Source organism: Corylus avellana, chromosome 2 (genome assembly GCF_965113065.1).
Source record: "Corylus avellana chromosome 2, dhCorAvel1.hap1.2, whole genome shotgun sequence".
NCBI lineage: Eukaryota > Viridiplantae > Streptophyta > Magnoliopsida > Fagales > Betulaceae > Corylus > Corylus avellana.
In genome coordinates this window covers 22,699,860-22,760,807 of record NC_142491.1, presented here as the reverse complement: position 1 = coordinate 22,760,807, position 60,948 = coordinate 22,699,860, and the positions used below count along the sequence as shown (strand labels likewise).

The 60,948-nt window shown below is 36.7% G+C and overlaps 3 protein-coding genes across 4 annotated transcripts; all 3 read right to left on the bottom strand.

Annotated features, from left to right (window-relative positions):
• Window positions 1–314: 314 nt before the first annotated feature.
• LOC132167159 (peptide methionine sulfoxide reductase (Protein of unknown function DUF829, transmembrane 53)) lies at window positions 315–5,038 on the bottom strand. 2 transcript variants are annotated; one of them, XM_059578060.2, is made up of 7 exons: window positions 4,635–5,038; window positions 4,262–4,319; window positions 3,890–3,970; window positions 3,712–3,747; window positions 3,234–3,461; window positions 3,005–3,146; window positions 315–1,498 (listed from the first exon to the last, which is right to left on the bottom strand). In XM_059578060.2, exons 1-7 carry the CDS (start codon window positions 4,820–4,822, stop codon window positions 1,008–1,010), a joined length of 1,224 nt encoding a protein of 407 aa, XP_059434043.1. In that variant the 5' UTR covers window positions 4,823–5,038; the 3' UTR covers window positions 315–1,007. The 2 variants fall into 2 exon arrangements, with proteins under 2 accessions (XP_059434043.1, XP_059434042.1); XM_059578059.2 differs by having other exon boundaries at window positions 3,234–3,473; window positions 4,635–5,037.
• A 13,827-nt stretch (window positions 5,039–18,865) lies between these two features.
• Window positions 18,866–20,726, bottom strand: ICK5 (Cyclin-dependent kinase inhibitor family protein). Its single transcript, XM_059577448.2, has 4 exons — window positions 20,320–20,726; window positions 19,889–19,938; window positions 19,632–19,787; window positions 18,866–19,502 (listed from the first exon to the last, which is right to left on the bottom strand). Exons 1-4 carry the CDS (start codon window positions 20,584–20,586, stop codon window positions 19,433–19,435), a joined length of 543 nt encoding a protein of 180 aa, XP_059433431.1. The 5' UTR covers window positions 20,587–20,726; the 3' UTR covers window positions 18,866–19,432.
• A 9,259-nt stretch (window positions 20,727–29,985) lies between these two features.
• On the bottom strand, window positions 29,986–39,990 carry LOC132177779 (presequence protease 1, chloroplastic/mitochondrial). The gene is made up of 19 exons (XM_059590233.2): window positions 39,545–39,990; window positions 39,276–39,459; window positions 38,770–38,944; window positions 38,531–38,663; window positions 38,290–38,360; window positions 37,438–37,521; window positions 36,557–36,647; window positions 35,501–36,021; window positions 35,241–35,405; window positions 34,929–35,147; window positions 34,710–34,837; window positions 34,045–34,234; window positions 33,025–33,108; window positions 32,840–32,937; window positions 31,502–31,766; window positions 31,252–31,414; window positions 30,989–31,169; window positions 30,619–30,690; window positions 29,986–30,362 (listed from the first exon to the last, which is right to left on the bottom strand). Exons 1-19 carry the CDS (start codon window positions 39,813–39,815, stop codon window positions 30,221–30,223), a joined length of 3,237 nt encoding a protein of 1,078 aa, XP_059446216.2. The 5' UTR covers window positions 39,816–39,990; the 3' UTR covers window positions 29,986–30,220.
• Window positions 39,991–60,948: the final 20,958 nt, after the last annotated feature.

Below are 60,948 nucleotides of genomic sequence, written 5' to 3'. Positions count from 1 at the left end.
TCCGTTTTAAAAAAATAAAAATAAAAATTTTTGTTTCAAATTTTTTTTTTTTTGTAAATATTATTTTTAAATTAAAATTTTTCGTTTTTAAAAAAAATCAATTTTTTTTTTTAAATTATAGGAGTATTTTTGTCTTATTAAGAAATCTATAGGAATATTTTTGTCTTATTGCTAGTTTGGGGGGGAGAACATTGACAATATTTTGATAATTTTGAAGGGACATTGTCACAATTAAAAGTTTGGAGGTGACATTGTCAATTTGGTAGTAGTTTAAACTTTATCCAAAAAAAATTGTGGGCATCTCAGTCCATCCATACTCATCAAAAATACATATGATATTAGATATCAAATTTACAAGATTGTCCTTCTCCTTACATAATTAAAAAAAGGAGCAAACAAAAGATGAAACCATATCACTATCAACTCTTCCTCTTATTTACAAGGTACAATTCTCCAGCCTCATGCATGATCATTAGCAGCTCGCTCATCTGTTGTTGATACTCGAACTACAGCCACGGTCAAAACCGACCTTTATAGAGATTACTATACACTATCTTATCACAAAAGAAGAAAGAAAACTATACACCATCTTATTCAACCAACTCCTTACCCCATCCGCAACGATTTAGTTCTCATAAGCCCCCACTTCTGGTTGATAGTAGCCATCGCCCAGTATCAGCTGAACGCTCGTACACCTCATTGTATACATATATGATCTTTATCTGCACACATACATGGCGTATTGAACGTTGAACGGGTGGATAGGAGATCGTAAAGAACATAAACTTCTCTGTAGATGTATGATCTTCATGCCAGAGGATTAACGTTAGCTTTAAGTCATGGAAACTATTTCAGCTGTTCCACAGGATGTCGAAGAGAACTCAAGTCCACTTACTAATTTAAGCAACTTGCTGGAGTTTGATTCACTTGTAACCTCTTAGAAGCTGCTGAATAATTCATGCAAACGTATAGCAGAGTTTTCTAAAAGTCTAAGCCACTTGGAGATGTTATAGTTTTGACCGACGAATACATTTAATACCATGAAAAGGTGAATTCCTACGAGCAGAAGCAAATGGCTGCCCATTGAGAGAGCCACCAAATTTAATATCCCAACCTTCAACGTTCTTGGGAACACAAACATCGAAGAGGATTTGGCCGAGTACGCTATTTGCATTGATGCTTGAAGAGTTAGGCAAATAAATTGATCTTTCTTTCTGTTCATCTTGTAGAGTCGTAGAATCTCTACCACTCTGATACTCTGCTGAACTTGGCAAGAAGAAGTGGTCGCTTGGCCCCTGTGCGACTCTTCTTAGGCTCTGGTTCGAGTTAACTGCTGCATTCTGGAGGTCACAGATTAGCTCAGATATCTCATCATGCATGCCCTCCATGCTAGTTCTTTCTCCAAGTAGTCGAATTTTTTGGTAAAAAACTGAAGCTGTCTTGTCAAGCAAATTGGTCACAGCAGCCCTATATTGGATTGGATAATGCTTGTAATGACCTGAAACAATATGAAAAATCATGCGAGTTCAGTTATGATGAGCCACAAATATGGAAATAACAGAAAAATTGAAATGCTGAAAATGCTAGTCTTTGTTCACAAATCCACAACAGCAAGTCCCAATTTTCGATCATAAAGACAAACACAGAAATAACCAGCAGGCTTAATGGTATTGGTATTAAGTTTTCTTTTTTTCAGCTTGGAAGAACAAAAAGGGAGAGAACGGGAGAGTGGGGATTTGTAAGCAACTTTAAGGAAATAACTGGTCTCTAGGCCATCCTGTATTACATGCTAAGGGGCAGTTTCTCAAGCACCAAGGAATCCGCATAAAAGATTGTAAATGCTATTCCCTCAATCCCACAATGGATGCAATTTTACAGATGGCATACATTTTAATGAAACAAATATGATTCCTAAAATGTCCTTAAGTTCACCAGGAAATGTGAAAGAGGTCGGTTCAAATCATATGGAAAGTTAAATGATTCAATACTTCACTTTCGAAACTTTTCATCTTGGGGAAAACACACCCTTTATTATTGGACAGAGGGAGTAGTAGTTGATTAGATGAGCTTTTGAAGCTTTGGACCACTAAAAATACTCTGTTGTCCAAAGTAAGAAGGCATGTCCAAAAGGTCTAGATCAAATTCATCCTAACTTTTGCCATGTAGATTGCTTAAGTTGCACCCAACATTTTTTTTTTTTTCCCCTCAAAGATTCAATCATTATTATGTCAGCCACGTGGTGAAAGGGGGGAAAGAAGTGTGCTTGTAAAGTCATGGTACTTGTATTCAAGATATTTTGATAAGATCTATTAAGACAAAGATTCACAAGCCTTAAGACCAAGTCGTACCTAATCCCATTTGATGAGCAGGAGGCCGTGTGTGCTGACATAACATAAAAACAATGTATAACACAACATAGATCGAGGACATTTGTACTACTTAGCAACAAAATGCACCCAAAGCACTATAAGGAATGGCAAAAACTGACCGAAAAACTGTCAGTTTCCGGCAATCAGCAGGTTGGCGGGGGTTATGAAAAAGGGAAAAAAAAATACACCATCAGTTCAGGCGTTGATGGTGGATGTTGGAAACCGGACCCAACCGACAGTGCCCCATATATATATACACACACACACACATTCTTAATTTTAGGGGCACTACCTAGGAATGCAACATCTCAGTGTTGGTGTGGATTGACAGTTGTGCACCGACCGATCAATTTGGGGGGCAAATTGCAACTGCCAACATTTCTCAGTTTGGCTGTAGAAATAGCCGGAAACCAACCCAAGCAGGTCTAAAAAAAGGAGATACTAAAAAACTGGGTTTTTTTTTTTCTTTTCAGAAGCTACTTCCTGAGAGCCAAAATATTTGTATGAGTAGTAGTTAGCTTAATGATGACAATATTCAAAACTAAGTATTTGATTTAATTAGAAGAAAAAAAAAAAAAAAAAAAAAACCAAGTATTTGGAGGTAATAACAAGCAAAAAATGGGTTAGAGACAAACCTATGTGAGGGGTGCCATTCAATTTCACAAGCTTAACATCCCCCCCAAGATCTTGTAAACGTTGAGCGAAATTGCAGATAATATCGTACGGTGCAAGGTCATCCTTTTCTGAGCATATAATGAGAAAAGGAGCACCCAAGTTCTACAGAAAAGAGGAAGAAATGTTTGATTAACAGATGAAAATGAATTAAGGACAACTTCAATGGCTAAATGCGAGATAATAACTTACAACAGAGGAGTACAAAGCCTGCCAATACTCAACACGTTGGGATTCAAACCTAGTGAGATATAATGCATCCAGACCAGAAGCAACACCTTTCGCCACCCAAGAAACAAGTTTCGATGATCCAGGCATTTTGAGAATGGAGGGGTGTAGTGTGAATCGAGTACCCAAATCACTGGTAAAATCTACTGGACTAGAATCATAGATGTGCCCAGAAACACAATTTCTGACCAACTGATATTCGCCCTTCAACAACACAAAAGTAGAAAACAAGTGAGAGAGAGAGAGAGAGAGAGAGAGAGAGAGAGAGATATTAAGGAGTGCAGTTATTTAATTAAGTAGACATTGTCAATGAAAAACACAACTTATAGCTAGCATGGCTAGAGACTGCTCAATAAACGAAATGCCTAAATGTTTTCCATTGGGTCATTTGAGAGTTATCCAACTCTGAAAGTTTTAACCACAACCAAAGAAACAAACATACCGCATACAGGTCACCACCACATGTTCCGTCGATAATCTGCACAATGAATGGTAAATTTATTTCCATGGCCATATTGAACAAAAGTAATCAACAATTTAAAAACCAGTGGGGCTTATATTGACTTACACTTCTCTACACCAAATATAAAATTGGATGTCTATGATTTCACAAAATTTACCTGAAAAAGCTTGTACATGCAAGCCTTTGGACCACCAGAAAAAGCTACAAAGACCACAGGACATGGCCTAATCCTTAGCTCCTGCACACCCAAAAGCAACAAGGATTATGCATGCGTCAAATGTATACCAGATTTAAAGCTATGAAGTTTCCTAGTTATCTCAATAAATTACAGAAGTTGTATGGTCTTGGATCCACATCATATTTGAAGTTGATATGGGTTTTGATTCAACTCAATTTGCTTTTTACCAATATGGCAATCAACCCCAATCCTGAATTCTGTATCAGATTAAAGCTCTACAGTATTTACAAAAATTCAACCGAAATCTTTTCAAAATACATCTGAAATCTGCAAACTACAAATTAAACTGACCTCAACAAGCTCGTTGAGAACAACAAATGCCAATGAGAAGGCCCTCTGAGGATAAAATCTGCACAAACATTATCATTAGGAAAAGAAAAGACATTCTCGTTCAAAATGCAGCAATCACGCACCCAAAGCAAAAATCAAGAAAGAATACCAATCCACTAGAACTCGAGACTACTGTAATATCACAACACACCCCCCCCCCCCCCCCCCCCCACACCCAAAAGTATGTCCAAATTGGACCTGATAAGAACTGCAGTGAGTTAATTAGTGCTACTAGTCGCAGGTATGGAAGTGGCCCTAGCTTCCTGAGCCTCAATCATAATGTTTCCCTCATTTTCCCAGCAACCAAACGGAGCGAACGAAATGAAGAACTTACGCGCTGAGAAAATCGGCATGAGACACGAGGCAATTCCATCCGAGTGACGCGTACAAGTCGACGTAGCTCTTCAAGATCCGCTCCTGAATCGAAGACCAAGCGAAGATCACCGCGATTCCTTTGGACTCAGCTTCCTCCTTTCTTCCCCAATAGATATCTCCCCCACCTCCACCACCACCACCCCACATAGCTCTTTCTTCAGCAACGAGCACAGAAATCAAGTAGGGTTTTTTTTATCTGGAAATTCAAAAAACAAATTTGGGAATTAGGGTTTTGGATTTGTGGTGGGTTAGTTTGAGCCACTCGTGTCGTATGGGCACTGGGAAATCCGAGATGCTAATGGCCTGCTCGGATGGTCGTGGTGGTAGGAGGATCAAAAGGGGTGGGGGCTCCACGTCAGATCATACGGATCTCAAGCAGCTTAGGATAAGCCCTTAATTCTTCACCAAGTGGGGCCCACTTTCAGCTTGTCGTATTACAACACTCTCTCTGCCAGGATATCGACCCCTTTGTTCAGCTTTAGAACGGACAAAAAGGATACTACGAAAAAGGATAAAAATACACACATATCTAATAGGTCCAGGATTTGACGTAGAATGCAACAAAAAAAAGACTTAATAGGCTTTTAATTCTATAAGTATATATATTTTTAAATATTTAATTGTTGATACAGTTTTTGATACCACTTGACTAGTAATAGGCTACCTGCAAGTAGTAAAGGATGCAAGCAGCAAAGGATGTGTCGATTCGGAGATGGGAAAAACTCAAATGCTTAAGTTAGGCTAGAGTGAAAATAAAACAATAAGCTAGGATTATTTTTTAGAGGAATCTAGTCCCCTTTACCTTGGCGTTGTCTCCCTTTTATAGGGTTTAGAGTCCCTAATCTTTTGAGATTTGTATCCCCTATTTTAGGAGATTATGTAGTTATCATCAATATAATATTTGTATTTGAATGGAATTGAGAAGATGATTTTGATTTATTTTCCTCAAACAGCTATATTATCTTTCATGTAAATGTGATTGAGTGAGACCCGTGATGAGATTTATTGCCAACAATTACAATAAAATTAATCATATAAGAATAGAGTGTTTCCAAGATTATTACAATTTTGATTATAAGTACTATACAAATTGACGTGACACTTGACATGTCACCCACTAAATAATTAGATTTGATTGTGATTCACTTGACAATTTGTCATGTCAATTTGTAAGTTTACATACTACTTATTATGTTAGTCACTAAATAATTAAATTTGATTGTACTTAATGTCACAATGTTATATAAATTGTCACGCTAGCTAGTAAATGACTGTAGTATCAAAAGCATTTTTTATAAGAATAATTTGAGGAATAGGATCCTCTCATCCATTTAGTGTAAAATGAAGGGCAATATTGTCTTAACTTTAAAATTGAAATATGATAATTATAATATTGTACTTCATTTTATACTAAATGGATACTCTTCATTTCAAATAAAATTGAGAGAATCTTATTCTATAAATTTTTTTTTCTATTCAAATAAGGGAAACTGGGGAGAGGAAAAGGTTACATGAGTTCGAATAAAGAAAGGGTGGGTTCCCCAACAACAAACCCAAATTGAGAATTACAGTGCAAGAGAAACAACCAATGCGTAGGAAATGGGTCAAAAAATGACCCGGTCATCTCTGAAGGGCCGCATAAAGCGGTATACAAAGCAAAACCAACAGGCGAACCCATTAGCAAGCCACTGAAACGACACTCAGACGGATGCCGGTGAATGATGTGCACTTAAAAAACCTGATCCAAGTAAGACGAAGTGAGGAACCACACAAGGTAAGCCAAACCCACAACAACCAAATAAAAAAACAAAATAACAACACCAAACCCAAAAAACAACAACATCAACAATGGAGAAGGCAGTGGAGCGCCGGCGCGTGGCTTCCGGCTGGAGTCATGAATTTGAAACTTATTCCATAATTTGAAACTATGAACATGTGTAATTGAAAAAAAAAAAGAAAAAAGGAAATGTTTATGGTTCTCTTACAAATTGGCATGATAATGCATAATTGATAAAATGATTAAGGCCGAATGAATGATAAGTTAGCCATTCTCAAAAAAATTTCCTTAATTATTTCACTAATTATAAATTTTCACATCAGTTTATAAAGGATTTTTACTAAAAGCAACACTTTTCGAAGAAAAATGTGAATGAGTGAGTGTATGGGATCACGTATATCTCATGTAATTAATTGCATTGATGATTTGAAAAAAAAAAAAAAAAAAAAAAAAAAGAAAAAAAAGAAAAAGAAAAAAGATAGTTGATTAGATTAACTAGACAAATTAAACCTTAAATAATGGAAAATTGGATGTACAACATGGCCCCAAAAAAATATATATATAAATGTTGAATCTAGATAATAGCTATGCAAGCTATACTTGAAGCCATAATGGAATGGTTGGTGTGAGTTCCTATTACTCACAAGCCAAGGTTAGCTGAGTAGGATACTCACGGACCAAGTTTAAGCAAATCTAACGTTAGATTTGTTGTTACGTTGGTAATTATTGAAGCAATGTTTACTTATGGTATAAGACTAAATGACTAATGCTATTTTTCGCTTGAAGTTTATATCGGCTTTTATCCATTAATGTGGCAGGTTTTAAGCAATTTTTTTTTAAAGATAAATGCTAGAATCTAATAAAACTTCCACATTTTGCCCATCAAAATCTTAGGTGATAAAGTGCACATGGTTCAAGTTGATGGCAAATGGCACTTTACCACCTAGGATTTTGATTGACAAAATGTTGAAGTTTTATTAGATTTTAGCATATCTCATTTTTTTTTTGTCATTCACTTAATATATATATATTAACCATTTAAAACTCGACATATTAGTTGGTATAAAATCTAGTGCGAAGAATAACATTACGGTTGGAAATTACATTTGTTTCCCTACAATTATCCTATAATCTTGACATGACAACTCCAACCAACCATTTACTTGAAATTGATGAGATTGCTACCCTAATATATGCTATCATAATATTATGAAATAAAAATATAATATATAATATTTTTTGGAGTAATAATTTACCAAGGGAACTTTTTTTTTTTTTTTTTTTGAAATTGACAAAGGGTTTATTTGGGCTTGCGATTTAAAAATAGCAATTTTAAAATGTGTTATTTAAAAACGCTATTTTTAAAAACGCAATTAAGTATTTGGTAAAATCGCAGTTTAGACTTTAATATTGTGCATTTTCAAAAAGCACAAATTTTCTACGTTTTCTAATCGCTATATTTTAAAAACACAATCCCAAATGATCTATTTTTTACAAGTTGGTTTAAAATCACACTTTTTAAATACGAAATCGCAATACCAAACACATCTTAATTCATTTTCCTTTTTTTTTTTTTGTCGTTCTGGCCCACTCCCAACCATTCCTTGTTTGGGCTCACGAAAGAAATAAGTCTTCAGGCCCATAGCAGGGCTCTGATCCAAGCGGACAAATATTTGCTTATTTAGCAAGATGAGAGTTTTAGGTGCTCTGTCTTCGGCCCTGTTCGGAAGGATGCCCTTCCTCTAACGCAAGTTATAGTTAAATGGCTTCTAATATTTCTCTTTGTTTTTCTTTTTTCTTCCTTCTATTGGAAGGATATTGTGATTTGAATGATTTTGAAGTTTAAACCTCTTGGATCAATCGTTAACTGATTAGATGATCTTCAAATCCATTTAATGTGAAATGAAGAAAAATAATTTTATGGTCTAAATTAGAACAGTGTAAATGGTGTCACGTCATTTAAAATTTTAAACGATGTGACAACATAGGCAAATATATACGGTTATACGGTTAGATGTTTTGAAATCTAAGTAAAATAGAGAGTATCTTGTTCCATTTTGTTTGTACATGTTTTATATTCTTAGAAAAAGAAAAATGAAAGGAATTAAGTTGGGTGATTTTTTTTTTTTTAAAAAAAAAAACCCTTGATAGTGAGGGTGAAAATGTGGTTATAGTTAGTGGTTATTGCCTAAAACCATTAACCGTAACCACCTACGCGGTTAATAAAATCCACTAACCGCCTATGTGGTTGACCGGTGGATAGCGATTAATAATCCTAATAACCACTGATCGCATTTTAAAGAAAAAAATTGAAAATTTATTTAAAAAAGTCAAAAAATTAAAAAAAGAACCAAAACGATGTCGTTTTTATGGTAATATAATATCATACTACATACAACATCATTTCTAGACCGGTGGATAGCGATTAATAATCCTAATAACCACTAATCGCATTTTAAAGAAAAAATTTGAAAATTTATTTAAAAAAGTCAAAAAATTAAAAAAAGAAAACCAAAACGATGTCGTTTTTATGGTAATATAATACCATACTACATACAACATCATTTCTAGAGTTTTATATATATTTAAACTAAAAAATGACGTAGTTTCATGTATGTGTGTATGTATAGGAATGCCACTATATATATATATATATATATATGCGGTTAGTGGTTAACGGTTAGCGATTAATGATTTTTTTAAAACCAAAAACCGCTAACCATAAGCGGTTCATTTTCACCCCCCTACTTGATAGAATATGTATGGATTATAGTGAGATGCACCCCATCATATCTAAAAGAATATTTCTACCTGGAATGCCACTATTTTCACTATCTTGAGATGATACCGTCAATCTACTATTTATTTATTTATTTATTATTATTATTTTAACAATAGTTGATCTAAGGTTGGATTGATACCGTTATATTAGCATAGTAAAACAATGATGTAAAAGTATTATAGTGGTATAGTATATAACATTACTCTATCTAAAATATATTAGATTTGAATGAGTGATAATTGTTCTTTGAACTAATAAAATTACTCATTGTTCTTACCCATCGATGTTTGTGAAATCATTTGTATGTTAGAGTTTAAATTTGGAATTTCATGTTTATATAAAATTTTGTGGATCTATTATAATATACTTTCCATCTATATCAATAGAACTATCATTTCAAGAATTATATATATATATATATATGGAGTAATGTTATATAATACCATAACATTATCTCACTATGTGTTGATATGACTTTGTTAATTTACCCTTAACAATGAAAAAAAAATCAAATTATAATTGGCAATACAAAATTAGTATTGTGGGATAGTGGTGCTCATGTTATGTTTGTAGGATTTCTTTATAGGTTGACATCTTGGTCTCATGTTTCCTTACAAAAACAAAAAGAAAAAATGGTTAATTAGAATAGTAGAATTAAGATTCTCTTCTGTTCATTTTCAGTTAATTATATTGTAGGGGTATTTTTGTTATCTGAAAAAAGTGAAAAGACAAAAAAATCCTTCAAGTATAACAAACTGAATATTATCCAGTTCACTTGAACTGAAAATGATCTTATTCCTAAAGAGTACCTGTAAAAGTACAACACTAATATCTTGGAAAAATCTACCATTAATGCCCAAAATGAAGCTTTCTCCCCTTAGAGGATTCCCATCAAGCTCTTTAAAATTTCTCTAAATTTAACTTTGAAAATGTTTTTTTTTTTTTTTTTACTTAACTATCCACTTTTTAAAACTACTTTTTTTTTTTGAAATTCTAATCTCATTGATTCATATCAAAACGGTGAAGCAAATTGCTCCCTCATTATTACATCAGAAATACATTCTGGTGATTCATTAAACCAACATTTATCCATATCACTTCTGATGGCTAATCGAGATAAAATGTGCTGCACTATTACCCTCCCGTCTAATAAAAGACAGCTGCCAGTGCTGGAACGCCTTCAGCTCATGCTGAATATCAGCACTAATTACACCCAAACAGCTCCAATTTTGCTCCTGTGACTGAACGGCTTTAACCACTTCGTGTGCATCCCCCTCGAAGTGAACCTTCTCCACTCCCAAGCCCTTACATAATTGGACTGCTAGCAGTGCTGCCCTCGCTTCTACCAGTGTTGATTCAAGATGTCCCACCATGGTTTTACTCCATGCAGCAACAACCTTTCCCATCTCATCTCGCACCAGTACCCCTAATCCCATCCAGCCTTTCTCCTTCGCAAGGGATGCATCCCAATTTGCTTTGACCCACCCCGTGGGTGGCAATCTCCATTTTGCTTCCGGCGCCACATCATTGAGCCGAAAATGTGAAGAGTCTACTACCTCAACAGCTCGTGCAAATTCCTCTGCAGCAGCTATTGTCCGATTGACTAACAGATTGGGATGGGTCAGGCTACCTCCATGTACCACCTCATTTCGACGCAACCACAATCTCCTTGCAATCCCTACAAAAATCTTGATTTCCTCTTGGTCGCAAAGCTCAAAAACTGCAGTCACAATCTGGAAAAAAGTGTCACCTGAAGTAGTGCGCCTCTTCTGTAACTTTTTGCATCCCACACTCCAAGCATCCATAGCAGATGGACATTGCCAAAGAACATGTAACACCGTTTCGGGGTCTCTTGCGCATAAGGGGCACAGTGGGTCAGCTATAATTTTCCGTTTAAACAGATTGCTCCTGGTAGGTAAAATCTCATGACACGCTCTCCACAGGAAATTTTTTTCGGCACTAGGAATTTTCAAACCCCACAACCTATGCCACACCACAGATGTACCCACTGGATTTGAGCATTCAGCAGCCTCCTGTGCTTCGAGTTCCTTCTGGATGTAGTAGGCACTTCGAACCGAAAACATACTAGTTTTTGTTCCTCGCCAGACCCGAATATCTTCACTGTTTATAGAACTAATAGGCAGAGATAGAATCAATTGTGCTTCCTCTCTTGTAAAAATTCTATTCACCAGTGTAGTGTCCCACCACTTCGTATCCTCATGTATTAGATCACTAACCTTGGCATGAGAGTCCAGCACAACTAGTGGAGATTGCACCATGTATGTTGATGCTTTTGGGATCCATTTCTCTTTCCAAATGTGAATCTGTTTACCATTTCCCACTCTCCAAATCATCCCTTCTTTCAGCAGCCCACATGAACCATATATACTCCTCCATGCAAAAGACGGTCGTGTGCCAAGAGAAGCATCCAAAATTGATTTCCCCGCATAATATTTGCCTTCCATAATCTTAGCTATAAGACTATTAGGTGTCTTCCACAACCTCCAGCTTTGCTTCGCCAATAATGCTTTGTTAAAACATCGAAGATCTCTGAATCCCATTCCTCCCATCTTCTTAGCGATGCCCATGCGACTCCAACTCATCCAATGTAATTTGGAATCCTTGTTGAAATGGCTCCACCAGAAATTTTGCATAAGTTTATTAATTTCCAAACATAAAGCTCTCGGAAGGAGAAATACACTCATGCAATAAGTAGGAATTGCTTGAATTACTGCCTTGATAAGAATTTCCTTCCCAGCTTGAGAAAGAAACTTTAACTTCCAATCCTGTAATCTCTTCCAGATGTGGTCCACAATACTCCTAAAAGCCGCAATGCGTGATTTACCCACTAGAGCAGGCAAACCCCAATACGTATCATAGCATTGCGTGGTAGGGATCCCCGCCGCCTCACTTATTCGTTCTTTGTCTGCCACAGAGGTATTTTTGCTAAAGAAAATAGCTGTCTTATTGCAATTCAGCCGTTGCCCAGACGCTTCTTCATAAGTCCCTAGAATGCGGGTTAATTGAGTCCATTGCTGAATATTAGCCCTGCAAAATAGAAGACTGTCATCTGCAAAAAACAAATGGCTTATTCGGGGTCCCTGTTTTGAGGTAGGGACACCCGTTAATGCTCCATCCTGATTGGCCCTTGTCAACATCGAGCTCAGTGCTTCTGCACACATGAGGAAAAGGTATGGAGAGATAGGATCTCCCTGCCGTATTCCCCTCGTCGGCTGAATATGTCCACATGGAACCCCATTCACCACTACAACATAGTGAACCGTTTTGATACACATCATAATTAACTGTATCCATCGTGGAGCAAAACCCATCTGCTTCATTACACCCTCCAAGAACCTCCACTCTACCCGGTCATAGGCCTTACTCATATCCAATTTGACCGCCATAAAACTCTTTTTTCCCCCCATTCTAGTGTGCATGGTATGAAGAGTTTCATAGGCGGCCAAAATATTGTCAGTAATAAGCCTTCCTAGGATAAAAGCACTTTGTGTGGGTGAAATGATCAGAGGCAATATTTTTTTCAATCTATTTGCTAAGACCTTCGAGATTAATTTGTATAGCACATTACACAAACTAATAGGTCGAAATTCAGTGACACATGTCGGATTCTTCACTTTAGGGATTAAGGTAATATGTGTCATATTTAAATGAGGAGGCATAACTCCACTATTAAGTGTATCAACAACAACTTGACATACCTCATTACCCATAGTTTCCCAATGGTGTTGGAAAAAACCAGCCGGAAAACCATCTGGGCCCGGTGCTTTAAGTGGTGCCATTTGGTGAAGAGCATAGCCCACTTCTTCCCTGGTAAAAGGTTGCAGCAACTCATCATTCATATGACTTGACACCCTTTCCTCAAGGTGCGCTAAGCATGGTTCCATGTTCCCTGCAGGACTAGCAGTGAATAAATCTGAAAAATAATTCACAAAGGCCCTCCCCACATCATCAAAAGAATTCCATAATACTCCCTGCTCATCTTTAATCGTAGAAATTTGATTTAATTTCCTCCGATAATTAGCACAAGCATGGTAGTATTTAGTATTCCTATCTCCATTTTTCAACCATTCGGCCTTCGCTCGCTGCTTCTACTTTAAGTCTTCTTGGTCAAGCAAAAGTTGTAAATTCTGCTTAACCAATTTAATATCATTCACTGCCACCTCATCTTCCCTTCCTTGCAGTAAATTCAGTTTGTCCCGTAAGTGGCCTATAGTGTCTTGTGTAGAACCCCCAATCTCTTGCTGCCATTGTAAAGATTCTTTTTTGCATCTTGATAGTTTAAGATTAATGGCATCCCAACTACCCCCTAATGACGTAGAAGCCGACCAGACCTGGTTGATTTTCGTTTTATACCTCCTGTCAAGGGCCCACGATGCTTCATATCTGAATCGGCGATATTTATAATTCCCACGCTGCTGCCGTATTAGGGAAAGAATTAACACTGCATGATCCGAATTTGTTGACACCTCCACCCTTACCTCCACATCAGGGAACAACTCTCTCCATGCCACATTAGCCACTCCTCTATCAAGACGCTCTTTAATCAATTCAGACCCATCTCTACAATTACTCCACGTATATTTGGGACCGCGGAAGCCCAAATCTGAGAGTTCACAATCTTCCAATGCCACTTGAAAAAGCCTCATTTGGTTCGATGAACGACTACTTCCACCCCACTTCTCTGCATTGGAAATAACCTCATTGAAGTCACCTATGCAAATCCATGGTGTAGGAGGAAGCCGACTCAATACTTTTAAGAGTTCCCATGCCTCATGACGTTTGGTAACTTCCGGGTGTCCGTAAAACCCCGTCAATTTCCATTGAACGTCTGAATTCGGAGATTGAATAATACCATTAATATGCCTTTGACTATAATTTTGTATGTCCACAACAACGTCATCTCCCCATAAAAGGGCCAATCCCCCGCTTTTTCCGACACAGTCCACCACAAATAAATTAGAAAATCCTAATTTATATCTGATCACCTCCATTTTGACTTTCCGTAGTTTGGTTTCCATAAGGAAAACCATACTTGGGCGCTTTTCCTTCACCATCCGGCAAAGGTCGTGAACTGTTCGAAGGTTCCCAAGCCCTCGACAGTTCCAGCTTATGATATTCATTGCGGTCGGCGGGGCTGTTCCACAGCCTCCGCCATCCCCGAACCATTTTGAAATTCTGTCGGTGTACCCATGGTCTTACTTTCCATCTCCAAAGCTATGTTTTTCACCACACCACTAAATTCCCTTTTTTTGTTTTGCCCAGACTTATAAGAAGACAAAGTCCTCTCAGCAGAACCATTTTCAGCACCTGAGTGACGTGTGAAAATCCCCCCATGCCGCCCATACAAACCTTCTTCAGTGCTTATTTTTTCGGACGAGCTCCCACTGGTTGCTTGCATTGTCTTTGCCACGTCAGAGAGATTTGGGCCCATATACTTTGGAGACAAATTGGAATGGACTATTGGGCTTATGTTGGAGCAGTCCGATCCATCACTAGCTGGCCTCCTTCCTGCCACCTCATTCCTCTGGTGATGCATGACAGCTTTCCTTTTATGAGTATAATTTGTCATAACTGCCCCATCTCCCCCTTGGTTCATTCTTTCCTTCTCCAGGAACCGCATATCCCTCCTTTGATAATGATCCTCTCGACCGTTTTCATTCCCCCTCCGAGAATCCTCCCTTTCCATAGATATCCCTAGTTGACTTCCGCAATTCATGCCAGAAAGATTGTTTCTTTCCTTCTGCACTTTTGGACGTTTAGGGTTTGGTGGCACCTCAGCCGATCCACCATAGGACATCTCAGCCGCGCCGCCTCCCTCTCCCTTGCCCAGCCCGTCTCCGCCATGGGTATTATGCCAGAACGTTTCCTTGGCCTGCTGCTCATGCATGGTTGGCCCAGTCCGTGCTGATTGTCTTCCACCTCCCCTATCCTGCCTGCGTATTGGCGATGACGCCCTCATCCATGGGCCGTACTCCGTTGGAGTCTCCTGATGACGCAGATTGCTTTTGAATGGACAACCAGTTTTTTCATGATTGATAATCCCGCAATGGAAACAAAGCTTTGGGAGGCGTTCATATTGGAATGCAATCCATTTCGACTTGCCCTTCACCTTTAGCATTCTACCTCGTGCCAAGGGCTTTGCCAAATCAACCACAATTTTAACCCGAAGGAATTCACCCCAGCCGATACCATCCGCTTCCGTATCAACCATCTCTACTTCACCCACAGTAGAGCCTATCCTTCTTCCAGTCGTCTGATTCATACATGCCAATGGAAGATTCACCATTCTCACCCAAAATGCTGCTTTCTCAAAAGTATATTCCAATGGCGAACTCAGACCGTCAAAATCCTCAATGAGAAAGAGGCTCCCTTCGAAAACCCATGGTCTTCCATCCAAAATCCTCTTCTTGTCCCCTGCATTTGTAAATTCCACCAGGAACAGATTTTCTCCCAACACTTGGAATGAAAATGAACCCAATGTTTTCCACCACCGCATCAATGTTTTCCTGATCGTCTCCTTGCTCACCATATGATTCGTGACCAGTTTTCCAAGCACACAAAACTGTCCCCGCTCTACTCCTTCTTGTATTTCTTCATTCGGCGTATCCAAATCAATGCTTTCTTCCTCCGTCAAAGACAGATTCATCCACATCTTGGCCAAGTCCTCCATCGTCGTATTGATAATCCAAACGGTTACTTCCACTGTCTCAAAGAGGCATGGAATACTTTTCCTTCTCTCCTAGAGTTTCTAGAGAGAAAACTCCCAATCGTTGTTTCTTAATGAAAAATTATACTAAATATCAAACTCTCTAAATATTTTTCTACTTTAACTAAATATTAATTTTTATTAATAAATGTAATTGCCATGAAACTCACTCGCTTCGATTCCATGTGAGAGATTTACCAAAATGCCATCCTAACAACCAAAAGAATATTAAAAAATAAATAACTTTTGCTTTTGGTGTCTTTATGTTTGGAGAGGAATTAAAGTAAATGTTAAATTTAATTTTAAATAAAAAGTTTTATAAATGATATTTTCTGTAAATTTTATTAAAAATTTAGAGAAGAGAAATATTAAATATGAATAGCTTGATCGGATGCTCTTTCTACTCGGAAACATTGAGAATCAGAGATCCAATGGTGTGGGGCGCGGTTGAGTGGCCGGTTTGGGCGCCATAAATGTTAACTGGTGAATAACATGGCAACATGCGTGTCAATCATTCGAATTTGTCTCAAATCCATAATAAAACGACAAGAAACGAAGGGAAGAGAGAGATCTAGTTCTATATATCATATCATATGCTTAAATTTTACCAACAAATATTTACATCCAATCTCTTGAACAAACAAATAAATATATGTACACTATATATATATATATATATATATATATATTTTAACACACTGTAAATATTCTTTAAAGTACAATATATATATATATATATATATGAAAAAATATAAAAAAGCTCCCCAAATTATCAGCAGTTTTCGATTTAGCCCCTTAATGTTCTAAAAGTGATAAAGTAGTTCCCAAACTACCAAACTATTGCATTTTGGCCACTCCGTTAGTCAAAACCGTCAGTTTGGACGGAAACTGCAAAACAACGTCGTTTTCTTATGGGTAAGTTACTACAATGCCCTTTTATAAAAAAAAAAAATTGGAAAAAAATATAAAAAAGCCCCCCAAACTACCAGCCGTTTTTATTTTAGCCTCCTAATGTTCAGAAAGTGATAAAGTAACTCCCAACAAAATGACATCGTTCTACAGTTTCTGTCTAAACTGACAGTTTTGACTAGCGAAGTGGCCAAAATGCAATAGTTTAATAGTTTTAGGGGCTATTTTATCACTTTTGAAATATTAGGAGGCTAAATAAAAAACGACTGATAGTTTGAAGGACTTTTTTATATTTGTCTCATATATATATATATATATATATATATATATAATATGTATGCTAAGTTTGGCAAAGAGAGACAGACACCAAAATCGAAAGCTATCTCCTTCATTAAATAACCAAACATTCTATACCCCACCTCTCTTTCACCTCCCTCTGAAATAAATAATAGCCGGCGTCAGATCCAAAGCTAGCTAGCCAACCACAGGAGACCAGCAGACCACCGCACCACCACTGCACGTGCAGTGCAGCCGGCAGCCTCCCTTTTTTTTTTTCTTTTTTTTTTTATTCCCCTTTTCCTACTTTAAAAAGGTGGCAACTACAAGGCTCAAAGCCCACATGCTATGCCCTACAGGATTGCTTTGCTTTGCATTTTAGACACCCATGTATACAATCATGATGCCAATGTAAATGTGCAATGTATCTGTTGCTTTCGCTTCTGACAATACCCTCTGTCACCCCTTTGCTATCCCATGCTTCCTCATTCATTTCTAGCTTCGGTTAAGATTTACTGTAATTATATGTCTGAATTGCTAGTAAATTAAACATCAATAAATTTTAAATTATCATAGATAAATAGATTTTTTTTTTATCAATCTAAACAATTTAAACACGTAATTGTTGTACTTCAATAAAGATTCACACTAATTATCTATCTGAACTTGTTAGCAAATTAATCAGTAAATTTTAAATTATCCTAGATAAATAAGTTCTTTGTTACAATTCAAACAAATAATTCCTACTTTTAGTGTCAGGACAAACATATTTTTTTTGGTGTCCCACTTCCTTCCCAAGGTGTTACATCAACCCTTTTTCCTATTTTTTTCTTAGCAATCCTTTTTCCCGTTCTTAAAAGAAATGAAAGAAAGCTACTTTGTCCACTTGCACAAACGGCTACCACTCATATACATATCGATCATTTCTGTAAAGTGAGGTTTGAGCTATGAAAATGGGAATCTGCACTCTGCAGCTGCGTGCCCTAAGAGAACAATGGCGGCCCACCATGTCAACATCACAACGCAAATAATTAGAATGGATCAGATTCACAATATGATTTTAATCAACTATTATTTGTCAAAAAGTAGACAAATTTCACTAAATTAACTTTTTCTGTTTCTCTGACCAACTAAATTAATCCACAAGTGGGCCAAAAATCTAATACAAACATCATGTTACTTTGTGTGGGAAGTATTAGAATTTTTCATAAGAACTAGCTTGGTTAGGAAATTCCATCGAACATTCAAACGTGCTAAGTTCGATTGATCCTTTTTACGATGGAAAGAACTAATTCACAAGTACCATAAAGTCACAAATCTATCAAACTAATGCATAAAGATTGATTGGATGTTCAATCAAACCTACAATTATATATGTCAAGTTGGGTCGATCATTCAAACGTATCACGTCAATCGATTGGATTAATGCACTTGAATCGTTGGTTGATCTTATCACGATCGATTGAACTAATGCACTAAGATTGATCGGATGATGTTGGATCATTTATGAAATCATGTTGTTATAATAATTTTAAAAATATATGTTTTTCAAAAGTTTGCCAAAGCCCCTCTTTTTGTTGTTGTATGCTAAAAACTCCAATAATAGAGAGAGCAATCAGTCGGCATTATCTGCAAACTGAAGGAACGCTAGCTGTGAGGGCTGTGTGGTTGTTTTATTTAGATAGGAATATTGGAACTTCATCAGCATGGTCCCAACAATTATAAGAATCATATTCTATTATTGAAACTCCAAACAAAAAAAGGCTCGGATCATAGTGGGGAGAAAAAAGAAGGATAAGAAAGTAGCTGCAAAAAGAGCAAGCTGATGAAAGGAACCTTAACACAGCCAAAACAAGCCCAAACAAAAAGCACTTTTCCAAACCAAAAGTACGTCATTTCATCAATGCAATGCACCCCCATTGAAAAAACACAAGAAAAATAATAAAAATACAAATTCAAATCACTGTCTGTACAGAGAGATGGGGGAACAGGGCTGGAAATGTTTTTTTTTTTTTTTTTTTTTTTTTGAAGTACTTGAAATTTGTTTCATTCCAAAAGGGCTGTTAGTTTGCAGAGACAGAAGCTTCTTTTAAGAGTACAATCTACAAAGCTTCGTTCTTACATAGTAGTAGATGAAGAAAAAGCTGTACAATAAACAAAGAAAACCACCTTCGTTCTACGGTTCTACCTCCCAATTTCCTAAAACCAAAAACAGTCAAAAGTCGCATGCAACTTTCTATGCTACCCACCGTCATTTTAGCGTCTCTCTCTCGCCCCCTAATTCATTCATGGCTTCAAACGAAACCACTGGTACCGACCCTCCAAGGGCACATCCTTCACAATGTCATAGTTGTACCTGAAGGAAAAGGGTAAAGTTTGTTAGTCAGTTAGGGTTCGATTCCCCATCCGCTAAAATGCGCAAGTAGAGCGTAACCGCTTATCCTGCGCACTCTTACATACACGCGCGCACAGAAACAGTACTCACTTCTCGGCGAACCGCTTTTGCTCGTACTTCTCAGCCTTCGCGAAGAACTCCTCGATCTCCGCCTTAGGTGGAGTCTGCGCCGCCGGAGGCTTCGTCGCCAGCGAGTCCATTTCGTCTGAGTCTTCGCAGAGCTCGCTCGACGTCGTCGTCACTGTGCTGAGTAGAAGAAGAACATGAAAGAAACGAATTCCGTCACGAAATGTTTCGTTTTGAATTCGAACAATTTGAGAGAGAGAGAGAGAGGAATTGAAATAAACCTGAATTTTCTGTTGATATACGTTGAGTCTACGGTTTCGAAACTCTTGGCCTGCAATGGTACGTTCAAGAAGCGTGAATAAATTTGAAATTTAAAGTGTTACTATTTATTACGAGCAATTAAAGTCGGTGGAACCGAAAATTGCGAAGGAAACCAGTGAAACCCCGTTTGGTTGCTGAGAAAATAAAGGAAAAGGAATGTAAACAAGAAATTCTACTCAACTAAGCCTAAATTGACCAATTTCAATTGCTTGTGTGAAGCTCGTCATTTTTCTTGGTAGAAAAAGCAAAAAAAGAAAAAGAAAAAGAGAGCTCAAAGCTTAGTTTTCTTTCATTTTCCCCCGTTTTCTCAGCAAACACACACGGAGTAACAGAAACAAATTCAAACCGAATTGAACTACTCTAAATTGAGAAATTCGAATTCGAAATTCACCTCCAGATCTAAGAGCCTCAAGTTGTCCCTCACGACCTCGCTCGACTCATTGCTGGAGCAACAAGACGCCGGGAACTGGTCCGTACAAAAGCTCGAGCACAAGTCACCGGCGTTCATTCCGCCGGAATCCATGCACAAACTCTGGTTCTCTAGGTCGACATTCGACGAAGCCAAACCAACAACTCTCCTCCTCTTGGACACCCCCGCGCCTGCGCTTGAGCCCTCCACCACGGCATTCCGCTTACAGTTTCTCACACTATCCTCCATTAATTGTCTCTCTCCTCTCTCTCTCTCTCTCTCTCTCTCACTTTTACCAGCACTATTCTTTTTCCTATTCCTTCTGGTTTTGCTATTTTTGGGTGGAGACTCTGGAGAGACTGGAGTGAGGGATCCGAGAGGATATTTAAGGGGCAGTGATGGACGGTTGAGATTTGAAGCTAAAAAGGGTGGTTTGTGTTTGTTAATTTTGTTACTGTTGGTGTGGTCCTGACTCGGCAATCGGTGACAAGACGACGCGAACGGGAGTGTGCTGCTGTCCACCACGAGATTTGGGCGGTTGAGGGATCCCAGGTGCTTATTTACTACTGTTTACACTAGGGCGGTGTGTACAAAATCCGCCTCCATAACCGCCTTTAGCAGATGGTGATTTGGAGAATGCTAGGAATTTTTTTGGTGTTCTTTTATCTTAGTTAGATATAAATTATTTTCTAAAAACTAAATAAGAGAAATAAATGATCGAGAAATGTTATGAGTTAATAAATTTCTTATATTTGATCTATATTCTCCTACAAATTTAATAGATTAATTATTAAATTTGTTGAGTCTACTATTGACGGTCCACATAAGATCACAAATTTAATGGTTAATTTGTAAGATAAGATTTGCCAAATAGTGAGAAAATATTCACCCTTGGCCCGTCCAATAAAGTTGTAAATGTGGATGCGAATGTGATTATTGACAATAAATGCATTCGTGCATATGAGGTAATGAATATTTTAGACATATTTTAGTCTTTTGAACCTCTATTAGGACTTATTTTAAACAACTTTAAAATTTTAACCCTTCTAATTTCACCATTTTTGGGCTAGAACCTTGATGGAAATGTGTGGAGGGGGCTGTCGGTGTGTGTTTCGTAACAATGTGATACTAAGTGAGGCGTAGAGGATTGTGATGCTTACTTTTGTGGCGTGAACGGTTCAAGCCAGCAGATATATAAGGGAGTTTCTAGGTTTGAGATATTTTTCATATCAAACATCCTAGAAACTCCCATATATATCTGCCGGCTTCAACCATTCACGTCACAAAAGTATATATATATATATATTAACCGCATTGTTTATCCTAAAATTGTTATCCGTAATTCATATTTGCATATGGGGTTAATAATTTTTACTAATTGTTATTGGCATCCGCATAAATAGATAGCGGTTAGTTACAGTTAATAACTGTCCAATTGTACAGCCCTACCGTCCACGGAGAGTGAATACCGCTACTCATCACCCACGGGCGAACAAATTTTTGGGTCTATTCTCATATACACATCCACCTTATGTGTATGGGGTGTTTTACATAAACAATACAAAGTCATTCATTAATATTTTCTCACCAACCAATCACATAAACGGAAGCCCAACGAGCTAGAGTGAGAGAAAGTGTTTGAAATGTGTTCAAAACACGTTTCAAAATTATTATTCTTAGGGTTTCTTCGATGAAAGATTGATTGGTTTCAAAACGATCTATCAGTGCAATGTGGCACATTACGATCGATCGGTGTCAGCTTGCATGATTTTGGATAAGATCTTTCAACACACATACATGTGGGTTGAAGGTCCTATTTAAGGGCATAGGATAAATACTAATTAGGGTTTACAAACCCCATTTCACCAATTTTCTCAAAGACTCAACCCTATATATAGAGAGATAGAGAGAGGACCACCTTAGGACCTCCCAACTCGATCTTTGGCGTTTAGATCTTATTGTGGAGACTTTTGTAACCGAAATTGTGTTAGTTTCTCTCCTTCCTACAATCCCTACATCAGACTACGACAGTGCATTGTCAGCTTCAACCTTCTTCCAATGGTTGTTGCTGGTTCCAAGTGGGGATTTAAATAGGTTTGCCTCAATTTGTTTCCATTTTACTTCTGTAACCGCCTTGTGCGGCCCCTTAAAAGGACCGAGTCACTTGTTTGACTCATTTCCTACGCTCTGTAATTATTTTTGCACTGTTTTTGTTTGTTTTTGGTATGTTGTTAGAGAGTCCACCCCAGTTTTGTTTTTAGGATCACCTACTTCTTCTTCTGTTCAGATTAGGAAATGGGAAGGATCTTCCCCAGTAACTTTTTCCTTATTCAATTTTTTTTTTTTTTTTAAGAAAAAAAAGCCTTGGAGGCCTTGCTGCTAAGGGCTCGGAGAGGCTTCCTCCCATCTTGAGGTATGGAGACTTAACCTAGTCCTAATCCTTGTTATTATGCATGTTTTACACTGTAATTTACGTAGTTAATCATGATTAGTATTTAGTTGCTCCGGTACCTACTAGGGAAATTTATAAGATATGATGTTGCTGAATTAATTTTAGTGAAATAAGGAATTGCGTAATCTCTTATAGTTGGATTAAGCGTAGAGTTAGATTTTCTGTTGAAATGATGGTGATTATAGAAAATCACAAGTTTAAGCGTGAGATTTTATGTGACCATGAGGTCTTGTGGAAACGATAGTGATTTCATAGCTAATATTCTAGTTAGGTAAAACTTGTGCATGTGTTAGTTTGGTTGATCGTATGAAAAACTTCATTAACTCTTTTAACCCTTTAATTATTATTTTTGTAATCACTTTTTTAAAGTTCAATAACTCTTAATTTAGTGTATTAAATTTTAAAAATTGTGCAATCTCTCATCTACCGTTAGGGTTTAGAGTTATATCAGACGGTAAAAGGTTGAAATGATCTTTATACTCCTGTAAATTTTATAAAATTACAAAATTACCTTATTTTAAAAAATAAAAACAAAAACTTAAGTCTATTGACCCTCGGGTCACCGGGTGGGTCTGGTGGGACATTCCCTCTTTTTGTTTTATTTTATTTTATATTTTTTATTTAAAATTAGGGTATTTGGGAAATTTCTCACTCATCGGTAAAAAAATCCTAGCGGAGGGGTGAGGTTTCAAATTTTTTTAAAGTTTGATACATTAAATTGAGAGCTTTAAACTTTGAGCAGGTGATTATAAAAGTGATAAAAGTTCATGGGGATTAAATGAAATTTGTCATAATATATATATAAAAGGTTTTAAAATGGGAGAGAATTGAGGAGAGCTATGTAGAAAATAAAATTATGAACAAAATGTCCCTTCTTGAATTCTGAAAATTCTAATTTTGAGGGACTTTTCTAAACACATTTTATATGATTAAATGTAGGATTTAGGTGAGATGGGGAGGATCGCAACTTGTTGCCACTTAGGTAAGTAAACACATTCTCAATACAAATGGAAAATACATTTTCTACTAAATTACATGCATTGAGGTAAGGTCGAGAAATCTTTTAACTTGTTTATATTTACATGTTTAAAATTATGCCTATTCTTTCCTTCCATATTCAATGTCATGTTCTTTTTTTAAGCCATGGTAAATAGACATGCTATGATTTTTAAAGAAATGCCATGAACATAATTTTCATTATTCATGAAGTTGCACATGCCATGATTATGAACTCTTTGCATGTGCATCATGTTTAATATGTTTATTCCCTCGACACCATTATTACATGACTATGACTGGTATTAGATCACATGACACGTATAATCCAACGGATAGCGGCCTTCTCCTTGAAAGATCTCACGGCAAGCTGATCTTTTAAGGCCAAAATATCGGGAGAATGATGGCCCCATTTCAAGTGAAATGGAGACATCTATTTAGGGTCAATTTAGTTTACAGATTTGACCATTTTATTTTTAGGATTAGTTATTCATATAAGAATGACTAATTCCATTCACACATGAATAGTTATTCCTCTAAAAAATGAGAGGAATAACTATCATTTTATATGGATGGCTGGACCTTGGGGTTGGCAGCGCCACCCCCGGAGTGCCTCGCGGTGGACCGGAGAGGCCCTCTAGGGGTGGCGCGGCCACCCACACTACCCCAAGGCCATCGGGGGTGGCCTTGGCCAACCCCAATCAGATTCTGGGGGTGGCGCGGCTGCCCCCGATGTGATCTAGCCACCCCGGAATCTCACAGGGGTGGCCCCACTAGGGGTGGTCACACCACCCCCAGGGCACCTCGGGGGTCCACCCCAAGGTGGTGCGACCACCCCCAGGTCATGCAGGGGATGGCCGGCCACCCCTGTAATTCTAGATTTTTTTTTTTTTTTTTTTTTTATAAAAGAAGGGTGCTGTTTTTGGTAATTTTGGTTCAATTTCCATTAAAATATATATGTTGTTACCTAACGGAATACTCAATCTGTGAACCAAACGAGCCCTTATAGTGTATTTAGGGGGGGTTATAATTGTCTAAAATAATTTGTTCAAAAACTAAATGAATAACCATGCCCCCTTAAATACACTAAATGGACCCTCTTCCATTTCAAGTGAAATGAAAAAAATCCATTTCCACAATATCGAACTTACAATTAATGGTCCTTCAAGACACGCCAGCCTACACAACTCAGCGTTCAATAAATGTGAAAATGACTTAAAGGATAAGCATAATTCAATAGATAGTATTTTGAAAAAGGAAATGAAGTTTTGAAATGATTTACAGCAAAAGGCCTTGATTATTCTCAGTGTTCTTCCTTTAAAAATTGATTTCTATCCATGTTATTTATCATCTTACAAATTGTTCACGAATCATGATTACTTTCCAAGAGGTATTACGAAATAATTATAGTATTAATTGTGACACAAATTTTCCTTCAATCTAATATTTATTATGTGATTTTGCCTTATGCTTTGTGTTTACTTATTACTGAGTTGTGAATATCAACTCTTTACCTGCCTGTAAACCTTGTTTATAGAAAGTAGAAACTGATGCACATGTCATGATATGCCTTTGAAAATTGAAAGTTATCATGAACAATTTGTAAGATAATAACCCCAGGTGGCACAAAAATCAACAAAAAGTCAAAAACATTAATGGTGTGTGAATCCTTAAAGTTGAGGCTCTAAATTCAAGACTAAACAAAGATAATTTGATGGTGTAAACTCCCTTAATAATTTCATAGAGATTAAAAGTGCATATTTATAATAGGAAAAATTTTATTTAACTACTTTAAATTTTTATAACTTTTACAATTATTTATTAATGTTCAAAATATCTTCAATTTAGTGTATCAAACTTTTAATTTTTTATAATGTCATATTCCTTTAAAATTTTCTGTTAAATTCTATTAAAATTCTCAAAATACTCATTTATATATATAATGCAAAGGTTTAGGCGTAGGTATTTTTGCAAATTCCGTTAAATCCTCACTCATGCTTAAATCTTTGCAATTTTTATTTTTATTTTTATTTTGACACCCTTCCTTAAGGATTTAAGGAAAAAAAAAACTTAACAAATAGATAATATTGCAAAAAATTGAAAGTTTAATATGTTAAATTGGGAATAGGATCCTGTCCAGTTCATATTCGATTAGTTATATTAAAAGTGTATTTTTATTTTTTTACTTTTTGATGAGACAAAAATACCTATCTAATATAACTAACTGAATATTATTCGGTCTAAATAAAATGGAGAGAATCAATCTTAATTCGTTAAATTGAAAAATTTTTTAACTTTGAAGAGTAAATAAAAAGTGATAAAAATTCAATGGGATTACATGAATCGGTGGTATAATCATTCCTGAAATGGTGGGAAGATGGTAACTGTCGTCATAAAGACTAACATTACCATCTCTCAGACTCAGACTCTGAGCTCTGATTCTGAGAATCCCGCCAGTAAAAGTTTCCATCAACAGTGGGGATGACTGCATCATGGTGGGAAGTAGTGAGGGCAGATGAATTTTAAATAAATACAATTTAATGGGCTTGATTAGACTCACAAATGCCTTCTTATCAACAGGTAAATGACTTTAATGCCCTGACCATTAACACACAAAAGCTGAAAGAGAAAAGAGTCACTTGAATGCTAAACTGGTCCCCTTTCTTTGACTTTACTCAATTTTTTATTTATTTATTTTTATTTTTTATAGAACATGATGGAATGGTAGAGAAAATGAAAGGGCTAAGAACCCTTTTTTTAATTTATTTTTTATTTTTTCTCTTTGGGTTGAGGCTAAGAGAAAAAGTAGAAAAAGACAACATGCATGTTAAAAACATGTCTTTCTAGAACAAAAGCTCACAGTGGTCCTCGATCTCAATTTTCAAAGCATCTCTTCTTTTGTTTCAACTTTAGGGTCTCTCAAAGTGTTCAAAAGTGAAGCTTTGCGGCATAACTTCAATTTACATCAAATTTTCAAAAAGCAATCCGTTCGATTCCAACTGCATGCCAGTGGGTTAATATTTTTAAAACATTTTTGCAATATATATTTTTTTAATATAAATTTTGACAAAATTTAACGAAAAATCTTAACAAAAATAAGTAATTCAAATAAATTAAAAGTTCGATGTCCTTAATTACGAGTTTTTTTAACTTCAATAAACTAATTTAAAAAAATATGTGAAAGTTCAGACAGGTTTTTGAAAATTTTCCAATGAATTTTGAAAAAAGTTTTGATAAAAACATACGGAGCATTTATTATAATGGATCAAAATCCTCTAGATTTCTTACAATAACTCCGTATTGCATTTTTTGAAAATCACAACAATTATTATTAGCTTAAATGATTTAAATTTAACAAAAAAAAAACTGTACTTGGAGTTATCTTGAGAAAATTATGAGAATCCTAATCTAAATAGTATCAAGCCACCCTTTATGCGACAATCACTGGTTTCAATTTACTTTAACAAGCTTGATTGCAATTTGCTTATACTCGTTCAATGTCGGCAACATACATACAAAGCTTGATTGACAACTTTGGAAGATGCTAAGAAAAAGAGTGAGCATGATTACATCCAAAGGATTTGTACGATTTATTCCCGATTGAATTTTGAATGCTTTATCATGTAAAACTAGAAAAGGACATTTTGGTTGTTTTAGATCCTGAGTTTGAGTTGATTAAATTGGCTCAATTTCAGTTTGAATCGTTAAGAGCCAAGGTTTGTGATTTAGCGGAGAAAATGCAGTTTATCCTCCTGAAGTTTCAAGAATTTTTTAATTTTAACCCCAAAGTTAAAAAATTGTCAATTTACCCCCCTGAAGTTTCAAAAATTGTCAATTTACCCCCCTAAAGTTTCAAAAATTGACAATTTAAACTCTCCTTTTAATTTTTCCGGATGGAAATCTATGAACTTACATCATTACCCTCAGGTTTTTTTTTTAAAAAAAAATTTCCGTTCAATTTAACGAAAATTAGTAACGGAAGGTTTAAATTGCCAATTTTTTAAACTTTAGGAGATAGATTGTCAATTTTTGAACTTTAGAATTAAAATTAAAGAACCCTTAAAACTTCAGGGGATAAACTACATTTTCCCCTAATTTAGCTATTATGCTCCATTTTTACTCCAACGGACACGGTAAAATAAAACTTTTCCACACAATTGCTACAGTAAAATTTTACTGTAGCACACGTTAGTCTTCCTCTCTTTCTCTCTCTCCCTCAACACTTGTTCGTTCTCTTCCTCATTTCTGAGCTTCTTGGCGAGAAAAATGGTGGGCAAGAAAAGCACCCCAACCCCTACCACCAAAGAACTCTTCAGCGCAAATCCATAACCCACCGAAGTCTTGAACCCACCAAGTCATGGGTATGGTGCCTACCCACCACATCCACTGTCGCCGTAGAAGAAGAACTTCCACCAAGCCATGGCTATGACGTTCAATGTGGAAATGGAATCCAAGAGAGATGAGGGCTTGGTTTGGTAGCCCATTTCTCCAACCCATCACGCCAAGAGATGAGAGATGGTCTGATTGAATTTTTATCCCTGCCCGCATTTTATGGTCTGATCTGATTTCCAGGTGTTGATTTGTTGGTCTGGTTTCGCTAAGAGAGATGGGAGGAACTGAGGAAGATCTGATTTTCAGTTGCTGTGGTTTTGTTGAGAGAGAAGGGGTGAAGAGAATTTCCCTCTCTAGTTTGCCAAGAGAGAGAGAGGAGAAAATGTAGGATAAAAAATAATAAAAATAACAATAAAAAAAATATATTTTTTTAAAAAGTAAAGAGCAGAGGAAATCTAGTAGTTAAAATAAAGGGTTAAATACTCCAAACCCTCATAGGATTTTCCAACTTTATTTTTTTTTCTTGAGGTTTCATTTTTATCACAGGAGGTCCCTGTGATTTTGATAAGTAACCAAATTAGTTGACCGTTACGACTGACACGTGGACCAATCAAACGTCGACACGTGGCACATATATTAATTTTTTTAAAAAAATTTTTATATATATATATATATATATATATATATTTTAAAATTTAAAAAAAAATGTATTTAAAAAAATAATAATAAAAAAAAGAAACCGAAAACATTGGGCCACCCCCTTTACCCATTGGGGGTGGCCGAGCCACCCCATGGAGCCTTGGGGGCCACCCCCAATTGTTTTTCTTTTCTTTTTTTTTTTAATTAAAAAAAAAATTAAATAGGTGCTACGTGTCAACATCTGATTGGTCCACGTGTCAGTCCTAACGGTCAACTAACGGATGAACTAACTTGGTCCTTTATCAAAACCCCATAGGGGTTCTGTGATAAAAATGAAACCCCATGAGGTAAAAATAAAGTTACCAAACCCCAGGGGATATTTGGTATTTAACCCTAAAATTTTAAAAAAAAAGTTGTAATTGGAGTAGCTAAAATAACCATTATTGCTAGAAATGCTCTGAGAGCTCTAATCATGTGGTTGACGTGTTGAGTCATTCACCTCTTGTTTATCTTTAAGGGAAAATATACTTACCCCTCAAACTAACATTTCATTTGCACTTTACATTCAAACTATCATTTGAGACTTTCTATAGTGTTTGATGATAAATGCCAAATGTGACCCACACGTGCAAATATTGTTATTTGAAATACCCAAGATACCCTAATTTCAGGAGATAGAAAGTCACATTTGTATTTCAAATGAAATAATAATAGTAATAATAATCTAAAAGATAAAGAGAAGAGAGATGGGGTTGGTTGGACCACCTCCTCGGGACTAATGGGGTACTTCAACCTCCCAAAACAAAAACAACTTTAGAGAAGCTAAATAAGCCTTGCAGCCATGAGAAGTGATTCAGTAACTCCAAAATAAAAGCTTTGATGGTAATTTGGCCATTTTAAGTAAAAAAATAAAAAATTGGATATACAAGTCACTTGTGTAAATTTCCGTCCATTTTAATGTTAAACACTACCAGTTGAAAGAAAACGGTAATATGAGGGGATAACGTGTCACACGATAGTTCATAGGGTTAAGTGTATTTGCCCCGCCTCTTTAATACTTTTAAGATTCTTTTGGGAGATACTAAGCATAAAATGATTTACTGTAATAGTAAACTGAAAGAAGATACACACTACGATATCAATGTTACTGTCTTGGCTTCGATGCTTATGTATTTGTTGGAACTCCATTGTTGACATATTTTCGAAGTGTAGGACATTTGAATGCAAAGTGTTCGAGACTATTTAAGCAAGTTTTATTTGTAAATTTGGAAATTTGAAATGTTAATAATTTCACAATGCCCTGATATGGTACAAATTCCGCGTTACAAACGATTTTCCTGTAACCAACTATCACAAAATCTTTGCTTCTGCATAAAAAATTGGAACTCTTTTGGACTACATCTCATACCTGTGGGGGGGGGGGAATCGTGCAAGTCCTATCCTCGCAGCATTTTTTCTGAGGTCTTAGAGAGCTTTCTTTATTTGAAAGAAGTTAGAGCATTCCTTGTGCGCAGCATCAACATCGTCTGGAGATGCCACTGCAACCACCACACCTTTATCTTTAACTGCCTCAATTGCATCAGCAAATTCCTTGAAGTCCTTCAGACTGTGAGAGAAAAGACATAAAAACCTTTGGGTGAATACGCCTTTATCTAAGGAATGACCCAACCATTGCTTCAATGCAAGGTCATTTAAAAGGAACTCAAATTCCTAGTCTATTTATAGATCAATTTCATCGTTTTAGTCCGGTTTTCCTAATAGTAATGCCACCGATTTTGAAAATATTCAAATCTCATTTTTTGTTATTATTTCTCGATTGGAAACAAAAGTCTATGCATCAGTCAATAAACACCATCTTTTACCTGGTTGACAATATCTCTCCACGTCTTCTTTGCCTTTCTTCTTCCGTGATTCCCAACAAATAGCGCAACATACTACAGAAAAAAAAAAAATAATAATAAATAAGAGTAAATTTGAGTCGTATCCGTGCTAACAGCAATAAAACTATGTTTAGAAGCATCGATTTAATATCTGACATTAGCAGTGACCTTCCCTATCTGGAAGTGTGCCTTTGAAACAAGACATGAAATTACAACTTCAGACTCATACAATTTAGATTTTTCAGCAAAGAAACAGTTAAAATCAAGGGTAACATCTTTAATTGTATTGAAGCGCATTCATTCAAATTAAGACTGGAAAAAAGCCACCTTTTAAAAAGTGCGGTCCACATACCTGCTATAACCTTTGGCATCGGGGAGCTGGTATGAATCCACGTCGCCAATGGTTCCAATGATGGCCTTTGTGAGAGCATCGTCATCCATTACCAACCCACGGAGAAAATCCGCAGTTCCATCATATACTTCAAGTGTCTTTAACAAGTTGGGGTCGCGATACGATAAGAAGGAGAATACTCCTAAACAAGAAACCCCAAAAACATAAGATTCTGAAATAGCAATTATAACCCTTCACAAAGCATGTAATGACCCAAATTGTACCTGAGTGAGTATCAAAGTCACAAAAGCCTCCATAAGCCCCACCACTAACTCGCACACGATCCCATAACCATGTATTACTTAAGTATTTTGAAATTACATATGCACTCCCATCAAGTTGGTAGCCAGTTTCGTAAAGGTTAGCTGCTTTTCCAACATAATTAACCTGAAGAATGTAAAAGTCAATAAATAATGACATGGAATCAAGAAATCTAAAAGGAAAACAAGCAGGAGGAAGCATATAAATTCTCACCTGCGTAGGTATCACAATGGCTTCATTCTCTGAAGGAAGCCGAGCATTCCAACTAGCCATTTTAAGAAGTGAGTTGCTGGGAAGTGAATCAAGAAACTTGCTAACAAACTTTTCTGAATTCGTGAGGGTTTTCCCATCAGCAGTCATATTTATCAGGCAACCATTCCTCGAAAGTAAGGACTTGCGAATCTCCTCAAGAGATGAAGAAATTCCATCCCAATCTTGATCAACATTCTCTTCAAGAGCTTTTAAGAATTCCAGGTAACTACAAGTAGATGAGGAAAATGCAAACTATATCAGTGCATCATGTTTGTAAATCTAATAGAGTTATTGGATAGTTATTTTTTAAAAAATAAAATAAATAAATTTCAATAAGCAATTCCTTCATTCAAGAGCTAAGCTCCTCTTTTGGCTTTAGAAAGATGCTCATTAAAACGAGATCTTTTATCAGCCAAGTCAGAACAGGTGACATACTCCAGATGAGTGGCTAACAAATTCATTTCAACTTCTATCTCACAACAAGATAGAATTACAGCATTACAATCACGAGGTCCTGGTAATTTGCGTAAAATTCTTAAATGCAACCTTCAATCTACAAAAGCAGATTTCTAGTTCAATATGTAATTATAAGGGAAAGATACTTATTTGGTCCCTAGAGTTTTCAATTGTACCAAACTGATCCTATTCAGTATAAAAAATATCTTAAAGATCCTTTGGACAAGCAATGTGTCCAAAATGATTCCTGTCATCAGTCGTCTGATGAAAATCGTTAAATGTATATGTGGATCCAAATCACAACCAATCGCCGATTTTGGATCCAAATCCTGGCCCTCAGCAGATGAGGGGTGGCCTCCCCTAACCATACGAGGCGAGGCCGCCTACCCCTCGTATGAAGGGAGGCCACCCCCTCATCAGGTAAGGCATAGATGTCCTTCTAGAGGGGTGGTTGACTGCCCCTTGCATGGTGTGGAGAGAGGTGGATCCACGTATACATTTAATGCTTTCCATCGAATGACTGGCGGCAATGACCATTTTGGACAGACAACTTACCCCAGGATCTTTAAAATACTTTTGATACCCAAGGATCAGTTTTGGTATAACTGCAAACCCCAAAGACCGAAAAGGTAATTTTTCCAATTTATGATAAATATTCATTCCCAGACAATATATTCCTTTGATGTAAAGCAAGGAGGTCATTGTAGACTATATAGATTAGCCCAAAACAAAAATCAGTTCAAAACATTTAAATAGTCTAACGATGTAAAGCAAGGAGGTCATTGTAGACTATATAGATTAGCCCAAAACAAAAATCAGTTCAAAACATTTAAATAGTCTAACCTGACACCACCCATCTTTTCAGAAATCCACCCTGCAACATTTAACTTAGCATCCATCCTTGCAGCTGCAATTCCATGACCACTACCTCTTAACCGGTTCTGAAAACAGAACACAAATTTTGAGACTTGATGAACAAATATTAATATCCAGTTGAGTTACTTATTTTTTCCACAAAAGTTTGGTACCTCCATTCTTGCTTTGCTCTGGGACACAAACTGTTTAAACCGTTGCTGATCTGTAAACCGGACTTCTTGAAGAACACAATTAACCTACGATACATGCATGAATCCTTCAGTCAATCTATCATCCACCGGCAACTACTTGTTTGAGAAGTGAATTACAATAATGACAACATGGAGCAAAGTATTAACGAGATTTGGCAAGGGTAGTATGGTATACCATGGGTGGCCAACAAAATAAGGAAAATAGAAAGGTGCACGAAGTTGTGGAAAAGGTTTCTTAGTAAGGCATCCATTTTTATACTTATTGAAAGAGAGACCCTCATCATTGAAAGAAACATTTTGAAAAAATGACAGTCAAACAATAGTATGTCTTAACATGTTTAAAAGAAACCTCCAGCTATACTAAAAGAATAATCAAGCTTGCAGCCCCAAACTAGTTGAGCATGGACATTTTAATCTTTGCAAATACAGCAGTTGGAAGACTTGATGCAAAGGTTCCGTATATTCCATAATGACAATACAACTTGCCTCAACAAATAAGAAGAAAATTATCCAATGTACAGGATAATAACAATAACCAAAAGAATCCTATGATGTGATAAAATAGAGGTGCATTAGAGGGAGATACGTAGTTCTCTCCCCCAACTCGTTTGTGCAAAATGCTTATGCAAAATCTATTTTAAAAAGTTATGCATATGAATTTGGTATGTCTGCCAAAGTATATTCAATTCAAGGTGCTAGAAACTAGGTCACTCTCAAATGTAGTGAAAATAAAGCAAAAAATAAGCCTGATTGAGGAGTAACATGAATAAAGCATCATCAGCAGAAGACCCGTAAAATAGATAATAGGACTTGGACCATGGTGCACCCAAATGCATGAGAACTTCAAGATATTTGTTTTTTGATAAGTTAAGAACTTCAAGATATTTAATGAATTACTGCAATATTTACACTAATCAAAGTGGTTCAAATCAACAAATCATTCTTGAATTATTACATTTAAAGTCTGAAAAGAACAGATACCAGGTTAAATAGGTCTTCAGTACGTCCTGCCATGGCTTTGCCTCTAACAACTATATGGCTACATGGCTCCTCCTTGCCTCGTACAGATGATGTAAATGGAAAAACTGAGATCCCTCCAGTTTTTCTTCCAATTAACTGATTAAGCTGTACAAATGTCAGGTCTTTTGTACCCATCTCTAGCAATGATTGGCTGTCAAGAACATTGTTTCATAGTCAAAAATATGTGACCTCAATTATCTCTGGAGAAGAGATACAATACACATTAGAATTTATGCACTTTATCATCATTATTAGCACTGCTACTACTTCCACATTAACAATTTTTTTATATTTCTTTTAGGTGGTAGAATACTTCGCCCTAGAGAGTGAACATTCTAGAGGTCGCTCTTTCTCTTAGTGAGGATTGGTAAAGCAAAAAGACTGGCACCGAAACAAGAGACATCATGCAAAAAGGATTGGACAAAAGAATTCATCTCCCTCAGGCAACCAAAATAACAAAAAGAAGAATGAAAACCCCGAGTTAAGACAGATTTGGCAGGTCCTAGAAAGGAAATCGTAGCAAGTTAAAGACAAGAGACTGAACTTACAATATTCAAGGTTAACGTACACTAAATATAAATTTTCTTTTCAGAACCTATTTGGTGAACCTGAAGGTAACATCTTACCAAAAAAGTGGTACCAAGGGGAGAAGCTCTTGCTTCAGTGTACCCAAATTGAAGACAATTTCGGTGTAAAGGACATCATTTGTGAAGAGGTCATGCTGCAAAACTTTTACTCCATTGATATCTCCAACCTACAGTTCATGTAAGAATGCTTGGTAAACTCCCCACCGAAAAAGAAACATGCAGTACTTTCAAACAAAAGACAGTATAGGTAATGATAACCTGTGTAGGAACATGAATAGGTTCTTTTGGAATGTCATGTAGAGAGAGGCTTGGGACACTTCTCAGAGCTTCTGGTGGGTCAGGAGTTTCCTGCTTCAGTCGTAACTCCTGTGTAGCACGTGCTAGCTCAGCAAGATCTTCCTCTGTCATACTTGATTTAAGTTTCTCTAAAATTTCTTTCTCAGCTTCTTCTTCACGAGAAGCTTTCTTTGGATCAGGCTGACATAGAAAATAACCAAGATATAATTAGTACAGAAGACCACATGCAGACAACAACTGAAAACTTTTAGGCTAAAATGAATTAGAGACTACCTGCATTTCTATAGTAACTCGATGAGGATTGTTTAAGATGAATTTCTCTATTATAGGAGAAAAAACAGCTTTAGAGCCTTCCTCTGCTATTCTGGCTTTAAGGGCAGTCAAGGGTTTCTCATACTTCAATGGCTCAAAGGGGTCCATGTCATATATCCATTTACCCTATAAAACAAAAGGCAAAGTACACAAGTAAATAAAAATAAAACAAGAGAAGGATGCCAGGTTCATAAAACAACAAAAAGCAGGGTATATCTTACAATGGACCGAAGCATCAGCGACAAGCCACGAGGAAATGATCCAGTGTTGTTTTCCCTGAGAGAAAACTCAATTGTATTCATGGAAGCCTCCACAGCATCTGCATCAAAACCTTCCTCCACTAAATTCTTAAGTGTACTCATGACTAACTCTTCTACCTTTTGAATGTCATCTTCAGAGACACCCTTCAATCCAATACTAAATTGAGGCTGAAGGAGCTCATCTTCAACCCCACCACCAACTATGGCATCTCCTAAGCCACTTTCCAGCAAGATTTTCCTTAATGGAGAAGCAGGAGTTCCCAACATAAGATGATCCAAGAACCCAAGGGTAAGCTCAGTTTCCAGATCTAGGGGCTTGTCAGAGAGCAGCCAATTAAGGCATACCATATGCTTCTTCTTCAGATCCCCACCTTCACCAGAAGGATATTTCTCAACAATCCTGATTGGATCTGAGAATAGTTTTTGTGGTTCAATCTTTGATTCATTGGGAGCTGAACTCGCATCAAACATGTCTAGATACTCTGTGTCAGAGAGAGATAGAGAGAGTAAGATGCTAAATTTTAAATAAATTTCACAGAATCCTAAATCATCATTGAACCAGATCAGTAGAATTCAAACTTGACATCAATGTAGGCAGTAAATAATCAATAGCTTTACAGCCATTCATTTTCTTTTTCTTGATTTAGTTGCCTGTATAAAATAGCTTCTGAAATAAACTGCTCAAAAAAATTGAAAAGGGGAATTCCTTTTATTCACAATTTTAAGCACCTTTTTTTTGTGAAAAAAAGAAATTATGTAGAGTACTTTAATATAAGAACCAGATAGAATGTAGTATGCTTAAACACCAAAAAATTACAATTTTGCAATTTTTCTTCTTTTATATATAAAGAAGTTACAGAAAATTCACTGGAGAAGCCCAGTCATTTTAGGTTTCCTTGGTGTAATGGGTAGACACGTCTAGTTTTGCATCACATTTCTTTTGGGACAAATTTACCCATGCATATCATGGAAAGTTATGAGAGGCATGTATTCATAAAAGCAGAAGTCATTTATTACCACTCAAGATTCGTAGGCGCTCATTTGGATCATCATCTCCATAAAACCATATCCTGGCATTGCTGGGGTGGTAATATTTACGGTGAAATTCCTGTAAATTTCATTCAGCGAAATAGCACCATATACTTCATACAAAATAATGAATATTAAAAACTGTGTTCGAGTACAGATCTAGGCAATTTGGAAACTACAAGAGGTCACATACGTAAGAATATATGGATAAAAAAGTCATCTATGTTACTGGAAAGAAACTTAAAAAATTTCTAAGGCATGCTACAGAAACTTGAATGGCAAAACTGATAGCAAAAGTCTTAAAACTGCAAATCTTGTCATCCATATATCAATGTTGAAACTTGAAGGAGCCCTTCTAGAGTACATGAGAATAATTCAATAATTAACATGCGAAACTGGATACCAGAAAACTTCATCACAATTCCAGAGGTAAAGAGTTGCATTTAAAAAAAATTAAATAAAGTGACAGTATTACAATAAATAAAAAACCATAATGCTCTGCCAAAAGCTTTTAATTAACTTTTTTGACAATTAGCATAAATAAAAATGGATTGTCCGCTATTGAATAGCCAGAAAAACCCCATTGACATTTATCGACAGGGTAAAAAAGAAACAATAAATAACACCAGATTTCATTTGAACTTTATAATTTAACAACTTTTTTTTTTTTTGATAGGTAATAAGTAACTATATAGTTCAACAAGTATCACACTCAAAACAAAGAAAGCACTATGTAAGTCATTAGGTTAAGAGAATTAATTAGTACTGCAAAGATACAACACTAAAAAAATCACTATTTGAAAGTTACATATTGTTACACTAAGACGGTAGATCAAGAATCTCAACATGATGCGATGCGTGCAACAAACCTTGAATTCCTCATATGACAGTTTGGGAATAACTTGAGGATCACCTCCACTGTCAACACCATAAGTATTGTCTGGGAAAAGAGCCTGTGCCCAAAGTTACATGTAAGACCCATCAATAAAATAATAATAATAGAAAACAATGAGAAAAAAAAAATGCATCAAATCTTTCGGATAACAACTGACATTTGAATGACTTCAAACTAGTAACATTTATCAAAAATGAACATAGAATTCAAATTAGTAACATTTGAGTCATCTAGAATGTTTCTTCCAGAGCATGCCTAGCCATATGGATTTACTGACCAACTCCAAGAACCATCATGATGCATTGTAGCATTAACTGCATGCCTTAGTATAGAAGTATGGCATGACCAAGACCTCAACAAACTCAAAATGCACGAGTCACTATGATATTTGAACACATACACAAACCAGGTTCTCTAAATCATGTAGTTTATCAATTTATATTATGAATGAGTGAAGCATAACTTTCTTTCCTATCTACTTATACAATCTTGCATACCATTACCTACTATAGTAAAATACAAATAAATGAATAAATCCAGGAAACAATCATTAACACAGTGCCACTTGAGAAAGAGAGACCATCAAATTGTGATTGATTCATAATCAATGGATAATAAAAAAGAAAAGGAAACAAAATTGAAGCCAGTGCAGCATGGAATCAAATATTTTTGACACTCAAATTATCAGCACATTGCATAAGAACATCTTTTAGCAGCACTGATCGCTAAGACTTCCCACAGAACAAATTTAATTGAGAATGCACAATTTTTTATGCAAAGGTATCAAAGTGTAAGAACAGAAAATAAACAAAAAAAAACAACTTGCCTGTTGAGCGGCACGCCCTAATATATTATCAGGCTGGGAATAGACACCTTTCATCTCATTGAAAACAACACCTGAAAATAAGAACAAATTCATTTAGGAAGAACAGAAGAAAATGAATTAAATGATTGGAATTAGACAGATTCGATAACCAGGACGCTTGAAGTACTGCTCAAAGGCATAGAATATTCCAGAACCTACTGCAATAGAATTAATGATTGGATAAATCCATCAAGAAAGCAACCTTTATAACATATATCTTCTGAAGGATTGTTGAGCTCGTAATGCCAACCCTCCTGTTGGAAAGTCTGGAAGTCCTCCACACATTTAGGGAAGAAGACAGCATCCAGGTACACATCAACCAAATTATAGAAATCCTGTTTAGAAAAAGAAAATAAATAACCATGTATTAAATCCAACCTTGATCCAAGATTCAACACATTTAAATTCCCAATTACATTCCACTGTCAACCCTGTTTTCACCTTTGAATTCGTGGAAGCAACTGGGTAACAAGTCCTATCAGGATAGGTGAATGCATTTAGAAAAGTATGCAAGCTCCCTTTCAATAATTCAACAAATGGTTCCTTCAAAGGATACTTTCTCGACCCACACAATACACTGTGTTCCAATATGTGTGGAATCCCAGTGGAATCTTTTCTGCAGTATAAATTACATACACAAGGATGATTAAATCTTGAGACACTATCAATTATCAATTAAAACACAAACGAGAGTAATTTGCACCACAGTTCAAAAGAGTGTGATTTTCTTCACTAACACTACTGTAGCAATGCCAAACGAACTCTTAAAATTCTGTTGAATGTTTCTGAGTATTACATATTTGACAACTGACTCAATGACCTCTACTAATTCAAATTTACCAGGCAGCCGATAATTTGCTATATCCAAAACTCGATTAAGTTATTACTTACAGGCTTCACTAAGCAAATTTTCAGGAAAAAAAAAAAAAAACGAAAAGAGCACTCACGGAGGCGTGCGAAAGACAATGCCGAAGACCTTGTTCTCATCGTCGTTCGACACCGACATGACCTCCGCACCGGTCTTCTTGTGCTTGAAAAGCACAGCTTTTGATTTGCACTCTCCGATGAGTTGTTCGGACACTTTCTCGAACCCGAGCTTCTCCGCAACCTCATCCTGCACTCCTATAAACTCTGCCCCACAAAAACCACTGTCGGTACGTTTTAATCGAGGCAATGAAATGCAATTTCAAAAAAGAAAAAAACGTTAGGGCGATACCTGAGGAAGAGTGAGCGGGGGGCGTGGCGACGGCGCGGGGAGAGAGAGAGGATAAGCTTCTTCTGAAGTTAAGAGAAGAGGCGGACGACGCCAATCTCTGGCGGAGTAAGGATCGTCTGCTGCTGCGATCGGGAATCAAACGGTGCCGTTTTGGGGCAGAAGACGAGGCGGAACGAGAGGAAAGGGATGAACAAGGGCGAGAGAGGCGGCGAGCGGAGCGGAAGAAGAATCTGTTGCAGGCGAGAGAGCGGAGCAGAGCCGTTCTGTCCATGGATAACCCTAAGCTAACAAGTAAACCAGTGTGCAAGAGAGAAGAGCTGGAATTTGCTTTTATATCGGGAGGAAAATATCTTTGTTTGTTTAGATAGAGCGGCGAGTGGGTAGCGTGCACGGGTGGTTCGGAAAGTAGCAAATGGTGAATTCTTGCCCAGACAAAAATATTCTTGGGGAGCAAGAGAGCCAGAGAGGGAAGGAATGATTAAAGGAAATAAAAACCAAAAAGAAAAAGAAAATATGCATTATCTTTATGATTTTATCAGCTTGTATGGTGAGTTTGAATTTAATTTTTTTTTTTAAAAAAAAAAAATTGTATAAATATGCATTATTAAGCGGATGCATAGTTCATTTTCTTTGAAATATATGAATACAAGACGTTTTTAATTAGAATAATTTGGATCAATTATGAAAAGTATAATTTTTTATTATTATTATTAGTGACATTCTTCAATGGATTTTTTATTGATAATTATTAATAGGTGGATTTAAGCCTTATTAAATTTGACTTGTCAAGAGACATAACCAACCATTGAATATGTTATTATTTACCAAAAAAATCAAAATTTATAACTATAATGTCAACATTATGGGAGATAATTATAAATTGACAAACTGATTGTATTATTGTAGGATTTACATAGGTAAAGGCGTCACTCTTAGATATTCAATGGTTGATTATTAAAAAGGGAGAATGGGAGAATGACAAGAGAATACTAAATATGATTTCTCTTTTTTAATAGCACATGCTTTTTACATATTTTCTAATACTATTAATAAGAAGTATGTGCATTTCATATGTTTAAAGAACACATTATTTTTTTAGAGACTGGATTGTAAAAATTCTTATAATTCAGTTTGTAAGAAATTCATATACATTATGAAATAAAAATGTAATTTATAGTATGTTTATTTTTGCCCTTTACAATAATAGTAGTATCACAAAATGGACATTTAAAAAAAATGAAGTATTTCCACTTAATTCTTTATTTCTTGATCTTTGATTGGATAATTATAAAATAATTAAAAATATCATGTTTATAAATTTTCTCAAAATACAATGGGTCTGACTCTCCCCATCAAGTGTCTTTTTATCTTTTCACAAATCAACTATTCTTTTGACACTCTTTCTTAATTTTATGTTTTTGGTACCGAACTATTTCTTAAAGAATAGTTTGACTCATCGAGTAAAGGTCCAACGCACTAGGCTGGGCCTTTCTCTTTGTTAGGCAGAAACGAAGCCCAAAGAATGCACCTATGGACAGTAGCACATGGGTTAACTACAACAAGCCCCGTAAAAGGCTTGAAATGTAGAGTTCCATTATTTTAATGTTCATTCTTGGGCTTATTTATGCATATAGCCGCCAAACCATCCAACAGCTGGGTATGTCTCTCATTTGGGAAAGAGAAGGTCTTATGTGTGGTCGTTGCACAAAACAAGGGTTTTGTGCAATCCACTCAGAGTTTGACACATCAACATTAAAGAAAAATTACAAAAAAAACATATGTGAACAAAACACTAGACTGTTTCTCTCAAACACCACACGCATCCGCTGCCCCCGCCGCCTCACACCGCCTCTGGCGAAGAGAAAGGGAGAGAGATCACACCACTGGGGGGGTGGCTGCTGGAGAGAGAGAGAGATTCAGCCACTAGGGGTGGATCGCAGCCACGCCCCAAGCCACTGGGGGTGGCCACGAGCCACCCCCCAAGCCATTGGAGATGGCTCATGGCCACCCCCTAGGCCACAGGGGGTGGCTCGCGGCCACCCCCTAGGCCACAGGCCGCCCATCAGGGGTGGCTGCGCGGCACCCACGCCTTTTCTGGGGTGGCGCGTAGCCACCCCTGCCACCCTCATAGGCTGTTGCTCCTCCCCCTACATCCTTCGAATTTTTCTTTTAATATTTATTTATTTTTAATGAGAGAAGATGAATTATTCTGGTATTCTGTTCTCATTTTAAGTTTGTGTAATAAGCTGATGTGGCAATTGCTGAATGGTGTGCACAAAATTCCTCATTTATGCACTGACCACACTAAAGTTATTCTCTTTGGGAAAACCTCCTATGCGGTCTGGCTGCAAAAGTCGTCTTTTGCAGCAACCAATAGAATGGGTACACACTAGATAGTTGCACATAATAGAATAGGATAAAAAAACATTGGATTGTTTTCTTTCTCTCCTTCTCTCTTTTCTTCTCTGGTTCATTCATCTTGACCGAAAATATTTTTTCCTCTTCTTCTCTTTCTCTCCCATTTTCTCTTCTTCTCTCTTCTTCTTCTCTAATTCATTCATCTTCACCGAAAATATTTTTTCCTCCTTCTCTCCCACCATTCACCCACCACATCCACTGAGTAGCAAAATCTGTTAGATTTCTTTTGGCAGAACCTCCTGGAATTCGAACAGAGAAATCACCCAGAAATTCCAACAAAACCCAGAATCAATTCAAATAGACCAGAACCTTAAGCTTCAAATTCAATCAAAGCAAGAACTTTTCTCTACCCATGGAGCTGGGTTCAGCCGAAGACAGAGAGATTCTGGTTGCCGAAGATGGTTGAATACTGGTGGCAACCATCTCTCTGTCTCCAACTGAACCCACGATTGGCTTTACCGTGAACCGCATGGGTCACTACCGTTTCCACAAAAAAACCAAAATTTTCTCAAACGGTTTGTTGAAAGCCCATCTGATATTTGCAGGAACTAGTTTATTGAATTGATTAGATGTTTGGGTGATTGGGTTCAATGAATTTGTGGTGATTGGATTCAATGAATTTATTAGATGTTCTATGGGAAGGTTTTCTCAAACCAAAAATGGACATCAACCCAAAGGTGAAAATGGAGAGAGAGTCGTTTGAAAATGGGTTTTCCAGTTGGGTTCTGGCCGTCGGTGAAGGGAGAGGAAGAGGAAAGAGAGAAAAAGAGAAAGTGGAAGAGGAAACAGAGAGGAAGAAAGACTAACGAAGAAAGGCAAAGACTCGCGTGGGATGAATAAGAAATCCCATGTTTTCAATCCTATTCCTTAAGCTGTGCTTCCCTTACGTGTCAAATTTGTATTGGGTGCTGCAAAAGGCTGGGTTACAGACCGACCGCATAATAGGCGCACTCCTCTCATTTTAGAGAGAAAATACACTTTACCTCTTCAAAGTTTTATTTAATTTTTAAATTGATTTCTACTGTTTAAAAATTGGCAAGGTACCCAAAAAATTATCAAAAATTTGCAATGTGATCTATCCATTAGCCATTTCTATTTAATTTGACTGGAAATTTCGCGCGTGCCACACAATTGCATTTTTTTATCATTAAAAAAACATAAACAAACGTTTCTAAAAACAACATCAACCAAATATTATACCTAAAAAAAAACATAAACAAACGTTCCTAAAAATGACATCAACCAAATATTATACCTAAAAAAAACATAAACAAACGTTCCTAAAAGCAATATCAACCAAATATTATACCTCAAAAAAACATAAACAAACGTTCCTAAAAACAACATCAACCAAATATTATACCTAAAAAAAAACATAAACAAACGTTCCTAAAAACAACATCAACCAAATATTATATTTTTCATCATAAATAATCTCAACCTTTGAACAACCTGATGATGCAAATAGGTATAGACATCCAGTGAACAACTCACTGAGAGTACCTTACAACCAAGTCCATCACCACAAACCTTTCTTCATATTTATTAAAAGAAAACACAAACAAATCAAAATTCCATGCAAAAAAATTAAAGCTAATGTTGAAAAATGTCTTAGTTTTATCTGTGTTTGAGTAGCATCATTTTTCGGCTTATATTTCTTTGGTTTCCACCTCTTTCGGTTAGGATTCAACAGTAAATGACAACCTTTGTAATTATGGCCTAAACCCCAATAGTTTGCACATTTCACAACGTATCTACTACAGGTTAACTTGTATGGGTTAGGTGGTTCATCTGCAACTCTTCTCCAACTCATCTTTGGTCTACCGGGAGCCCTTCTATTGTTAGGTGGCAAGATTTCATCGCATGGATCATCAACTGGCCATGTCTATAGACCTTGCATGCCATAAACTTGACCTGCATATCCTTGCATGTATTTTTCCATCTTGTAATATTCATCCAAATATTCCTCCAATTTTTGCTTATGCATGTAAATTGCTGCACAAGCATGTGAGCAAGGAATCCCACTCAACTGTCATCTCCCACATGTGTATGTCTTCTCATCTAACCGAACTAAACGTCGTGCATCGTACATGTGGTCGACCTCAAACTCCATTTCATTCTGTCACCGACTAATACAATTTCTTGCATTACTTTTTGACTTCTCCAACTTCTTCTGAATCTTCGGGCATATTGTGTATGCTAGCCGATATCATGCTCAGTGTTCTCTGGTTCTGTGATCGATCGCAGGTCGAGTGCGATCGATCACAAAAGGTCAAAAACCTTCTAGCTCCGCGATCGATCGTAAGCCCATTGTGCGTTTGAGCGCAAAAGGTCGAAAACCTACTGGTACTGCGATCGATCGCACATCGTGTGCGATCGATCGCAGCAACGCAGAAATCAGAGACAGTGCAGATTCTCAAAACCAATAAGGAAAGATACTACAGCTCACAATCAAAGGGATCTAACCATATCAAGATTTTACACTTGTGCAACAAGGAAAACATGTTCCTTGTTTAACAAGGGAAACGTTTTCCTTGGTATCTAAGGAAAATCTTGTATTGTAATTATTATTTTTGATACACTAGGTCTAAGGCTATATATATACAACACTTATGTATTTTGTAATGTCCATGCCTTTGAATAAAAACTTCATCAAAGTATTCATGGTATCAGAGCCTTTTTAGGCCAACGCCATATTTTTCTTTTTTTCTGCAGCACTGTCTATACCATGGCAGCAGCTAATTCAGTCTTTGTTCCACCTACTATCACCCAAAACTCTCTTCTCAAGCTTGATTCAAACAACTATACCAGTTGGGTGACGTAGATCAACCCCATTCTGAGCACCTATGATCTCATGGCAATTGTGGATGGTTCAGAACCATGCCCTCCACAATTGATCACTGACGATGAAGGCAAAACCTCTCCCAATCCAGATTATACAAACTGGAACAAAAATGACCAATTTCTTCTCAGCATCATCACAGCCTCTCTTTCAGAGAAAGTCTTGACCACAGTTTATGGCCTTGATACCTCTCATCAAGCATGGACTGCCTTAGCAACCAAATTTGCTTCTAAATCCAAGTCTCGGATTTCCAACCTTAAGAAACAACTTCAAAATATGTCACAAGGACCCAAATCCTGCTCAGATTACATTCAAACTGTAAAGAGTCTTGTGGATCAACTTGGTGCGGCAGGTAACCCTATTCCTGAAGCTGAAATCATCTCCTCTATCCTTAATGGTTTGAACTCATCCTTCACCTACTTTATCACCACATACTCGTTTCACACCCCTACAAACACCATCAGCTTTGAAGATTTTCAGGATGAACTCCTTAGTCATGAGTTGCTGCTACAACAACATCACACATCTATCCAAGATTCTTCAACTTTTGCTCTCACAGCACATACTCCACACCCTCAGTTTTCCAAGGGCAGAACCCCTATAACTTCCAGATTTTCACCCAGAAACTACTTTCCAAGACAAGGCAATAATTACACAGCACCTAGGCCTTACTCCCAACCACTTAGTCATGGCCTTCAATTCAGCCGTGATCCTCTGCAATACAACAGAGGTTCCAACCAGCACCAAAGAGGCCACTTCTCCTTCCCAAATCAGCAATACAATCGAAGTCTCAATCAGGAAAATCAATATTCCCTAAGGCAGTCCAATCCGAGCAACAACTATCCCACCAAATAGCACATGTCTAACTCATCATCAACATATCAGGAGCAACCCTTCTCTCATGGTCCTAGAGCTCCCTGTCAGATTTGTGGAAGAACTAGTCATACTGCATTGGATTGTTTTCATCGAATGGACTATGCTTTTTAGGGCAAACATCCCCCTGATCAATTAGCTGCCATGGTTGCACAGACCAATCAAAACTATGAAGAACAGCAGTGGATAGCAGATAGTGGTGCCAATGCTCATATCACAAATCAACTTGAGAATCTACAGATTCAGCAGCCTTTCCAGCAGATAGAGGAAGTTGCAGTGGGCAATGGCACTGGTTTGGCTATAGAAAACATTGGTTCAACTCTTCTCTCTACATCCAACACTAACTTTCAACTTACAAATATATTACATTGTCCTCAGGCCTCTGCCAATCTTCTTTCTATTCATAAGTTTTGCCTTGACAATTTTTGCTATTTTATCCTAACCTCTTCTCATTATTTTGTCAAGGATCTGCTGACCCATGCAACACTCTTGGAGGGGAGGTGTGAGAATGGCTTGTACCCCTTGAAGCTTGGAAGGACCTCTCATAGAAACACCAAGAATTTTATTGCTTTGCTAGGAATAAAAACCACCTCTTTAGTGTGGCACTTTAGATTAAGACACCATTCTTTGGATATTGTTAACCGTGTTGCCAAAAACACTTCTCCTCCTGTTACAAGTTTTAATTTTAATAAAAATTCTATATGCATTTCATGTCAACTTGGCAAGAGTAAACAGCAGCCTTTTCAAGCATCCAATCGTGTATCCAAGCAACCCCTTGAACTAATCCATTATGATGTCCGGACATCACCAATTCAATCGGTTAGTGGCTACAAATACCATGTTATCTTTGTTGATGATTTTTCAAGATTTACTTGGATTTATCCTTTACATAGTAAATCAGAAGTTTTTGAACACTTTGTTAAATTTAAACTTCTAGTACAAAATCAGTTCACCTCCAAAATCAAACAACTCCAATTTGATGGAGGAGGTGAATATAATTCTCTCCAGTTCCAATCATTTCTGACAAAACATGGTATACTTCATAGGAAAACATGCCCTTATACCTTTCAACAAAATGGTTTGGCTGAAAGAAAATTTAGACATATTCTTGAAACAGCCCTTATGCTCTTAGCTCACTCCCATCTATCCAATAAATATTAGGTTCTTTCTCACAGTTGTGTATGTCATCAATAGGCTCCCTACCCCAGTTTTGCAATATCATTCACCATACTTTAAACTCTATCATAGGGAACCCAACTATCAAAAACTCCGAGTGTTTGGCTGTCTTTATTATCCTCTCCTTAGGCCCTTTGGTTTGCACAAACTAGAAAATAGATCCAAACCATGTATTTTCCTAGGCTACAACTCTGCAGGATATAAATGTCTAGACCCTGTCACTAACAAAGCATATTTGTCAAGGCATGTTATCTTTGATGAGCAATCATTCCCTGCCAAGGATCACGTCAACTCACATCTGCCATCCAAGATTACTGCACAAGGTGATGCTCCCTTATTTCTCCCTGTTTCCTATTTTATTCCATATGTTATGCCATTTGTTTCTAACCATACTGCAGCCCCTGCCGGGACTTCACCTGAACCTGTCCCTGCTCCATCCATCCCTTCATCCCCACTTCCCTCACCATCTTCTGGATCAACCTCACCAGTAGCATCTGCCCCATCCAACCAACAACCACCTCCTCACCCCATGACTACTCGGTCTAGAACTAGTTCCCTACAACTTAAGTCCTTCCCTGATTTCCAACTATACCAAGCCACACTACCTGAGTTTGAACCAGTGACCTATAAACAAGCTGCCACTGATCCAAGATGGAAAGCTGCAATGTAGTTGGAATATGATGCTCTCATTCATAATGGCACCTAGACGTTATGCCCTAGACCTCAATTTCACAATGTGATCAGAAACAAATGGGTATTTAAAATCAAGAGGAAAGCCGATGGAAGTATAGAGCGGTTCAAGGCAAGACTAGTAGCTAAGGGCTTTGATCAACAGAGTGGTATCGACTACACTGAAACTTTTAGTCCAGTGATCAAAGCTTCTACCATTCGCATCATTCTTACTCTTGCAGTCCACTTTGATTGGTCCATCAGACAACTTGATGTGTGTAATGCCTTTCTGTAAGGCTCATTGGGAGAAGAGGTATACATGGAGTAGCCACCAAGTTTTGTTCAAACTACACCACCTGATCAAGTGTGTAAACTTCACAAAGCCATTTATGGTCTCAAGCAAGCCCCTAGGGCCTGGTTCACTCGTCTCTCTACCTTTTTGTTGGAACTTGGGTTCAAGGAATCCTTAGTGGATACCTCTTTGTTTATTTACTTACATGGCTCTATTCAAGTGTACATGCTTGTGTATGTTGATGATATTCTTATTACTAGTACTCACCCTGTTATTATCTCTACCATCATTAACAAGCTGCAGCAGGAATTTCCTCTAAAGGACTTGGGGCCCTTAAGTTTCTTCCTTGGTATTCAGGTTACTCGTACTGCTTCTGGTCTGCATCTTTGCCAAACCAAGTATATCCTTAAACTTCTCAGCAAAGCACACATGGTAGACTCAAAACCATCCAAATCTCCCTGTGCATCTGGCTCCAAACTATCTAGATATGAAGGTGAACCTTTGATTGATCCCACGGTTTACAGGCAAATTGTAGGTGCTTTACAATATTGTACACTTACACGTCCCGACATTGCTTACTCTGTTAATCAACTTTGTCAACACATGCATGCCCCTACCTCAGCTCACTGGATTGTAGCCAAACGAGTGTTAAGGTATCTTAATGGTTCTTCCAATCATGGTCTGTATTACACCAAGAGTAACCTGCAGGTCAATGCCTTTTGTGACTCAGATTGGGCTGGATGCCCTGATGACCGCCGGTCTACCACCGGCTTTGCTGTCTTTCTTGGTGACTGTCTTATTGCTTGGAGTGCCAAGAAACAAGCTGTGATCTCCCGCTCTAGCACAAAAGCTGAATACCGAGCTCTCTCTCTCACCACCGCAGAACTCTTCTGGATTAGGATGTTGTTCAAAGAAATTGGCATATTTCTCAAAGTACCCCCCCCGTTCTATGGTGTGATAATCTGAGTGCTTTAGCCTTGGCATCTAATCCAGTCTTTCATGCACGTACGAAACACATTGAGGTGGATTATCATTTTGTTTGAGAAAAGGTCCTCAATCGTGATGTTGTTATCAAGTTCATCTCCACAAATGATCAGGTTGCAGGTGTGTTGACTAAGGGTCTTTCTTCGTCTCGATTCCTCTCTCTTAAGTCCAAGCTGATGGTGGTTCCTCCACCTATCAGCTTGCGGGAGGGTGTTAGCTGATATCATGTTCAATGTTCTCTGGTTCTGCGATCGATCGCAAAAGGTCAAAAACCTTCTGGCTCCGCGATCGATCGCAAGCCTAATGTGCGTTCGAACGCAAAAGGTCGAAAACCTACTGGTACTGCGATCGATCGCAGCAACGCAAAAATCAGAGACAGTGCAGATTCTCAAAACTAATAAGGAAAGATACTACAGCTCACAATTAAAGGGATCCAACCATATCAAGATTTTACACTTGTGCAACAAGGAACAACGTTTTCCTTGGTATCTAAGGAAAACCTTGTATTGTAATTATTGTTTTTGATACACTAGGTCTAAGGCTGTATATATACAACACTTATGTATTTTGTAATGTTCATGCCTTTGAATAAAAACTTCATCAAAGTATTTAGTGTATTGGGTCGACCCGATTCCGTTCCTTTTTTGCTGAAAGCGTGCCATTATCTGCTGACGAATATCTTCAAGCATTGTTAGTATGGGCTTACTCCTAGCATCTTTAGTCCAAGTATTGAAGCTCTCAATCAAGTTATTTAACAACATGTCGCATTTGACGTGGCAGCTGAAAGCATGTCTGGACCATGATGCCTTAGGTACATCATTAAGGTAAGCGTGTGCACCTTTGTCCATTGCCAAGATCTTCTGCATGTGGTGATCAAAGGTATAAATATTGGCTGCCCGTGCAGCCCCCCACAACTCATCCTTAAATGCTTTCCCCGTGTAGCCTCTCAATTTCAAATTCTCATATAGGTGCCGAACACAAAAGCAATGCTCAGCATGTGGCAACACAACGTCAACTGCATTTCCAAGCCCCTACACACATACGTAAGAAAATAAACAAATATAATAAACAAATACCATAACACATTAAGAATATAAGTAGTTTATTAAACCAGGTACCTTCTACCTGTCAGACATGATAGCCCAACCAAGTCCGCCTGCTGCCCCGTCTAAGTTCTCCAGTAAAATGGTAATAAACCACTGCCACAAATCTCGTCTCTACCTCAGCCACAACAAATGCAATGGGGAACATGTCGTCGTTGCCATCCTTGCCTATGGCACACAGCAATTGCTACTATCAGGGTTGGTGCTACATATTGCCAATGTGTATCTCCTTGTGAGGCGATAATGCTTGGAATGGCTACCAAATAGTTGATGCACCGCCTCCATTTTCGCTTTATAGCAACGAGCAATTGGCACATTTATGTTAAGGTCGCTCTTCACCCTCTCTTTCAATGCATACGATGTCCATGTGGGATCATCTTTGAAATCCTTCTTATAAGTACAAACAAGATACTCTACATCACATATTGTGATTTCGTACTGATTACCACAAATATGAGTCGGGTAGTAGCTTTTAATTTGAATACAAGTCCGAGTAGCACCTATAGAAGCATGAATCCTCCAGTTGCAGTGATCTTCTTTAAATATTGCACTAACCCTACTCATGTAATTGCATTTGTATTGGTAATCGAACCTTTGTTACACAGCATGAGTCTTTAGTGCCCGCTTGAAGACATACATATCTGCAAACTCATCCCCAACTCGAAACATTATGGGAATTTTCAAGTCAAGCTTCTCATTGAACTGCCTATACTGCTTCTTCTTTCCAACATCGTCTGAATCACTTCTTTACAAACTTGCAAGACCATCACTTGAATCATCGGATGCCTTATCTCCAAACTCGGCTCCCGTATCAGTTATATTACAATCAACCTTGTCCCACCAGTGAGCCGTTCCATCCTTCTCTTTGGTGACTTCATCAGCATCGTAGAATAGGTCCTCATCCTCATATTCAGATAGTTCCAAGTCACTCAACAGCTCCTTGATCACTTGATCAATATCATCAGCCACTGTGTTCTGTGGCCTACCATGTTTTCTTTTTTGTTTATCGCTTGTGGGCATGACATTCACATCTACACTAACATTGTCATCTACACCGACATGCGTATTGTCCTCCACACCGACACGAACGTTTTTTCCTTTTCCTGAAAAAAAAAAAAAAAAAAGAAAAGAAAAGAAAAGAAAAACATTGCATTCATTAACATAATATAAAGAGAAAAATGAAAAATTAGTCCTTATGGTTTACCTGATTTATAATTAACTCCTTATGGTATCAAAATGAATTTCAAGATCCCCAAAGTATGCCAAAAAAATAATTTAGTCCCTATAGTCAAATTCCGTCCACTAATTTAACAGATTCAGTTAGTGTGACACTGACTTAAATATGACAAGTATTACAATTTTATTGGTTATAACGTTTCATGTTATCATAATCTGTTAAGTCAGTGAACGGAATTTGACCATAGGGACTAAATTATTTTTTTGGTATACCTTAGGGACCTTTGAGTTCATTTTGATACTACAAGGAGTTAATTGCAAATCAAGTAAACCACAAGGACTGATTTTGCATTTTTTCCTAATATCAAATTAAAAGAATAAACTAAACTTCACTAAAAAATAATAATAATAATCCGGTGTACCTCCTCGACTTGTGGTCAGTTGCATGCTTGGTTGCCCGCTTGGAGATGCATATTTTGTGGAGGTCCTTCTCTTGGTTGGAGTACTAACAGCAGTTGTCTTCCTTTCTCTTCTTGACAAAAAAAAAAAAAAAAAAAACATTGCATTCATTAACATAATACAAACATAAAATAATAAATCAACCATCACTAAAAAAAAAATATATTATCATGTGTACCTCCTCGACTGCTGGTCGGTTGGTTGCTTGGTTGTCCACTTTGAGGTGCACATTTAGTGGATGTCCTTCGCTTGGTTGGAGTTCTAACAACAGTCAATTTCCTTCCTCTTTTTGAGAAAAAAAAAAAAAAAAAAACATTGCAAGTATTAACATACTATCAATTGAAAAGAATAAACTAAACATCAACAAAAAATAAAAATAAAAACAAATAATATTATCCTATGTACCTCCTTGACTGCTAGTCGGTTGGTTGCCCGCTTGGCAGAGACGGAGGAGGGGGGGGGGGGGGGGGGGGACCGGCAGGGGCCAAGGCCCCCCCATCCCCCAACTTTCTAAGAAAAAATTTTTTTAGGGAAAAAAAATAAAAATAAAAATAAATAATATTACTATAAACCCACCGGCCCCTATCCAATAAAATGTTCAGCCTTAATTACTTAGTTACTCAACAAATGTTTTTGACCCTTACCCAACAATTTTTTTGGCCTTTTACCTTGACCCATCCAAATTAACCTTGAAAATCAACTCACAAACATCCACAGCCGCGCAACCAATGTTGCAGTTACAAACCTCCATAGTCTCAAACAACTTCACAATCTTCACTTGATCTCCAGGCTCCAGCAGGTAGCAATCAATTGGAAATTTGTACTACGTACGGATAACGGATTGTAAGTTCCTTAAACCCTAACTCCAATTTTGTCTTCTATATTGTCACCACTGTAGAATCAAAATCATAATCAATTTTGTTTTTGTCTTATAGAAAACGTAGAATAGAATAAGAATTAGAAAGTTAGGACTTAGGTATTTGTCACTATATAGTCAAATAGTCATATAATATAAAGAAACTGAAAAGGAAAGAATTCAATTTCGTCTTTTTTAGTGGTTTCCATTAGGGTTTAATGACAAAAATTGACGGAGGGAGGCCAATTGCATCAAATTGAAAATTCAATGAAAAATTGAGAGTTTTTTAAATTTGGAAGTTCTTCTCAAAACGCGTAGTAGTTCAGGAGTCCCAAGTGAAGTTATTCCAATTTTTTAAAAGAAATGCTCTACGTAACCGATGTTAAAATGGTTGGGAATTAATATTACTTATTGAGCTTTTTTACTTACCGTGTTGGTTTTCATTTTTCATGTCGAGATGAAATACAATAGGAGGTAGAAAACAAGTTAGATGTGGAAATAAGTCATGTTATGACATGTTTTAGTTAAATCATTTTCAATTAGTGCCTATGGGCACAAGTGAGAGAATTATTTGTCCTACTCTTTTCATTATGACATGTTTAAGACCTTTACATTTCTGCATTTATGGTTAATAGCGTACTTTTAAACTCGTGTGTTTAATGTTCTAGTTAGTGCTCTATACATCCCATTCATGACCTTTGAAAAACGAATTCTCTCTATTTTATTTGAATTTTTGCCTAAATGGCTCCCATGATCCGGCCTTTAGGTCTCTTAGTTAACCAACTCTAACATGTTTAATTTTTAATAATAATAATAGTGTTAGAAAGGAAAGAATTGGGAAAAAGAAAACAAGAATAGAGAGAAATTGATACTAATTATCTCATTGAATTAAATGAAAGCTTCAATTACACTTTATATGCGTAAGCTAATCTACATAAACTGTTAATTAAACTGTTTTACTGAACTAACTACCTCTAGCTAACTAATTAATTAATTTCATCCCATAACAGCTTGATGACTTGGCTGCGTAGCTGTGTGTTGACATGTTTAATAAATAGGGTTCGAACTGAAGAAATTCATGGGCCTAACTCATCTTATAAAATCGGTTCTATAGGAAATAGTTGCACATGTTAGGAAATTAATCCTATTTCCCAAGACCCGTGAGATGCGAAAAATAAGAAGAATGCGGAATAACAAAGATAAGCAATCACACACGACACAAAGATTTAAGTGGTTCGGCTTAACAAGCCTACATCCACTGGCGGAGACGACCCGGAGAAAATTCACTATCAAAAGATGGAGTACAAAAATAGTAGAAAGAAAATCAATCAGATTCCAAAGCCCCAATACACCCAAATCTCACTATCACACAAGAGAGATTATTTCCAAAATAGAATACAAAAGACAGATGTACAAACTCTTCTTTTGCTGGAACACGGATGGCGATTGATCTCTATTTTCTTCTATCACTCTGCAGCACCCTTTTTCTTCTAATCACTTGTTTTTGGCTCCTCCAAAAACCACCAAGAAGAAAACACCCTTGCTGCCCTTGTACCTCCTTCTCTCAAATTCTCTCCTTTTTCTCCTCTCTTTGGTGCTTCACGTTTTTGGCACACACAAATTCACCTTGTGCTTTGTTCCTTATATAGAAGCTTAAGTCTCCTTTTACATGTTGGTCTAGGACTTCTACTATAAGTCAAACAAGGAGTCCAAGTACACGTAAGAGAAGGACTCCAAAACAAATTTGGACAAAAGTCTCCTAAACCCAAAAGGAGTAGAGAACTAGTGGGGCCCACGTGTGATGTGTGGCAAGTCACACCTAACAGCACATTCTTTATAAACATGCTCAAGGTTTTGTCCACAGGTAATATGAGACTATTCATCAACACCCTTCCTCACATCAGGCCAATATTTTTTAGGGTTAATAACTTTTTTGGTACCTGAGTTTTCACTTTTTTATTTTTTTCCCCCTGAGTTTTAAAACATGACAAATCTAGTACCCAACCTATGGGGAAAAGACAAAATCAATACCTCTGTTAGTTCCGTCAGTCCTAATTAACGGGTTTAGTACGAAAATCAACAAGGAAAGCTTAGAACTAGTCTCTGAAATTACCCGAAAGAACTTGGACATGTAATAGTGTCTGAAATAAAAATAAATTCTTGTCAACTCAGCAACACATTATTTCCCTTGTTTTCTTGGCAACCAAACAGTGGCAGCTCGTTTTTTTTTTTTTTTTTAATTTTTAATTATTTTTACTTTTTAGGGTTCCAAGCTTTCCTTGTTGATTTTCCTACTAAACCCATCAATTAGGACTGACGGAACTCATGGAGGTATTGATTTTGTCTTTTCCCCATAAGTTAGGTACTAGATTTGTCATGTTTTAAAACTCAGGGAGAAAAAAATAAAAAAAGTGAAAACTCAGGTACCAAAAAAGTTATTAACCCTATTTTTTATGATCCTTGTCACGGGATAAGTAGTGTGGGCCTCATTCGTCCTGTGGTAAGCTCTGATACCATGAAGAAATTTGTGGGCCTAACTCATCTCATATAACAGGTTATATAGGAGAAGACTACTCATTCTTTATAAAAATGACCAAAATCTTATCCACAGGCTATGTGAAATTATTCTTCAACACAAACATCCCATATGTAACATAACAAGTGAGAGCACAAGATAGAGCATGGAAAGTGTCGGTTGAAATGGTGATATGATCACATGGATAATTGAAGCTTCTATTATTTATTTATTTTTTATATAAAAAAATATTGAATTCTAGTAGCTGCCGTTTTGACTCAACCAAGGTGTGTTTGTTAAACGATTTTGGTTTGATACTGTAGCAAAAATTGATTAATGTAAAAAAAAAAAAAAAAAAAAAGTAAGAATGTTTGGTATGAAAAATTGAAAAATTTTTGTTTTGTAGTGATTCTTTTATTTGAATATTAATAAAAAATAATTGATGTGATGTAAAAAATAAGAGAATATTAGAAGAATGAAAAAAAGTGAGATAAATAATAACGAATCAAAATCATTTAGCAAATGGAACCCAAATGGATAACAGTGATTGAGACAGTTGGATATGGACTTGGTTTGATTAGATGTTGATTTGGATTGAGCAGTTGGTGGTGTCATTGAAAATAGAGTCCTACTATGCGGTTGCCAAAATTTGGCAGCCTACCGTAGGACAAATTTTAAAATAATAATAATAAAAAAAAAATTTGTTATTTTTTTTTTGTTAATTTTTATGAGTTAATATTTAGTTTCCAATGCCTCAAAACTTATTTTTGGGTTTAAAACTAAAACCTAAGGAAGAAAGATTAATCATTTAGGGATGGTATCACCTAAAAACGATTTGATCATCCTAAATTTAGTACTAATACCTCAAATTTGAATTTCTCTTTAATATCTCTCTTCTTCAATTTAAAAAACAAATTAAAAAAAAAAAAAAAGTGTCAGATGTCTGACGCTTAGCTACCTCATGGCAACCGAAAATCTTTATTCCTGAAAATATGTTCTAAAATCTAAAAAAAGTAGAGCAAATCGACCCAATGGCCTCTGAAAAGCTGAAACTTTTGTTTGTGGATAACATAAAGTAGTTTCACTCTTTTCTTTTTATAAATAAATAAATAAATAAAAATTGACAAGTACTTACTCGTGAAACATGCAACCATTTATCGTGAGATTATTGTAATTAGTGCTACCAATAATTCAAAAAACTGACAGTTAGGTTTGTTAGTTTGTAGACAAACTGATGCTACAGTTTTCGTTCTTTTCTTGAAAAATCTTTTTTTAAAAATTGATGTTAAAGTTAAGTAGAGTTTGTCAGTAATGCAATGTAGGATATTATTGTACGACTGTAATATAGTGGTCTTTTTCATTTCTGTGTTTCATCGTTATTATTATTATTTTTTTAGTTCTTCAGATTATATGAAACTATATAATCAGTCAGTATGTGTATATCTTCATTAACCATAATTTGTAAGTTGATTTTTTTTAGTTATATTAATATTTTTGTTTGCAGATAAAAGTTGAATGTTTATGGGTTAATGTGCTTGAATGAAAATATAACACATATATAGTTGATTAGTTGTTCGTTTTTCATATGAGTCAAACGCCATGATATTTTCAGCTCAAGAAAGTGATTCAGCCAAAAAAACATTTTCTGTTTTATGTAAAAACAAATGGGAATTGAGAATAGTGATCCACAAGCAACAATTAGCCCCCTAATATTAATAATATGTAGATCACACATAGCATTAGCCATGTAGATAGATATATATGCAACAAAGCTAAACCACAAAATTCTCACCCTTCAAGCCAACAAGTGTTACAACTTATTATTGATATTGCTAACACAACTTAAAGATGCCATAGAACTTGAAGAGACCAATTTCCTTCTCCCACAAAATGATAATAGATATGCCAAATTACTCTTAGTTGATGAAGGCAGCAAACTTGTTGACTAAATCAATAGCCTTCTCACAATCTGGCTTCTTCAGGTGGAAAACATGAGCCTCTCCTTTAATTCTTCATAGTACCACCCACCCATACTCCTTAAATGGTCGTTTTGTGCAAAAAATATAAGCACCCTCTCACACCCTAGCTTGCTTAGATCCTCTGCGGACGGTTTCAGCCTAGGATCCTCCGGCCCACCATTCGTTGGACACATGTACAACCACATGTGATCATCCTCCATACCACCAAAAAACAGGTGCACCAGATAAGAATATATATATATATATATCTTCTTTAAATCTTTTAATTCTTAGTTCTATCATTCTTATTTCTTTGATAATTTTATATGTTATCCTTATTATCAAGCACCGTTGATTTTAATATACAACTAATTAGATCCTACTTATAATTGTCCATTTTATTATCTATTGAGAATAATATATTAGTAACAAAACTTGGACATGAAAATTTAATTAGTAATTTTACAAGTCAAAAGGTAGAAAATTTGGTTTTTAAATATTTAATATAACATTTTATTATATTAATATCTTAAAATTAAAAAATATTTTATTCTAACTTTTTGTCAAGCCTCATTTATTGAGTTGCCCCTGAATACATATGAGATTTATTTGTTGTATGTAATGAAGGCAGCCACATGTAGAGTGGGGTATGAGGCTGATTTGTTAAGTGTGGGGCTCACCTGTTCGAGGTAGCTAGGCGTTACACTCTTGTGATTGCATGCAATTCGGACAACAAATTGCGCTAAATCTCGATCTTGGATGATGAACCTTATGAATGGTGTGGAAAGAAACGATGAGGGCAATAATGTGAATTGTTGTAATGTCATCTCCTTCTATATTAGGGTTTCCTGCGTTTCTCCCTAATTGAAGGGGCATACAATTTGAAAAATTCAGGTTGTTCGTTAAATAATATGTAACATATTTGTGTGCATTAAATTTTAAATCACCTTGAGTGGCCGTTTGAGAAAACCAAGTCATTTGTTTAACCTATTTCTTATATTTTGTAATTATTATCACACTATTTTAGTTTGTTCTGGATCGATTGTTGGGGAGCATATCCCATTTTCGCTTTTAGGATCACCAAATTCTTCTTCCTTTTGGATTAGGAGTGGCAAGATCTTCCCATGTAACAATTTCCTTATTCGATTAGAAAAAAATAATAATAATAATAATTAAACTAGATTTCCTTTCGGTCAACTAAAATCCAAACTTTCTTCTACCTCCCTTAGCTTGACATAGATGATGGCATGGATTACAAGGAGTCATCACACCAACAACATCAAACCCTTCGACTATTGACGTTGTCAACCCTTGAAGGGTGGTTGTAATAGCCCTGAAACCCTCGGAGTGTTGCAACCACCCCTTGAGCTTCAGGGGTTGTTGCACCACTCCAGGAGCCCTTGGGTTTGAAAGGAGACTAAAAATTTTTGGGGCATGATTAGAGAAGGAATTTAAAATTTGGAGGCACTCATCATGGCACAACCCAAATTTGATCTCATTTATGTTGGGAAGCATATCGGGGCAGTATGGTACTTTCAGATAATTGCCCACGAGATAGGTAGAAATGAAGGGAGATTCTTGCCTTCTTGGCATGCATATTCCTAAAAGGTGTATGAAGGATTCCCCACAGGGCGAAACAACTGAGAACTTTGGGGCTTCCCATGTTTTTTTTTTTCTTTTTAATACCTTAATTCTTTGAAAATAAAAATTTTACCCTCTTACCCTTTTTTTTTTTTTTCATTTTTATTTCTTCTCTTAGCATCTAAAATTCTAGCTCCACCCCGACTCTCAAATAAATTTTTGAGGCAAAAAAAAAAAAAAAAAAAAAAAAAAAAAAAAAACCCATTTAGCGTATAAAAATTGACTCAAGAGACTCTATGTGGTAAGCAAAAAACTCAAAACAGGTCCATATGCATAACTTCCGATCAAAATGAAAACTATCAAAGTGCCATATTATGGCCAATTATATTGCAACACGTGTTACCTTCGATACAAAATACAAATTATATAAAAATATAAAGACATAAAATATAAATAGAAAAAAAGAAAAATAAATCAGGAATTTTGAAGGTTTGCTACCACAATTATTTATCAATTAAAAAAAAAATTCTCAATTCAAAATCAACATAAATTCATTAAACAATATAGCATAAAAGAGTTTTAATATTGGTACACACTAAAAAGATGACATAAATCATGAAGAGACCAAATTCCTTCTCCTACAAAAACAAGAAATAGATATAATAGATATGCCCAAATTACTCTTTGTTGATAAAGGCAGCAAACTTGTTACTAAATCAATAGCCTTCTCACAATCTGGCTTCATCAGGTGGAAAATATGGGCCTCTCCTTCATGCTCCACAACCTCAACATTTCCGGCCCACTTGCTCTTCTTTAGTTTCTCGTAGTACCATCTACCCACATCTATTAAGTGGTCGTTTTGTGCAAAAAATATGAGTACCCTCTCACACCCTAGCTTGCTCAGATCCTCTGCGGGCGGTTTCAGCCTAGGATCCTCCAGCCCACCATTCGTTGGACACATGTACAACCACATGTGATCATCCTCCATACACATTAGAATTTATGCACTTTATCATCATTATTAGCAGTGCTACTACTTCCACATTAACAATTTTTTTATATTTCTTTTAGGTGGTAGAATACTTTGCCCTAGAGAGTGAACATTCTAGAGGTTGCTCTTTCTCTTAGTGAGGATTGGTAAAGCAAAAAGACTGGCACCGAAACAAGAGACATCATGCAAAAAGGATTGGACAAAAGAATTCATCTCCCTCAGGCAACCAAAATAAGGAAAAGAAGAATGAAAACCCCGAGCTAAAACAGATTTGGCAGGTCCTAGAAAGGAAATCGTAGCAAGTTAAAGAAGTGAAAGATTTTATAATGCGAAAATAATAAAGCATAAATAATAAGAAAGTGACACAGAGATATACGTGGTTCGGTCTATGACCTACATCCACAAGATCAAGCCCTAAGGCTGCATTAAGCTCTTATTTCTCTGAGTAATATTTACAATATAACATGCTCCTATTTATAGGAGAATCATGTTGAATACAAATAGACTTCTACTCTAGCTAGGTTAGCTAGGTGATAGTCTTTAACTATTCACCTGTAACTCAGTGATAGTCTTCAAGTGTGACTCAGTGATATTCTTCAACTGTAAGTCAGTAATAGTCTTATACTGTGACTATTATTTTTGAACTCCATGATATGCTCTAACATTCCCCCTCAAACTCAAGGTGTAAACTTGTGAAAACTTGAGTTTGTTCTTTGGTCGGCAATGAGGCTGAGATGGTGACTGGAAACTCGTTGGAGTTGGTGTCGGCCGAGGTAGTTGAGTGGAGTTGGTGGCGCCGGATTTGAAACATCGGCTACTCTTGAACTTGAACTTCGGCAACTGTGGCCGGCATCGGCTACTATGGCCGGTATGTGCCAACTGTGGGCTAAAATAGGCCTGGGTTTTAAACAATACCACAAAGCCTAATATGAAAGAAGAATGGGCAACTATGGCCTCTTTTAAGAAGGGAAAGCCAACTATAGGCTAAAAGAGAAAGAAAGGAAAAGCCAACCATGGGCTAAGAGAGAAAGAAAATGGGCATCTTGGGCCCTTTTTTTTTTTTTTTTTTTTTTTTTTTTTTTTTCGGAGTAATATCTTATTTTCAGATTACATAAGCTGGAATAAGGATTACCTTATTCCCATAACCAAACAGAACTAAATCTGAAGCTTAAACCAAAATAGCATATTCCTAAACTAGAATAGGAATATTTGCACACCCAGATAAAGTTAAATCAAAACCTGGAACCAAACACAACACTTCTTCTCCACAAAATAACCCTTGAAAGTCTGGCGTGAATGGATGCGTTTGAACCGGATGGAGCGGGGCTGTGAACGGTGAGGCAAAGACCGGTGCTGCGGCTGGTGATGGCTGTGTAAGGGTCGGCCAAAGGAAGTGGGTTGGGGTTGGCTCTGCATGTATCTGACTGACGACAATTTTTTTTTTTTTTTTCAACAAAAATAAAACAATATAGATAAATGGGTTTCGTGATTGTGAAATCAATCGAAACAAA

What these genes read in the sequence shown, in the direction of transcription:
- LOC132167159 (XM_059578059.2), bottom strand. Translation starts at nt 4,822, where the DNA reads ATGTGGGGTGGTGGTGGTGGAGGTGGGGGAGATATCTATTGGGGAAGA. An exon ending in GCATGTACAAGCTTTTTCAG is followed by an intron (nt 3,748 to 3,889) that starts GTAAATTTTGTG and finishes TTCATTGTGCAG; the next exon opens with ATTATCGACGGAACATGTGG. An exon ending in GTGGTGGTGACCTGTATGCG is followed by an intron (nt 3,474 to 3,711) that starts GTATGTTTGTTT and finishes GTGTTGTTGAAG; the next exon opens with GGCGAATATCAGTTGGTCAG.
- ICK5 (XM_059577448.2), bottom strand. Translation starts at nt 20,586, where the DNA reads ATGGAGGATAGTGTGAGAAACTGTAAGCGGAATGCCGTGGTGGAGGGC. An exon ending in TGAGGCTCTTAGATCTGGAG is followed by an intron (nt 19,939 to 20,319) that starts GTGAATTTCGAA and finishes GTACCATTGCAG; the next exon opens with GCCAAGAGTTTCGAAACCGT. An exon ending in TATATCAACAGAAAATTCAG is followed by an intron (nt 19,788 to 19,888) that starts GTTTATTTCAAT and finishes TCTTCTACTCAG; the next exon opens with CACAGTGACGACGACGTCGA.
- LOC132177779 (XM_059590233.2), bottom strand. Translation starts at nt 39,815, where the DNA reads ATGGACAGAACGGCTCTGCTCCGCTCTCTCGCCTGCAACAGATTCTTC. An exon ending in CCCCGCTCACTCTTCCTCAG is followed by an intron (nt 39,460 to 39,544) that starts GTATCGCCCTAA and finishes TTTGTGGGGCAG; the next exon opens with AGTTTATAGGAGTGCAGGAT. An exon ending in CCATTGTGATACCTACGCAG is followed by an intron (nt 31,415 to 31,501) that starts GTGAGAATTTAT and finishes TACATTCTTCAG; the next exon opens with GTTAATTATGTTGGAAAAGC.